The sequence below is a fragment of the Rutilus rutilus genome, assembly GCF_951802725.1.
Source record: "Rutilus rutilus genome assembly, chromosome: 7".
Classification (NCBI taxonomy): Eukaryota; Metazoa; Chordata; class Actinopteri; order Cypriniformes; family Leuciscidae; genus Rutilus; species Rutilus rutilus.
This window is the reverse complement of record NC_140221.1, coordinates 4566134-4638222: the sequence shown is the minus strand read 5'-3', so window position 1 is coordinate 4638222 and position 72089 is coordinate 4566134. Positions and strand designations below refer to the sequence as shown.

Genomic DNA, 72089 nt, shown 5'->3' with positions numbered 1-72089 from the left:
CTGGTTTACTATCTTTGTGGAGACTCTCCATAGACGTAAAGGTTTTTATACCGTACAAACTGTATATTCTGTCCCCTTATACTAACCCTTGCCCTAAACCTACACATCACACACACACACACGCACACACACACACACACACACACACACACACACACACACACACACACACACACACACGCACAAACATATCTGCTTTACTATCTTTGTGGAGACTCTCCATAGACGTAATGGTTTTTATACCATACAAACTGTATATTCTGTCCCCTTATACTAACCCTTGCCCTAAACCTACACATCACACACACACACACACACACACACACACACACACACACACACACACACACACACACACACACACACACACACACACACACACACACGCACATCACACACACACACACACACACACACACACACACACACACACACACACACACTCACTCACACACAAACCGACCCCTAAACCTACCCATTACACAAACCTTTCTGCATTTTTACATTTTCATTTTTATTTCTGTATGATTTATAAGATTGTTTCCTCATGGGAACCTCAATTTAGTCTGTGTGCATTCAGGTTGAAGTCCCCACCGGGATAGAAAAACATGTACACACACACACACGCACGCACGCACGCACACACACACCTGTAAGCAGACAGTATGTTCAGAGGTGGAGGTTTGTCGCTGCTGTTGTACATCTCTGTGATGGGGTTCGGAGTGCTGCTCTTTGTCACCGCCTGCTGGTCTTGAACAGTACAGCTCCTGAAGGCTTTACGCATGTTAATGTCCTGAAGTGATACTGTGCCAAAAAAAGGAAACAGAGAGATTATTACACAAAGTGCATCAGTTATCTCTAGGCACACAATATCTGCTCTCCACAGAATTAGAAAACACACCATTTACAAAGTTCTATACATACCCTATATTATCTATGAGTTGTATTTTTTGATGTTATAATAGTGTAAAACATTTAACACATTTACCATCAATTTTACAGATTTTCTAAAAAAAGGATAGCGAAAAAATGGTTAAAAATAAACTGATAATCAACAGATTATGCCTGGGCATGCCCATCATTCATGTATGATGCTATCAAGATTTCACTGGTACTGGTTTAATACTATCATTGAAATTTTAAGCAATGTAACTTGCATGTCGTTGCTTACCACAGAGAGTCATTTTTATTTATCAATCATTTATATGCATATGCAGTCAAGGGGTACTGGTACACATTTTGTTATAATTTAAAAAACAACTAATTAAATGAGAAACACATGATTAAAGTCGCATGAAATGTAAGTTGAGAGAGTCCTTTTTCCCCTCTATTATGACATATGGAAAAATGTAGGGCGGGGCTTGATTTGATTGGATGGTGGTGGTTTGCTATTGGTGGATCTCATGTGAGTGACAGGTTGCCCCGCCCTCACATCAGTAAACACAACATGATAATAATAATGATGTGCACGGATAAATCATTTATAATAAATACTGCGATATTTCATTAAAAAGAATTGTCATTTTAATTTCATGGTGACATTAAAATTCACCCAAGAAAGGAGATCCACGGGTCATTCTGAAAAAAGCATCCCGCCCCCCCTCTGGTCAAGTGTATGTCATCCTTGACCTTTGACCTTTGACTGACCTTCCTCCACACTAGAGTCCAACTCAGTGACCTTGACTGCAAGACGGTCTACGCGGTCCTGTAGAGAATTAGCACGCAGGTAGAATGTGTTGGCTTCATTAAAGAGCTCACCAAACACGTCCTCGGCATGTTTACCTGTTGAAGATGAGAAAAACAGACAGAACATCGGAGATGAGCTTCGAAATAGTCCTTTAGAGAACGCAGAAAACATCAGGAACATTAGGAACAATCCTCTTGATGCAAGCTGAGGCTGAGGCTAAGCTATGCGCTCAAAGGCACAACTTTTATTTACAATCTTCAACATTATAGTATGTCCACTCCTATATAATTATGGTGCATGATCTAATATACTGGAGAACGGCAACACATACATATTTACTCCAAATCAAATGACGCGTGTCTCATTCCATACATGCACACACACACACACACACACACACACACACACACACACACACACAGGAAATTGCAGGCAACATGAATTCACCACTTCAGGATCTCTGACCCCACAGAACATGCACACACTCGGCGTCCACATCTGTCGATCTCTCTCTGCACTTGATGGGATTAAGCTTTAGAGCGTTTGCTGGAAGCCAGCGAGCAAAAAGCATTGTTATCTCATCTCACTCCGTCTGTTGATTTATAGTGTGTTTGTGTAAAAACAGAACTACTTGCATATAGATTCATCTATATTATGATTTTAACCAGAACGCTCAGAACAAGGCTGTCTTGAATAAATGTCAGGCTGCATATGTATTTTTATTTATTTATAAATGTATACAATTAATTATTTATACTACTTCTAATATACAGTCGTGCTCAGAATTAAGCATACCCCTGGTAAATATGATCAAAAATGGCTGTAAAAAATGTATCTGCATCGTTTATCCTTTTGATCTTTCATTCAAAAAATTGGCAAAAATCGAACCTTTCAATGAAGTAAAAGAATTGAAAGTGGGGGGGAAATCACATTATGAAATAAATGTTTTTCTCCAAAACACGTTGGCCACAATTACTGATACCCTTTTATTAAATACCTTTTTGCAATCTCCTTTTGCCAAGATAACAGCTCTGAGTCTTCTCCTATAATGCCTGATGAGTTTGGAGAATAACTGACAAGAGATCAGCGATCATTCCTTCATACAGAATCTCTCCAGATCCTTCAGATTCCCAGATCCATGTTGGTGCTTCTCCTCTTCAGTTCACTCCACTCATCAGGTCAGGGGACTGGGACGGTCATGGCAGAAGCTTCATTTTGTGCTCCCTAACACATTTTTGTGTTGATTTTGATGTTTGTTTTGGACCGTTGTCCTGATGGAAGATCCAACCACGGCCCATTATAAGATTTCTAGCAGAAGCCGCCCGGTTTGGATTTTTTTTATCTGTTGGTATTTGCTAGAATCCACAATGCCATGTATCTGAATAAGAAGTCCAGGACCTCCAGCAAAAAAATATGCCCATAACATTAAAGATCCAATGGTATATTAAATTGTACACATGGGGTACTTTTTATCCTTGTGTTCACCAAACCCATCTAGTGTGTTTGCTGCCAAAAAGCTCTTTTTTAGTCTCATCTGACCACAGAACCCTGTGCCGTTTGAAGGTCCAGTCGTGTCTGACCACTGAATATGCTGGAGTTTGTTTTTGGAGGAGCGAGGAGGATTTTTCTTGAAAACCTCCAAAACAACTTGTGGGGATGTAAGGGTTGTTTGATTTTTTTCTTTTTTTATAGGCTTTCTGACCCCAAGACTCAACTAATCTCTGCAATTCTCCATCTGTGATTATTAAAGAGTCTTTGGCAACACTTTCATCCTCACCGTCCATTGAGACAATATAGACACACGTCCTCTTCCAGGCAGATTCGTAACATCTTTAGTTGATTATAACTTCTTAATTATTGCCCTGATGGTCAAAATGGGGATTTTCAATTCTTTAGCTATTGTCTTACAGCCACTTTCTATTTTGTGAAGCTCAACAATCTTTTGCTGCACATCAGAACTATATTCTGTGGTTTTACTCATTGTGATGGATGATTAAGGAAATTTGGCCTTTGTGTTTCCTCATATTTAAACTCCTGTGAAACAAGAAGTCATAGACAATTTCATGTTCCTAGTCCCCCTGGTGTGCTAAATAAAGGTAAATATTAATGGGAATATACTTGTAATTGTGGCCAACGTGTTTTGGAGAAAAACATTAATTTCGTAATGTGATTTCCTCCCCACTTTCAATTCTTTTACTTCAATGAAAGGTTAGATTTTTGCCAATTTTTTGAATGAAAGATCAAAAGGATAAACAATGCAGATTTATTTTTTACAGCCATTTTTGATCATATTTACCAGGGGTAAGATTAATTCTGAGCACGACTGTGTGTATATATATATATATATATATATATATATATATATATATATATATATAAACTTCTCAAATTAGTGTCAATGCAGAACATTGTGACTTTTTGTTATTATTTTTTAGGCAGTATTGGTAGAAATTTTTTTTTTTTTAATGTTGGGTTTTTTGGCTTTGTTTTGCTTTGTTGTCCAGCTGTTTGTGTAAATTGTCAAATGATTATTGAAAAGAAAACATATTGCTATCAGAAAATATGCATACATATTACATATTGGTATTGTAAAGGCAACTTAAAAAAATCCAAATCTATTTTAGCTCATCTGACACGATCGAGTGGGTCTTACTGAGGCTGCTGAGTTGGCGTATGATGGCAGAGAGCGTGTTGTTGGTCACACACTCCAGCTCATTGCTGATGGTCTCAGGTAAAGCTCCTCTGCACAGATGCCTTGGCTCGATGTTTCTCCTGACCAGCGGCATGGCTTCACCTTACCACACACACACACACACACCGCAAATCCTCAGCACCTGGAAGTACACAACAGTCAGTTAGAACTAATATCCTCACACATAATTCACTATGTCACATAATGAAGACTTAAAGGAACTTCTCACCGTATCCCCCAGAGTTAGATAAGTCCATACATACCCTTCTCATCTCTCTGTGCGTGCCGTAACTCTGTCTGACGCACCCACTGCTAGCCTAGCTTAGCACAAAGACTGGAGGTAAATGGTTCCAGCTAGCATACTGCTCCCAATAAGGGAACAGTATGAGAATAAGTCTCATGTGACCTTGTTATTTGTACACTACACGCTGTGACTATACAAATCACAACATGTAAATAGGAAAATGTTGGCGTTATTTTGTCACTTATTGGGAGCAGTATGCTAGCTGAAGCCGTTTACCTCCAGTCTTTGTGCTAAGCTAGGCTAGCGGTGGGTGCGTCAGACAGAGTTACGGCACGCACAGAGAGATGAGAAGGGTATGTATGGACTTATCTAACTCTGGGGGATACGGTGAATAAGCTAAAGTCCCAAAAAGTCGGCGTGTTCCTTTAAATATGAACCTGACAGATTGAAAGTGCCATTAATAATCCAATTTAATATAATTTATGTTAAAAACAAATCAATATAAGGTAATGACCACTACAGCTGTCAAAAAAAAAAGAAGAAAAAAAAAGAAGTACACTTTATAGTTTTACAAATAATACTACTTGTGGAAATAATATACTTTAAGAAAAAGGCTTAAAGGGATACTCCACTTTTTTTGGAAATAGGCTCATTTTACAACTCCCTCAGAGATAAACAGTTGAGTTTTACCGTTTTCGAATCCATTCAGCCGATCTCCGGGTCTGACGGTACCACTTTCAGCATAGCTTAGCATAGATCATTGAAGTGGACAAGACCATTAGCATCTCTCTCAAAAAAATGACCAAAGAGTTTCGATATTTTTCCTATTTAAAACTTGACTCTTCTGTAGTTACATCGTGTACTAAGACCGACGGAAAATGTAAAGTTGTGATTTTCTAGGCTGATATGGCTAGGAACTATACTCTCATTCCTGCGTAATAATCAAGAAACTTTGCTGCCGTACCATGAGTGTAGCAGGCGTAATGATATGACGCAGCGCCTGAAAATAGGTCTAATAGGTTAGACAAACTTAGTCCCGGTCACGTTGGAAGTTACCGAGTTGGACCCATGGTACGGCAGCAAAGTTTCAACCTAGAAAATCGCAACTTTACATTTTCCGTCGGTCTTAGTACATGATGTAACTACAGAAAAGTCAAGTTTTAAATAGGAAAAATATCGAAACTCTTTGGTCATTTTTTTTAGAGAGATGCTAATGGTCCTGTCCGATTCAATGATCTATGCTAAGCTATGCTAAAAGTGGTATCGCCAGACCCGGAGATCGGCTGAATGGATTCGAAAACGGTAAAACTCAACTGTTTAACTCTGGGGGAGTTGTAAAATGAGCCTATTTCCAAAAAAAGTGGAGTATCCCTTTCAAAAAAAGTGGAGTATCCCTTTCAGTGAAAATTGAATGTAATGTTTTTGGACATGTTAATTGCATGTTAATAAATATATTTTACTGTAATTTCTATTGAAACTTGTATGACATCTGTAATGATGACATTTAAAACACTACAGTTAAATTATAATCAAGTACTTCACGATTAACTTAGTATGTTAATCAACCCATGAAAATAACAGTACAAACATGACAAACAAATATTAAAACACATTGGTAAAACTTTTAATTTGACATTATTACAAAGTGCACTTTAAACAGTCATGAAAAGTGTACTGTTAATTTACCTTTTATTTAATTAATATTATTTTATGTGCAAGAACAATTTAAAAAAAATAATTTTAAGATTTGAAGTACACTACAAGTGCACATTTAAAACAATTAAGTGCACTTATTTTTCATAAACATGAATATATACAGTATATATTATATAAACACCTCACCAGGTAATTTCAAAGCTTGCATGTGTAATGTTAGTTTCATTCTGTGTCCTACTATCCACACACAAGTAAGGTAACTGTGTGTCACCAGAAGATTATACAGGGGATTAAGTTATTAGATGCGCACACGCACGGGCACACACACACACACACACACACACACACACACACACACACACACACACACACACTGCTCTCTGGATTACACCCGCTGTCACATTAACTCCCAATGACACATTTGAGAGAGAACACAGCAAAAGATTTGACACATAAATGTTACTTTTTAATGCATGAAACTAAGAATGTGTGTATAAAATGAATGATCTTCAGCTAAAACTATTAAATCCACACCACAGATTCACGTTCCTGCAGAACATATCAGTGCTGAGACATGGATGTTAGTTTATTTCAATCCAAGGCTCAAAGTTTGCGTTATTGGATATTTTATACATAACACAGGTTTGAAGTCACATTCCCTGTCTCATAATAGTTATATTTAGGTTGCAGGTTTCAGGAGAAACTAAGCACAAGTGTAATCGCTCATCATCTCTCGGTTAGCGACCAGTCAGGCTTGCAGGCTTGTGGAAAGGTCCATTAACTCAAATGAAAATCAATGGCTCACTACTCAACAGTGCTCCATTTCACTAGTAAAAGCACAGAGCACACAATATCACATTGTACTAGGCTACATGACACTAATTATCTGTTAATGACAAAACAAATGAGGAAAAAATATAAATTTTAGATAAGACCCGCCCTCTCCACTTTTTGAATAAGTTTGATTGAATCACCAGAATGATTGACAATTAGGAGGACCAATAGTATAGGTGATCCATCCGGAAGTAAAAAATCCTCCGCTATACCTTTAATGTATTTTGTATGTAACATACATGATAAACCCGTAGTAGAACTATACAGGTGGAGCTGGGGAGGGTGGAGGGTTTCTGAAGCAAGCAACAATGCCAAGTATCTGAATGTTGAGCAGCGAGCCTCAGCAACCAATCAGCTGCACTATAGATAACATGTGATCGCTTGCTAATTGAGTTGAAGACCTATCAGCCTTTGCCATCGCCATTTCATGACAGAACTTTGTATTTCTGTTAAAGGGGTCGTATAATGCCATTTTTGTACAAGCTAATATGATTCTTTAGGGTCTAAATTAAAAGTTTGTAATATACTTTAATTAAAAATTCTCATTAGTATTGTAAGAAAACACTCATTTTACCTGGTCAAAAACAGCTCTGTTTTCAGCACGCCGTTTCAGTGCATGTGTCTTTAAATGATAATGAGCTTTGCTCACCCCGCCCCTCTGTTCTGTGCGTACACTGTTTGTAACACAATAACCATAACGCGTTGTTCATTATAAACGTGGGATTATGAATTATATTGAGAACGTCGTATATAGAAAACATGCCATAATGTACCCTGCGTGTAAACAGCCGCATTCATCGTGAAGCATGCTAGCGATTTGCAAAGATTTATATAAATATTAATATAAAGGTTAATAAAACGTTACACTCACTTCTTCTTCTGGAGGTGCAGCAGGAACACGAATAGTTGGTACCGATCCTTTTTTCAGGAGCAGCTTCTTAGCAAAACCAGCTTTATATTGATCTCGTTTGTAAAGCAGTCTGGTGTGTGAAATGATTCGCGCAAACATGAAAGCATTGACGTTGATCGTGGGGAATATTCCCTTCGAAAACAAACTCAGCCACTGCGTCTTCAGTGGTTCGGATTTAGGAACATCAAAATGACTGCTGTGTTCCTTATTACACCCAAGAACAGAACACCACAATCGCTTAGACGCCATTCTGCTTATAGACAGTGCTCCAGCGTATCAACAATGACCGCGCCGGTCCGCGCGGACTATGATTGACAGCTCGCTCACGAGCGAGGGCGGATCTGTGTTGAAACGCTGCTGTCAATCAACAATCGTGGGAGGGGCCACAAAATCGAACGGCTTGATTTGAGACGGGAAAAACATATAAGAAGATTAAAAAAAAAACACTGGATGGATTTTTATAATTTTATGATGGTTGTGTACCCGCACTGCCAACACACATTTCAGTACAATCAACTTGTAAAAGTGCATGTACCATTATATGACCCCTTTAAAGTAATTGCAAGCTACAGTTAAAATGATTAAAGACCTTATGCCATTTGAAATGCAGATGTAGGTGTAGGAATGTGACAAACAAGTAAAATACTAAATCAGCAATATACTATTGACGGGGTTTAATTATGCCATCACCAGAGGCAAACAGAGAATGTAGCTAAACAAATAGTAGGCTATAAGAAATTACTCGTGTTTCTTTTCTTTTTTAAAGTTTTATTTATTTATTTTAATGTGCCATGGTAGCAGGGGCGGATCTAGAAAAATATTTATGGGGTGGCGAGAGGGGGGCAGGAATTTTTGAGGGGTGGCAACATATGGCAGACGTATACTGAATTTAATCACAGTTAAATTGGCCATAACTTGTAATTCATTGCTGCCAATAGGTATGGGTATCGTTAAGGTTTTAACGGTAGGCCTATTACTACTCTTACCGATACTCAGTGGCGCAACCACCCAGTGTCAGAGGGGTATGCAGCAAAAATGAATTGCTCCCCCCCACCCAAAAAAACAACAACAACAACAACAACAAAAGAAATAACTGTGCCTTGTAATGTGATAGTTAACAGACAGTACAAAATTGTAATTTCATAATATCTGTGAACTATACTTCACAGTGATGAATTCCCTGTTGAGTGTACCTCTGTCCCCTCTAGGGGGGTTCGGGGGCATGCTCCCCGTAAGAAAATTTTGTGCTTTTTAATGTTGAATTCATCAATCTGGTGCACTTTGAGAGTTCAAAATTAAAAGCTCCAACCCATATTCAGTGTGCAAATTAAACAAAGAAAAATTCAAACCTTTTTTTAGTAACAGTAACAGTCTAGATTACACTACTAGCCTACATAATAATAGTTATAATATTAATCCCATGATAATAATCGCCATATATTGCAAAACAAATGCACTGAAAAATAAAGGAAACTTTCATAATTAGTTTTGTACTAATTTCTATACTTCACATTAAAGATGTGATTGGGCAAGCCCAGTGTCAATCAATAAAAGAACCAATGGGCCGCTGATCTACGTGTTTAATTAATAATGTCAAAAAAACCTAACGCTGACTTTTTTTTTGGCCAATGCATAACAACGGCACGAACCCAGCGTCGCCAATTAAGCAAAACAAAACAAAACGAATGGGCCACAGATGTACGAGTTTTATGGGCCTTTAAAAAAAAAAAAACGTCTATTAGATGTATCGGCCCAAAAAGCACGCGACCCACCGGGAATCTAGCCTACATGCGTGGACGTCACACTTTAAATCCTACCTGTTGCCTTTGACCACCCACTTATTTAGAACACAATTAATATTGCTTTATATTTTGAAATGTAAAATAAATATATAGCAAAAGAAAAAGCAATGCTTTAACAAAACAAATAAAACATGCATGTTATGCAGAAGGGTGCAGGGTTTTCTGTTTTATATTCAGAAGACATATGACACCAAAAACAAAGTACAAACATATGGTCAAACAAAAAAAGTATACAATTAAACAAATATACAAATTATATACCCAGTGCTTTAATTTCAGTAATGTCTACTGACATTACTGTTCAGGAGTAATATGGGCTAAAAAGACATCTAATAAAGTCAGATTTAAAATAGCACTGCATTCATAGATAGATTAAAGTTATAAAAGCCAAAATTATTCATTCAAGAGCTGCGACTGATTTTCTCTTTGATTTTGTTGTTTGAGTCACATTAATGGAGCAATCGTCCGCAGGTTTATTAGACTGCTGCCTCTTTAAGACCAAATGCAGATCTAATCATTATTACGCATCATATTTTCTCCCAACTATTAACGCCCATTTAAGACATAAACTGTATTTAAGTGAATAAACTGTTTAAGTGAATCTCCAAGACAGCCATTTTGACATATTTGATCGTTTAGATGTGCACACGAAGCCCAAAATATACGTTACTTCTCGTTGCGCTGTGTTTTGGAGCGCGCGCCGCATTTGGAACAGCGTCTATTGCGTCAATTTTGGTACTTTTAATAGCCTTTTATTATCAAACGCGTCCCGCAGTTTGGCAACAGTATAGACTACATTTTACAACAATCACCGATCATGCAAATTGTGATGTTATGTTTGGGTTTTAGGGAGATGACAGCGCACCGCTGTGAAGGGAAGGAAGTTGCGCTAGACAGAATGCAGCTATACCACAAATATATTATTTTTTATAATCATTGGAAGCCAAAATCTAAATCTAAAATAAAATTTGTTTAATATCACAGAAAGTGTAACCATTTAAATGTTTAGTTCTGTCCTCAATAACAAATATAAAATCAGACAGATCACATGCACACACCAGTTAGGCTATGTTTAGACTAATCCTATTGTATTTGTTATTTCCCCAGTTGTAACCTGGTTTCATTGCTGTGATATCTGAGAGGAACTGAAATTAATAGGACTGCTTAGCTAATCAAATGATCGATCTCCTAACTGACACGGTGTGTTGTAACGTAACGGCGACCATCAGTAAACACAAACAATATTTTATATATATATATATTTTATTATTATCTTACAAATCACGAGGGAGCGATTTGACCGCTGATTTTGGCTAACGTAATAGACTCGCTGTTTTTGCTGATGCTGAATCGTCTTTAGCATACAATACAAAAGTAACTTTAAGTTAAACGTGTGTTTAAACTACACCTGGGGAAACTCACTTCACCTTCAGAGGCTCTGGTGCAGCTCAGTCTCTCGAGTCGGGTTGCAGGGCCACCGCACCGCAGCAGACTCGCTGTGTGTGAGCCAGACTGAGCGAACGCCGCTCTGCACGTTTGAATCAGGGACGTTAAGTATTTTCTACTCAAGTGATGATGCGTTTAGGGGCGCCCAGGAAACAAAGGTTTTTACCGTAAATGCCGTCTTATTTTCAGCCGGCCTGGCTGACATCAATGGGGTGGCAGCTGGGGTGGCAAGACCTTTACTAGGGGTGGCAGCTGCCACCCCGTGCCACCCCAGTAGATCCGCCCCTGCATGGTAGTAGCATGGTATTTTTGAAGTAGCCTACTGTATCATGTAAAAATCAACATCTTATATGACAATAATTCCATGGCATCAAACATCCCTGTACCATCACCAGTACTTTTTGTAAACGTAACTGGAGTTGGCAAAGCGCTCTCAACACCGAAACGCTGATAGATATTAAAGTTGAGGACTGACTTAATTACTGTATTGTCCAGCATTAATGACGCGCTGCTCCACATGAGTCGCGTCGACGCTGACACTACGAGAGTTTATTATAGCGGACCATTAATCTCCCAACCCATGCCCTAAATAAACTATGTAAACATGTAAGATTAGTTATATTATAGTAACGAAAGCACTTCACAAAGTTTTGAGTATGTATTTCAAAACATGTTCGCTTACCAAAAGTGTCAAAAATGCAGACGCACGTCAGATGAAACGGAGGTCTGGTCACTCTTCCATCACGGCATCGCATTAGGGCGGGATTATCATGTTGATTGACAGTTCTGTGCACCAATAGCATTTCACGATCGGGAAGCTTCTTTTGAGATTACAACTGAGAGGACCAATCAAGAAGTCGCGTGTGGATAAAGAGAAGCGCCGGGCTGTAATGGGACAGTTTCAGGATAGGAATTAGGAAAGGTGAGCTATAAAAATGTAAGCGTAATTCTTTCTTTTGATTTAGTTCAAAACTGTATCAAATGATAGGCTAAATAATTTTTGTGCGTGTGTGAATTATATCCTCCACAGTCGCAGAGATGCCATTGAAGAACCAAAAGTCTAGAGAAAAACTGTAAAAGATAAATAAAACTGAAATACAAATAAAATAAATAATGATAATAATAATTAGATTAAAATAAATTAGTAAAGCAATAAATTAGATCTAAATAAATAAATAAATAATGTGATTAAAATAAATTAAATGATAAATAAAAAATGTGATTAGTTATTAATCTATTAAATAGATTAAATTAGATAAAAAAATGATTAATAGAAATAAGTAAAAAAATGTTTAATATTAGATTCATATTAAATAAATATATAACAAATAATACATAGAACAAAATATATAATAATGTAACTGAAACTAATTTAAGATTTAATGTGTATAAATTGGGGGTTTATAAAAGCCAGATGCCTTATACATTTTTAGGATGGGGGCCCTTCACACAGGGATGATCATATTTGGGGGTCCGTGGCATCTAAAAGGCTGCAAACCCCTGCCCTAAAGAACTTTTCAGTGAACACTTCTTAAAATAAAAAATTTTTCTCAAAGAGAAGAGAATGTTTCCTTTATAAAGAACCTTTTGTGCATTGAAAAGGTTCCATAGATGTTAATGGTTCTTTAATGGTTCCTTAAAGGGCTAGTTCACCCAAAAATGAAATTTCTGTCTTACTCACCCTTACAAACCCGTAAGACTTTCGTTCATCTTCGGAACACAAATGAAGATCTTTTTAATGAAATCTGAGAGCTTTCTGTCCCTCCATTGACAGCTACGCAACTACCACTTTCAAGCCCCAGAAAGGTAAAGACATCATTAAAGTAATCCATGTGACTCCGGTGGTTTAACCTCAATTTTAATGAAGCGATGCGAGTGCTTTGTTTGCGCAAAAAATGTTATACAACAACATAACTTACAACTTTATTTACAAAATATGAATCCCCAACACGTCCACAAGAGCACCTTTGTTGCGAACGCGTCAATTATATAAACTTTTGTAAACCCTAATCACAAAGAAAGCATTCAAACTGCAATATTTAACATATATGTAACATTTGCAAAATGTCCAATTTGTAAACAATATGATTTACACACTAAATTTAACATAAACTCTGGCACAACCTGCATATTTTTAAATGCTCGAGACAGATGTGAACACCTGAACCGCACAGTGATTGGCTGCCGGGACGCATTTTTCGCTTGATATTTGCATAAAGTTGCATATATTTGCATAAAATGTTGCCGCTCTCAACTTTTTCTCTGGTCTGCTGAGCCTGTTAATCCCACAATGCACTGCGCGAGCGTGAATCTAATCTTCCATAGGAATGAACGGTAAACGCTCGCTTCGTGCCTGTGGACACGACCGTTACGGGTTTGGAACGACATTACGGAGAGTAATTAATGACAGAAACTTTCCGTTATTGGGTGAATTATCCATTTAAATGCCAATAAAGAACCTTTATTTTTAAGAGTGCAAACTCAAATCCCAATATCGTCATATTTTTGTAATAGCTCGAGTAAACAAGTTAACAGACTGTGCTGCAGGTTGTCTCATTTGTTTTGAGTGCTGTGATTGTATGCATTAATCATAATGTCTTTAGGCCAAAACAATAGGCTAATTATCTTACCGTTCACATTTTGCTGTTGGACATTTTCCCACAAAAGGTCATTGTGGGTTTCATGAATGTATTCCTAGGGAATAGGCTAACTCTGTAAATGTTTAAATAGCTTATTTGTAGCCATGGCTTTAATGCATATGTTTTTAAGGCTAAAATAATCCTATACCCTGAAAAATTGTGCATGGGCAAACAACTATTCAGCTCTTGACTTGACATATAGTATTAGTGTAATTGTCTTAGAGCTGCTCTATAATCACTATGACTGCTGTTGTCATTTATTTTGCCCATTGTATTATTTATGTAGGTCCTTTGATTCGCTCATTATTGTTTTACATGCTGATCCATCATCTGCCATCTGCATATTAGCCTGCGGTAATCACACAGAAGTCCAGATCAATACGTCAATGTCATTCAAATGTAGGGCAAAACTAAACGTTAACATGTTAACAACAGGCTGTTGACCTTTCATAAGGAAATATCTGTTAATATTCATATAGGCCTACAAATATATACTATATAAATAATGCTGCCACAAGCATCAATATTTATGATGAAATCAGACCAGTGTATTGACGTTAATAAAAGGTGCTCTTTCTTTTTAACAATGTTCTGCTAATTTGCACCCAATTCTAATTTTAGCCACTTGATACCTGGGGCATATCTGTATTTAACAATTACATGTTATAAATATAAAATTGAAACATATTTATGAATTAAATAGTACTCTATCTATACAGTGGCCCGAAAACGTCTATGGGGGCTTGAATATATGAATATCTTTGCATTAGGTCTATATAATAACAAAATATCAGTGGCATTTAAAAAAATAAAAATATATAGCAATTGACACTTTTCAAGCAAATTTAAACGCTTTATGGTTATTACATTTTGTGGAAAACTCAAAACATTTTGTGGTTACTCTCAAAGGACTTGTGTGTCAACTTGAATTAATATCATACCTAAAAATCACTGACTAAAAGTCATCGCAAACATGTCAAATAAGCTGTTGGTGTAGCTTGATAAAGGCTTTATTTGGGGCAGCGGGGACAGCTGGAGAAGGACAAGGAACGAGTTGGCTTGACTCCAGGCACAAACCACTTTTAAATGACGTATTGACCATTAAAACACTGATGGAGCCTTATTGACATGGAGTGAAAGTAGTGACCTTTATATGCAGTGTATTCATGAGTTATTAGTTTGTTAACAATTGAAAACCTTTTTTTCAGATAAACCTTACTCAGTATAAGTATATAATATGATTTATAAGTATCAGTGTAAAATTATTACAAATAATATAATACTTTTTTGTAAGGTTTGAATGTGATGATTTTGTATATATATAGGCCTATGGTCTTTTCTGCAATCCTACTAAACTGCTCTATGGGTTGAATTTTGCGAACTTTCTTGTATTTCAACAGGCAACAGGCAAAAAACTAAACAAAACCAGAAATCATTTACATTAAAGAATCTATTCGCTTTTGTCACAGGAAATAATGTAACATTAAATATCAAAAAAGTACAATTTATTTACAACTCTTTTTATCACTCCATAAATCAGAAGGAAAAAAAAGTCAACAGCCTTAAAAAATGAGATCCCATGTTTTAGGAATAAAATGTGAATTACCCCTCAGTAAAAACTCTCAGAATATAGACAAATCTGAAGTGTGTGTTTGTGAAGTGGAGGAGAGGAGAGAAAAAAAAAACAGTATTTATGTATTGTAACTGAAATCTACAGACAAAATTAGATAAAGTGTAAAAAATTAAAACACTTAAATGTGTATTGAAGAAAATTAGCTCATCATCTTAAAATTGACCAGTGCCTGAAAACAAAAAAAAACTGGTTTTGTCTGTAGTAAAATTTACCCTGATCTTTAGATATATAAGTTGTCTTTGTAACATTAACACATCCTACAAGTTTCATGGTTTAAAATGTCCTCCTCAAAACAAGAATAACATTTATTTAATCAAGCTTCAAAAACATTTTGTGTGGATATAACTGCTTATAAAGCCGGGTGAACGCTGTACAATTTATAATAGTCCTTTATGAATGTCGCTTGTCTCTAGCATTCATTTTCATCATGGCTTTACTAATAAAATTTTTTAAAAAATGGGAAAAAAAACAATGTGTGGGTGTCTGAAATCGCATACTCTCTTGAGCCAATCAGCAGAAGGGGGCGTGTCCAATCATGATAAGGGAGGAGAGAGAGTGAGCAAGACTGATAAAGAGACAAGGGTGTGTCCAAAATCGCATACTCTCTTGAGCCAATCAGCAGAAGGGGGCGTGTCCAATCATGATAGGGGAGGAGAGTGAGCAAGACTGATAGACAAGGGTGTGTCCGAAATCGCATACTCTCTTGAGCCAATCAGCAGAAGGGGGCGTGTCCAATCATGATAGGGGAGGAGAGAGAGTGAGCAAGACTGATAAAGAGACAAGGGTGTGTCCGAAATCACATACTCTCATGAGTAGGTACTTATTCTGAATAAGGCTACGTTCACACTGCAGGCTGAAACGACCCAATTCCGATTTTTTTGCCCCTATGCGACCTGTATCTGATCTTTTCATGACAGTCTGAACGACACGGATCCGATCTTTTCAAATGCGACCCAGGCCACTTGGGTATGTGGTCCCAAATCCGATACATATCCGATCTTTTGAAATGCGACTTCAGTCTGAACGGCCAGGTCGCATGTATCCGACCCGCACGTCATTGATACGCGAAAAACGTCATAATTCTGCGTTGAAGTAGTCGTCGGTTTGAAAACGTACTGCATATTCGTCGAGCTGAGGTAAATCTGCCGAACGGGTCGACCTCGACGAGCCCGTTAATTAAAAAAAATAAATAAAAGCCCACGGCCATTATATATACGTTATGTTAACTTATTTGTGCTGAATCTGATATTAGATAGGTCAGCGGCTGCTGTCTGGCTCTTGTGTAACGGTCGCTGCGCGCGCTCGTGTGTATGTGTGTGTGTGTGTGTGTGTGTGAGAGAATCACAGTTAAAGTTTAGCTACTTCCGCAAACAACAAGTGACGTCGTTGACCGTTGAGTACTCTTCTGCGCATGCGGGTCACTTCTGGGTCATTTCACGTTCACACAGGAGATCACAAAAGGTCGCATTTAATTGGAAATGTGAACGGCCTTGCAAAAAAATCGAATTTTTTCAAAAAATCGGAATTGAGCATTAAGCCCTGCAGTGTGAACGTAGCCTAAGTCATTACTTCACGACCACTAAAAAAGTATGTTCTATATAGTATGTATGAATGCAATCCAGATGTACTACATTCGCCATACTGTTATTATCATGTGACCTTCCAGCGTCAGTTGCGTCACCTCTCTCGCCATTCATAAATCCTCTCCCGTGGCCTCATGGGATAGCACACTTCAGAATCTCACCTGTAGTAGTAGGTCATCCAGGTACTTTTTCCCTTCTCTTTTATGAGTACTGTGAATTCAGTCATACTTATTTTGTCACATAGGCTACTGTTTTCGCATACTATATAGTAGGGAAGTGTGCGATTTCGGATGCAGCCGTGGTTTATTGATGTCGCAATAATTGTGTCATCGGGTTCTGCGCTCCTATTGGTTTCCGATTTGATGGTTGTCGTAGGAGGTCACACTGCCAGACCTCCGACGAAGTTCTGTGATCATTAATCGGCTGTCGGAGAACACGTCAAACTAACGATCAAAGACTTCAGATTATGGCCCAGGATCAGAGGAATCTTTTAGGATTCACAAAATGTAATCGCAACCGGCCAATATCGTACAGTGTGAACATGGCGAATAGTCTTACGTCATCACACTATAGGCCCCGCCCACCAGCGTTCTTTTTATTAAATGCTCGAAACAGACGTGAACACGTGAACCGCACAGCGATTGGCTGCCGGTGCTTGATATTTGCATAAAGTCGCATATATTACTCAACTGTTTTAAACTATACAGAATCAAGACTTTTAATGGCATGAAATGGCATTTGTTGAACCTTTCAATGATGTTCATAATATGAGATTTGACTCAGGAAATAGTAAAATTGTTTTTATGGCACAAAATTAAGCAACGTTACAGTCCTAAATAAATCTTCTGTAAAGTCAATTAGAATGCAGCACTACACAAACACGATCCAAAATTATATACGGAGTAGAAATAATAATAAAAGCTACAGCTCCGGCATATTACAGGTGCAAACCTTATGATTCTTTATAGTGTTATTTGCTTTACATTTGAAAAAGGAGACACAAATATATCTGAATGCTTGTGATGTCAAAGCACTGAAACTAAAATCACAATGATGAAACTCGGGAAAGAAAATCAGACATGTGACTGGTTAGTGATTTAGAGGAAGAGATGGATGGCGTTACATTTACAAATGAAAGTTTGAAGTAGGCACATGTTTATTTAGTATAGACAACACAGCTTCTTATTCACTGGAGATGAAAGATGTAATCTAAGAGGAAAAGGTAATAAACATTGCCATTATGTCTGTACACTGTCAGCCATGATCAAAGTAAATTTAAATCTGAAACAGAAGCTAGCATTTAAATGGTAAATGTCTATATTAAACAAAGAAGAGTCCATTTAGCTTGCATCAATAACGATAATAAAACTCTTTCAACTACAATCTTTCTATACGAGAGAGAATAATGCCTTTACATTATGGAGCGAGAGAGAGAGAGAGAGAGAGAGAGAGAGAGAGAGAGAGAGAGAGAGAGAGAGAGAGAGAGAGAGAGAGAGAGAGAGAGAGATCTGCAATGAACTGCTTCAGAAAGTCAGTTTGAAAAAAACTAAATAATAACCGATTATAAAGGATGTTGTTGTTGTAATAACACACACCAAACAAATTCTAAATCACCACAGTCTAAAAAGTGAATCCTGTGAGAATGGTTTGATTTAATCAGGTGTTTACTAAAAATAACATAAAAGGATTTACTTATCAAAGACGCTAATTCAGATGTCTGCAATAATTTCTGTGCGACCTCTGTAGGTTTAAATAAATTATTAGTATTCATTTACAAACTGGCAACCTGTCCGTATTGCACATAAATGGTGACCAGAATCACCAACTTACAGGAGTAGTTTATTTACTCACCCTCAAGGTTGAGTTTTTTTTTCTTCAGCGAAACGGAGAAATTTAACAGAATAAGGAGGATGCTCGTTTTCATAAGCTGACAAAGCTATCAAAAGACAATAAATCGCAATTAAAAACCATAATAATAATAATGTGCTATATCTTGTGAAGCCATGCGACAGCATTGTGCGTGGAACACAGCAGAATTTAAAAGCATAGTTCACCCAAAATGTTTAATTCTGTCATTAATAAACCCTCGCATCGTTCCAAACCCGTAAGACTTTCGTTCATCTTTGAAACACGAAAGAATGAAAGATTTCTGTCTTACACCAAAACTGACGATTGTAAAAGCAATCCATATGAATAAAGAGGTTTAATTTAGCTTTTCACTCTCATTAAACACTGATCAACACACATACATAAAGCACATCAAATATGGTAAACAAAACTCAACATTACTACAACATGATGCATGCGCGTCAATCAAGTATTTTGTTTCCCATATTTGACGTGTGCTCTATGTATGTGCATCAATCCACATTTATATCTGAATAAAAGCCTAAATTTAATCTGTTCATCATATAAAGTGATCGTGTCTCTACAGAAGACTTGGATTAAACCACTCAATTCATATGCATTATGTTCACAATATCTTTTTGTTGCAATGCATGAAAGGGAGGATGACAGAATACTAAAAAGATCTTAATTTCTTATGGGTTTGGAACGACACGAGGGTGAGTAATTGATGAAAGAGTTTTCATTTTTGGATGAACTAGTCCTTAAATCATCAATGACTGATAATCTGCCCCCGCACCACAGCTATAACATCTGAAATCTTAGACTTACGCATATTCAGGCTTCAAATATGTCTAGGTTTGACAGGTTTTTGTTTTGTTTTGCAGAAGTAGAAGTTGCATGTTTCCCTAATCAGCTCATTAGTAGAGACTCCAAAACCTGAAATAGGTGCCGATAAAATAAAAAGAGTGTAGTGCAAAAAAAAAAAAAAAAAAAAACTTCTGTTTTCCACGGAAGGAAGAAATTCATATGTGTTTGGAATGACATGAAGGTGAGTAAATGATGCGTTTCAATTCATCTAAGGATGGACTATTTTGTTTCACTAAACGGTTTCATTAACCTCGAATAGTTTTTACATGACCTTTAACTGTGATTTGGACATTTTAGGAGAACAAATGATTTTGTGAACCACACCAATCTGTATTTTTTTTTTTTGTCACTGTAAAATGTTGCACATATGCCGTTTAGTGTTGGATGCACTAGCTATAACTAAAAGTGGGATGGACGTGTAATCTCAGTGAGACTGGACTGCGGCAAAATGCATCTCAAAATACGGGGGTGTAAAAATCCACATCAGAGAAAACAGATCCCTATAACAACCAAAGTGACCGAGATAAAGGGGTCGTTTTTAATCAGACTCGAAGAGCGCCGCGTCCGATGAGCTCTGTGGTATCGTTATCCGAGGGGTGACCCTCCTCATCATCAGTACCTTCGTCCGAGTCCTCTACGGGTGTGCAGTACTCGTCGTGCTGCGGTGTGTGTGGCAAGCACTGAGCGGAGGTCGTGACCGTAGCCGCGGCTTCGGCGGACGTCACCGTGGAGGAGTAGTTGGGAGGCGGGCTGGAGGAGGCAGGCGACGCGGGGTTGGATGAGCGGAGGAGAGGGGTGCGTTCAGAATCAGCCTCACTGAGCGCTCCTTCCTCTTCCCCGTCAGCCTCGCGCGGCCCGGCCTCTTCCTCCGAATCGGAAGACTCCGAGTATTCTGGGTTGGGACGGGTCACGCGCTGCTTGCACACTGGGCAGGTTTTCTTGGTCAGGGTGAGCCAGGGGTCCACACACTTGCAGTGGTAAGCTGAATGATGGAAGCAAAAATAATCATGTTATGGTATTCTGTACAGGGACAAAAATTCATATCATTTCCTCCCTTGCGGTACCAAATTCAAGCCAGACGCACAGCCACTCGGGGACATGACCAAAATCTTATATCACAATATGAGTCATTTTATTTCACTATAATGTTATATGTATATATATGCATATATCACAATATAGTTATTTTTGCTTTAAATAAGGTTTTTAATATGATATACTATATTTTTATAAGTCAACTGTACTTAATTCTTCTTTGGCAAGTTTTTGCACGCATATTTTTAAAGTAAATTTCACATATGGAATTAAGTAAACTCTACTTAACAAAATTAAGTGAAAGTAACAAAGAAAATAAGTAATTTTAACGTGGCTAGTAAAAGGTAAAAGGCAATATCTATTTAGTTGAAGTTTCCTTTGCAATACATTTCACTCAAACAATATAACATTGAATTAAACCACACATTTAAACTATATGCTTTAATTAGAAACATCCAAGTAATAAATAATATAGATATTGTGTGAGACACCATATGCGTAATGTGAACGCAGAGACCTCAATACTTGGCAGACAATACACAATGACTAACATTTGATGGATCGTTTTTGTGTTTGAATGTGTCATTTTGAGTAGAAAATGAACTCCAAATGTCACAAAATGGCAAGTTACTAATCCTAACAATAAAAGCAATGATAAAACAGTGTAAATACAGCTGGAAAACAGTGAAAAAAATCAACCTCATTAATTACTCAAGGCCCAGTGCATGATGGGAACACCAGTATCAGAAAAGTTGAGTAATTTTATTACGTTGATCTTAACGCTTCCATCTCTACACGTTTGAATTGAGATCTAATATAGAATTTGCTTAAATTACATTGTTTTTTTCTGTAGTATTTACTTCGGTACAAACTGAACCGAAACATTTAATTACTTTCACTTTAACTTCAAAATCCATACTTTAGATATGCTTATTAGAGAGAAAGGATAAAGACAACACACTAAAACACACACACACACACACATTGCTCACACAGATGATGGAGCAGCTCACTTACCATGTGAACACGGCAGCACTCTCAGCTTATCTCCCTCTTCATATTCATCTAGGCAAATCGCGCACACATCATACTCGTCACCTGAGAAAAATATGGCATTATTGAAGTGTTAGATGTTCCAGTAGAACAATCACGCTCGCTATCAGAACCCATCAGTGATCGGTGAGTTTTCTTTGTTCGAGTGTGTGGTGCAAACTCCTACATATGAGATTTCAGTGCTGTTTATTATCATCTTTAGAGCAGCCAAACATGATTTTATGGGGGAGGAAATAGCTGAACTTTGATAATTCGTGACATTTCTTTAGCTATTTAATGGAACTTTTCTTAGACTCCATTTATTATAATCTTTAGAGCACCCAAACATGATTTTATGAAAAAAACTTTGCAACTAGCAGTTGTAGTGCATTTCTTTAGCTATGCTATGGAATTTTTCTTAGACTCCAACTCATGTTTGGTTTGCAAACCTGACCATATTTTGAACTTGACTGTCAGTAAAAATTGTGCATTACAGTAAAAGTGTTTTTGTTGGCGGAGGCAAAACCATTTCATAAAAAGCATCCTACAGATGTGGTCCATAGAGCTTATATCGCATTGAACCCATACTAATAAAGGGGTGGTATAATGCCCTTTTCACAAGATGTAAAGTAAGTCTCTGATGTCCCCAGAGTGTGTATGTGAAGTTTTAGCTCAAAATACCCCACAGATATTTGTATAAAGCATGTGAAAATTGTCACTTTTTGAGGGTGCGCAAAAACGCCTCGTTTTGTGTCTGTTCCTTTAAATGCAAATGAGCTGCTGCTCCCGGCACAGGTAGCGGAGCTTCAAGAGCTGGCACTCACACAAACATGCACTGAAAATTTCAAAAATGTTTAGCCTTTTATGTTCAAACCGGAGTCAGGCAATGATGGAGAGACTCAAGAAGTGACAACATGTAGAAGCAACATTTCTGAATGGTTAGTTGATGAATTTCTGTAGCTTATGTGTAGTTATCTTCTAGTCATTGATTAGCATATTATGTCTTGATAATCTATAAATCCTGTTCTGGGGGCGGGGTTTATGTAAATTCTACGGTTGGTGATGTCACTAACCCAGACGGAATGTCGTGTAGTCTCTACCAGCCGTTTGTTGTAGTCCTTAAAAAGCGATTTCTTTAAAAGCAAATATCTCCCTTTGCTTTGAACTTTGAGCGTCGTAACTTTGCAGATGTTGTTTATGCTCAAACAGCAACATTACACACTAACTAAAGTTAGAAAAGTGAAATCATAATCAACCACCCCTTTAACAAACTCTCTTTTGCTCACCTTTAGCAAACTTGTGAGTGGGGATTTTCTTCAGCTGTTCTTTGGAGAGTCTGTTTTTCCGGAGTCTCTTCCTGTGCTGAACGCACCGCACAACCTGGACCGGTTAGAAGGAAAAACATATATATTGTCATCGTATCATCGGCTCTTTTACAAATCCTACGTAGCTGCCTACCTAGACAACATTTTTGCCATCATAAAAGGCACTCCGGGTGTGAAACTATTCCAAACAGTAGAAAGAAAAACTATGCTCTACACTTTTTTTTCATACTTTTTAAAGCCTAAAAGCTGTAATCCCCCTTCACTGTAATTGAAAACATCTAGTCCACTAGTAAATCTTCTCTTTTTGTGTTCCATTAGAAAAAATTAATAAACATGGGTTTAGGTGAGTTGACCATGTGACTTTCCTAATATAAAAATACTAGTGTAAGAATATACACAGCATATCATAATATCATCATTAGAATAGTACAGACACCTGTAATTCCATGCATGATTCTTGTACACATTTAGGGGTTTATAAAGAAGTCACTGACCAGTATGACGACCATGACAATGATGATCATGCCGACGACTCCAGTGAAGGGGATGAGATAGTAGGACAGAGGAAAGGAGAACTCGGGCTTCAGAATCACAAAGGCCCTGCAGCAAAGTGGGTCAGCAACAAAAGTTACACACACACACACACACACACACTAACATGCATGAACAACCTATGCCCCTGAGGCGGGCAAGCTGAATAAAGTCATTCAAAACGTGTGTGTATACCACTTGGAAATCTGGACATTATTGTGATGCTCATTATTGTTTTTATTGTTTAAGTGGATGACTTGGAGATTATAGTTAAAGAAAAGCAAACTACAAGCCCTTTTAACTGGAACTTCTCTTATACTGTAAACTACCCAAAGACGGTCGCTATATAATTACCAAACCAGGCTGAACAGTGCAGGCATTTGCAACTAAAAACAGATGTGTGCGAACTATAAAATGTATTTAGGAGTACATAAAAAGCAGATTCCTGCGGGTCTTTAAAAATTCAGTTTTAAGTCTCTTAAATGGTGTAACAAAAGTCTTACGTCTCATTTGAAGAGTTCACATTGGGGCTGTAAAACAGGAATTGTGAAACAGTTTAATGTGATTATTAATGATTTCAAAAAGCGATGATTACATAAAAAAAAAGAAGAAGTGAGATCTGCACTTTCAAAGTAAAAATGTTGCAGGTTTGTGGTTTTAGAGCAGTTTGCAATCAATGAATACTGTGCATTTAAGCCAAGCAATTGCTTATGATCTACTTTTGATGAATTATGCATTCATATTATGTATTCATAATGAATGGAATTGTGAATTATGTATTCATTATATGTATATATCACAATGTTTACTTTATGGTGTTTGTTTTGTAATGTTTTAGATAGTTGTAAGAGCATATTTTCCCTCACTCATATGTTTGAATGATGATGAAAGTAATAAAGACATTTCAAAATAAGAGTCCCTGTGTATTTTGGACTTGTTTATAACAAAAGTCCCACATTATGCAGAAAATATTTTTTTCTAGTTATTATTGGTATTTCGGTAACAAAATAAACTGTATCAGGCATTTAATTCAATGTTTAGAGTATACAGAATTTCATAATTATTATATCAATTTTTTAAGCAAAAATATCAGTAAGACTCCTTGTCTCTAAAGTTCTCCTTGTATCCCTATATTAAGGAAAAACTAATGATTTGCTATATTTTCATGGTGCCCCTAAAGTTTTTTATTTATATAATTGCTCAAAAAAAAAGAAAAAAAGAAAGAAAAAAAAAAGAGTAAGTGCCTGCACACGTCCATTTTTGTCATTTCATAGCTTTGGTCACTTAATATTACACACAGTACAGGAATAATAATAATTATAAAGGAGTAGGTGTGTCCAAATGACTGGTTGTATTTACGTATCTGTATTAAGAGTGTGTGTAGCCTGTTTTATTCTCACCCTTTCTCCGGTATGATAAAGCTGCGCAGTATTTGAGAGGCATAGTAGCTTGTAAACACAGAGGGAATCTCGATCTCATTCGCGATGGTGTCTAAAAAGAAACAAAACAGATTGCGAGGATGATAAAGTATGTGTCTCGCAAACAAATGTCTCAAACGATTTTGAATAGGACTGTGTTGAAATTTGCACAATTCGAAAGAAAGCCAAGTAAGTCATTTTATATGTCCGCCACCACTTATACGTTCATTTATTAAAAATGTTTCAGTTATACTTTGTTTCAATAGTGCACTTTAGACATTCTACTAACAATAAGTAACTTTGCAACTACATGTCAACTAACTCTCATTAGAGTATTAGTAGGTTAGGGTCCTTGCCAAGTTAGTATATACTAGTCAGTATAATGTCTGTTGAGGAGCATCAAAATAAAGTGTTAGCAGACAGTCTACTAATACTCTGCTAGTTGACATGTAGTTGCAAAGTTACTTATAGTTTGTAAAATGTCTCAAGTGGACAATCGAAATAAAATGTTACAAAGATGTCTAATCTGATTTTCAGCCTCCAATAAGAGTGTAGTAGATAACATTTCACCCACACTCAGCACAGAAAAGAGTTTATTTCCCATAATTGTTCAATACAAGCAGTACATGTGTGTGTGTGTGTGTGTGTGTGTGTGTGTGTCAATCTCACCATTGCTGGATCCCATACTGAGAAGTGAATTAGAGAACATGTTGTGAACTATGGCTGCACTGTACCCGGCCTGCTGTGCATGGAGCACCTATAAGACCCAAAAAACAAAACATACACAGTTATGCTCACTTTTTCTGTTGTTCATTATCGACTTATCAAAGTGTGCATGCATGACATTTCTTTGGCAAAATCAGTCTGCGATATAATTAGCACTTATGTACATTTTAAACAATATACTTTTTATTAATTAGAATAGACTTGCTGTGCATTAACCTTAATATCAAAGTTACAGTCATAGCGTCGAATGAGGACAATGTATTTTGTAGTGCTGTTCGTAGTGGGATCTGAGGGTGTGGGAGAAGCTGGAGGAGGATCTATAGGTGTGCATGCGTTCTGAGGACGAGCTTCAACCAGCACACCCTGGAGGAGAGAGAGAGAAAAGTCAGTCACGCTAATGCAGTGTAATTAGTTAGTTACTGGGTAAACTACAAGTCCAGAAGCAGGGATTCATTACCATGAGTCCATCTTTTGGCAGGGGAGAGCCAAAGAGAGAAGGCAGATCTTCAAACAGCATGGAGGTCATGTTACTGTAATGCTGCATGGAATAAAATAAGAGTCCATTAGCAAATGCAGTACAAAGACATTATAGAGCAATCAAACAACCCACATTATTCAATTAATATTGATTGTAAAATGGTGAAGCGTGTTGATTTCATGCAACCAAATACTCCAAATGTACTGTAAAATGTCTATAAAACCAATAAAAAGCCTTAATAATTCTGAAAACCTTAGAATTAAAAGCCTTAATAATTCTGAAAACAGACACTTACAGCATATATATATGCCTGACCAGGAGAGGGTGCCAGAGCGAAGCATAAGACGAGGACCGAGACGCCCAGTCGCGTCCCCACACACACCATGCTGAATTAGGCTGGGCCCTGATGAGGGGCGATGAAGACCTGCATATAGATTCAGGAGTTTACAAACTTTAACATCAATGACCAAATTGTTCAGTGAGCAATGTGTGAAAAAAAAAGTATGAAACAGTTCAATCTGTTATCACTTTTTATATAGCTTTACACTATAAAATAAATGCTGACTTACAATTTGATTTTAAGAAAGCACATATCAACTCAATAATCAAATAAATAAAGCATTTCTTCCCTCAGGATGAAGTCATGACTATCAGCAGTTTTGTAAGAGCCTGATCTGTGCTAATAATAACATGAATGGAATTATGAATGATTTTATCTGTTTGATTTATATTACTGCAACGACCCACTAATGAGCTTTTAAAGTCGCTGATGAAACTGAACTTTTCTTCTATTTTGTGATGTACATCCGAGCGTAACGGATTACTGAACACACACACACAAAAAAGATGGAGTTTAGTGGACTAAATGACAAAAGTCCAGGGGCCGGTTTCACAAAGATAGACTTTGACTATGGCTTAGATATAGTAGATAGTCAGACTTCAGATCGACATCTAAATCAGACCGTTGCACAAAGCACTTAAGACTCTGACTATCTTAAGTAGGACAACACTGCAATGCATTCTGGGTAAAAGACACTTTTCAAAACAAAAAACATGGCGGATCGAGTAAGCGCATTCAATCACTCAGGGCAGTTTACCCCAGCGGAAAACATGTGTTTGCTGGAGGAGTGTAACAGTTACAAGGACATTTTACTTGGGAAATTTAGCGGAGAATGTAGTAACAAGAAGAAATGTTTAAATTATGAGCCATTTTCCCTTTTCTTTTGGCTAATGTAACTGAGTGTTACTGCTGGTTGCCAAAGTAACAGAGTCTTAGACCTAAGTTAGCCTGGGGGTAAGGTGTCTAAATTAAGTCGGTCTTTATTTTTGTGAAACAGTCTAACTTGCATTAGACTAGTCTATGAGCACATTTTAGACTTGTCTAACACTATAGACCGGTCTAAAATAGCTTCGTGAAACCGGCCCCAGCACACGTCACCAGAGAGAAGGAGGAGTTGTGACATTTTGATTATACATTATCATTTAAAAAAATAAATACGGTTTTTTTAAATGAAAACATGCACAGGTGAATTATTCACAATAGGATATATAACACACATTTACAAAATAGATTTTCATTTCATGCCGACTTTAATGTTCTGACAAAAAACATTTCCTATTTTTTAAACAGTTCCCTATTTTTAAATAGTTTCCTATTCATATTCAAACAGCATGCTAAACTTAAAAAAATAAAAAATGCAATATGTCTAAGTGCGATTATTAAATTGCAAAGGTTGCGGTTTAACTAAATAAATGCGCTGGATGTTTCAGAGTGGCACTGTTCATTTTCACATGAGCGGCTCATTATACGCCAGTGTTTGCAGCGTCTCGATTAGCAATAAACGCTGCTCAACACACACTCCATCTCTGCATCTGCTCTGACTTTGGGTCACTTTAACCTGCATTTAAGAACACAACATGTACCAGACATCTTCAATTACTTAAATGTAATGAGAAGTGATTATCAAGGGCTTTTAAAGGCTTCCTGCAGTTCTCTGTCCAAAGAAAGTTTGAACATTTCGAGAATTACACACTACTCAGCTGTAAAACACACTGAGCACATTCAGCAGTTTCACGTGTTAAGAAACCTGCTGTTTAAATGAGTCACGGGAAGTGAAACCAACCACAGGAAGAATAAGGATATTCTGGACACACAGAAACTAGCCTATAAAACTTAAGACTAATCTCTCTAGTTCAAATTACAATAACATAGGTTTGTCAATGCCAATGTAAAGATCTACTTTTAATGGGGTTAATTCATAAACATGTATTGGTGAAAACCGACAACGAAAGCATTCATTTCAATACAATACAAAACAATAAGACATGTAGGCCTATGCAAGGTGTGCCTGAGACTGAGTCACCCAAACATGTTTAGAAGAGCAGTCTTTCTAGATTTGCAAATGGTATATTTGTGTTGTTTTCTGATTAAACCAGGCATAGTTTTTCAGATGTGATTCTGCTTCACTCAGTCTGTGAATGTTGTCACTAAATACACTCAACAAGAGCGATTAATCGACTAAAATTCAGGCGTTTGGCGATTATTGTCACCAGCCAATTAATAATAGTGGAATTTATTTTTCATTGAAGATTTAGCATCAGTTTGCTATTTAATCGTCCACATTAATCCACTTAAAATAGTGTTAATCTCCTAATGCGTATTGCTTACAATCCCATGGCCTTATTTCTCTGTTAGTGTTGACTGCTGACTTCAAGACGTGACATGTGACTTGCTTCGCGCATTTTATTGCCAAGCCCAAGAATATTATGGGGAATAGTAAAACAAAATAGCAGTTTGTCGCACAAGTCAGTCCACATAGATCAGTAAAACTAGTAATGTTTTAGCAGACTTTATCGCTGTATACAGCACTGACTTTATAACCAACAATTACAACTTAATTACAACCCGTGAGTCCTTTAACTGACACGCACAGACATCAAACAGGGACTAAAATAAAAAAAACCCTCCACATTCTCCTCTGGTAACTTAACTATGATAATGTACGAAATATAATAATTGCGTCATGAATCGATCATCCCTCGACTTGGAGGAAGCTAGCGTTACTTCCCGACTCATTGAATAAACTATTTCTGAAAAACCTAATTATATTTGTAAAGTACATAGGAGCGCTACAGTGTCGTTTGTAATGTAACAGTGACAAAGTGTCAGTAAGTTTGTAATTGTTTACTCACTGTACAAGCGACTGCCAGCTAGCTGGCTAATCACTCGTATTCCTTAGCGGACAGCTAACTTAGTCTTCCACTCGCGTCGTTGCTGTAATCGTTGTGACACGGCGCTTATTCTTCCAAAAGATCCTTCTCGAAGCTCATAGCTCATTGATTTGTATCGGTTTCTCTGGATGCTTGGCTGATTCGACCCTTCGTGGGACTACGATCTCACGTTTGTTTACAATCCTGCAAGGCCAACAGGAAGTGCGAGAACTGCAAGTATCGCGATATCGGTGACTGAGATTTCAAATGAGGGTGCGCGGATCCACCTGGGGATTCATGAAGGAAGTGCAGTGTGATGGAAGTTCCAGTGGCAAATTAATTAAAACAAATGTTAAATGTGTTTGTTTTTTTAAACCATAAGAACATTTTTAAATAGGGCAAGGGTTTAAAATTGTAGTAAATGTTATAAATAACCAGGAAATGTACACTTCATGGTATATGCACGATTTTTTTGAAGGGTAAATAAAGGGTAAACCATCAGTCAGTAAAGAGACGGAGAATACTATTTGCCTTTAGCACAACTGATTCTGAATCTTTATTTTGAAACGTTTTTATGTCATCACAGTAGGCTTAAATACAATTTAGCATCATATTTGATCCATCTAGTCATGGTCCATGACCCAGAATAATGATTAGCCAGTGTAAATGGACAAAATATGTTAGATACAGATGAGATGAGATACATATATGCTTATTAGAGCTCAATGCTAACAGACTGAATTCAACACCTGTATATAAAAGACACAATGTACACTTACAACATATCCTTAACCAAATTTATTTAAAACAAACCAAAAGAACAGTTACAAGAAACAACTACTAGTTTAAGGACATGCTGTCTCATGACTTAAAATTAACACGATTAAAATATCCATGGGGTCAAAACTACCAGTTATGTCAAGGCAATAAATATGACTGTTTTAATCAATGGAAATGGAAATGCAAATGAAAACCATAATAAAACCAAATGTGTTTTAACAGATAACATATTAAATAGAGCTTATAGAGATCACCATGCCAAAATACACAGGGATTTGCTATATTAAACAACATGTTTCTGTTTATTCTAATAATGACCTTTAAAAACACATCATTTGGGACAGTAATATAGAGTTCAAAGCATTTTTGAACAGTGCGCTTATACTGTGGCCTGGACTGCCTTTATGTGCATAAATTCATCTTTACCAAACCCTGCTGTTCATGTAAAACATTGTCATAGGAGTAAAATACTGTTCTATCACCCAACTGATCATATACACACACGCACACACACGGCTCTCACACACTGCTGCCGCTGCCAGCTCCTTCTTCCTCGCCTTTCTTCTGCCTTTTTTTGGCTCGGATCTCGTTCATGGCTTCCTCGATGGAGCGAGTGTCTCTCTTATTGGCCACGGGAACTGTAACAATGAGAGTAAAAAACACACATGGTAAAAAAAATCAAGGCAAAAGCATGTATGACAGAAATCACCATGGGCTATTTAACTTCCATAGAGGCAAAAGGTATAAAGTCAGTGTGAAACCAAAATCGATTTACTTCTTTTGATACAGGAAATTTGCTAATTACTGTATATGCCGTTTACGTCTGGTAAACGACCAGTGTGATCTCATGACAAGAGGCCAGGCGAGTCGGTTACATGTTTCTGGTCACACTTTAGATTAGGGTCCAATTCTCACTATTAACTAAAACTTTTGCCTCAATAGACTCCTCATTAATGCTTATTAATAGTTAGTAAGGTAGTGGTTAAGTTTAGGTATTGGGTAGGGTTAGGAATGTAGAATAAGGTCATGCATAAAAAGGCATTAATATGTGCTTTACAGATAACTAATAAACAGCCAATATCCTAGTAATATGCATGCTAATACGCAGCTAGCTAATAGTGAGAACTGGACCCTAAACTAACGTGTTACCCATGTTTCTACCTGGCAGTAACGTGCATCTCCTGTGACCACTTTTAATTGAATCTGAAGGATTTTTGAAGATTTTACGTCACTCGCTACACTATGTGTGTTAAAAGCTCTCCGGTTTCTATATTTAAAGGGGTCATGACATGAGAAATCAAATTTGTAAGGACTTTTTGACACATAATGGTCTTTGTACCATTAAAACATCCTGCAAGTTTCATAACTCAAAACATCCTTCTCATTACTGTATAAACAAAGCATTTATTTAATCAAGCTCCAAAACCGGCTCGTTTTGATATTGTGTGACCGCTGACATCACACAGGCAAATACATCTGCATATGACCGCCTCCAGAGCAAGACATCACATCATCACACCACAGGCCCCGCCCACTGGCATTCAGTCGCTTAACAGCTGAGACTTTGGCTTTCGTTTACACTTGGCATTAACATGCAATCACCGTGATCCGATCAAGCCAATCAGGACACGGTGGGGTTTGTGTGACGTCCACCTGTGAATGCAGACACGATGGCTGGATTGCGTTTACATTACACCGAGATCCGATCACAATGCGTCCTCGACTACCTCCGAACCTGGACATGCTGATCGGATAACATTCCGATCAGAAGCGCGTTTACACTTGTCTTTTCAATGTGTATGTGGACAACATCCAGATACAGGTCGCATGTTAATGCCAAGTGTAAACGCAGCCTTTATCTACACTGGATGTGAGCGTTGCGTCAAAAGCAAATAAAACCCATTATAATGACTGATGCGGTCTACACTGGACTTCAGTTTCTGACGTAATCCACACTCTTGAGTTTGTCGAGAACAGTAAAGGTGAAAGAATTTTCACTTGTTTTGACGCGTCCAGTTTAAACAGCTTATTTGCATCTCTATGTGCCTCATATTATGGGCTTTGGGTGGTCACAGAAACACAGTGTTGTATAAACAGTAGTTTCGGTGTTTGTGTGGAAAAATGTCAAATGGTGACGGAAAATGCATCAACTGCATTGAAAAAGAGAGTTTTATTCATACCTTTATAGTACAAAGTGCTTACGGAGCACTGAAGATAGCAATGAGCTGAAACGTCTGCTTGCTCGTGTGTACCCGTTTTTAATTCACATGCACTTTGTGTATTCCCTTTCAAAGTATTCCCTTGGCTCTACGCACCTGAAGCAAAGCGATTTCTTGTCTATTTGGAGCGCAACAATTTTTTCCAGTTTACCTTTATAATACAAAAAGTCCATTCAGGAAAAACTTGATGGTAAAGTCAGCAATATATAGAGGATGCACAATTCTAGAGTCTTTTTATAACAATATCACATGCTGCCTTCGTCCAATCAGTGGCACTAGCTGCGTTTACATGGACACTTATAATCGGATTGACGGCTCAATCGGACTAAAAAACCTTCATGTAAACACCTTAATCGATCCGATTGAGCTCGATCCGAATGAAATTTCGATCGGATTGAAAGGGGTGGTTTATCCCTTTCTCATTTCACACGCGCGTCTGTGAAGTGAAGCAGGACAACGTCCCACCAGTCCTTGTTTTGGATTCTCATCCACAGACGTCTGGTTTTGGCCACGGGGAGGGGCATTTTTACTGCGTGATCAATAAGCAGCATGGCAAAACGGTTAATATGCTCTAAATTATGACCAGAGACGAATTAAAATTACGTCTGCTGTTTAAAACAAATAAAGAACCAATAGAGGAGAATATTTATGCGCGAAAAGCGGGAACGCAAGATAACCCAGGATTACATTTACCCAGGGTTAACTAATTCAAGTGTAAAATGCACTAAATGTGCAATACTTCACTCATTAGTTATTTAGGCGACACAGATCTGCATGATATAGATTTAAGCGATGTTGGATGACTCACTTCTTGATTGAAGTATTGTCAAACAAAACGGAGGCTAGCTCGAACTTGGCTGGAACTCTGTTTGTTATGTTTCGTGGTCCAGGCTGGGCCAGTTTGTGGAGCCTGGTCTGTCTACAGAGACCGCATTTTTTTACAGTGTGTTCAGGGGACAGGCAGCTAGCGGATAGTGAGGAGATGTTTGCTGTATGTGACAAAAAATGGTCCAGCCTAAAAAACGTGTGACATCGCTTAGAGCACCTTTAAAGGGTTTTTACTAAGTGTTTCGATCCTTTAAATATACACACCACAGCCATATGCCTGGTTGGCTTCCAGCGTGTGCGCGGCGTCTTTAGCAGCAGACGTTCCTATCAGATGGCTGTATTTGTCTCTGTAGTTTGAGTTGGGCGACGCAGGCCTCTTCACACTGTGACTGGCTGCTTCCATCTCCAGTGCTGCCTTTTCCTGAAGAAGAGTGCAGGAAAACATAAGACAGAAGTAGTCAAATACAGGATATCCAATTAGACAGATACTTCCCAACAGAAATATTAATTCATAACAAAGCTCTATAAGATTATGAAATGACTTTCTCAGCTTATCTGACGTTTTGAAGCTGTTACGACCCGTCTTTTTATCCTGATGGTAGCAGTATAACAGCTGACTGTGACTTCACTGTTAATTGGATGATTGATGGGTGGAGAGTGTAAATGTTTGGACTGATTTACCCAGCGTTACTTCCTCTGGTGGAACACAGTTCTCCAGAGAAGTCGTTTGCTCCAATTTGTTCTATTTTAGTTTGTCTATTATTTACCAATATTTATTACCCCATTGGACTATTATTTTCTCTTGTTTATTAAATTTTGTAATATTTCTGTATATTTATCTGTTCCAAATAAATAAGCTTGAAATGCAAACCGTTTGTTTGTGTGTGTAAACCTCTTGATGTTACGGTCAGAAACGAGCTGGCCGTGACGAAGCCTGACAGACAGTACCCTGTATGGACGTCCTCTTACCTTTAGTCGACGCCTCTCCTCAGCTTTCTGCGGGTCCCACTCCTCACCTTTGCGATAAGCCTCCAGTTCTTCGTCTGATGGTGCAAACTCCTTCAAAACCAAACACACTAAGCATTAATACACAGTGTTCGTTAATTTAGGATCGAGACGAACTGAGTTTTGTTTTGTTTTTTTCACCACTGTCACTCCTGAGGTAGTTTTTAGGGGTGTAACGATACCCTCACGTCACGATTTGATACATATCACGATACTGAACTCACGATACGATATTATAGCGATACTCCAAGACATTTGCTAAAAGGTTAACAAAACATTTACTATTGGTTAAAATGCTCAATTTGGTATTACATTGTGGGTGTAAATGAATAGGCTTGGACTTGGTGCTGGAAACCCAAAGCACAGGACAATAGAGACACCATAATAACAATATTCATGATTCAGAAGCTGAAAATACAGAATTATTTTAGACGAATATGCCTGCACTCTAACACTGACTAGATATATTTAAAATAATGTTGGTCACTTTTTACTGGTAACAACAGACATTTGGCATCATCAGGACCCACAAAAATCCCCCCATTGCATTATTATACATTATATATAGCAGTTTAATGTAGTACTGACTCTTAAACTCTGAAAACTAGATTTTTTTCGCACACAGTAATTTTTCTTTTTGGGTGAACTATACACAATAAATATTGTCACTATCCACGATACATATTGTTGTATTTTTGTATTGCGATATATTGTGACACGATATATTGTTATTAGTTTTGGTTCCTTACCACTGTCCCTTTAGGCTTGGTCACTTGGGGTTTAAAAGACAGTTAATATTCAGAGGACAAAACTTGAACTAAATTGAGCTGGATGACGGCACTATTGTCTTCTGTAGAGCTGCTTTATAGCTGAATCATATTTGTTTCATAATTGACAAACTTTTTTATTACTGAAGTGAACTGAATCAACGTTGAACTGACTTGAACTAGATAACGGCACTATTTCCTTCTGTTAAGCTGCTTTACAGCTGAAATTTAAGTCGTTACATAATTGATGTATTTTGCATAATGTAGTTTTTCCTGTTTATTGCTATGAAGCCGCTTTGAAGAAATCTGTATAGAAATAAATGTGAGAATTTTTTTTATTTTCCATTTGTATTTTTATTATTTTGTTTAGAATCTTTGCCACTTTTTAAATGTCTATATAGTTTTTATTATTTTTTGTTTGAGTTATTTTTGCACATCAAGTTAAACAAAGAAAATTTGAAATATTGGGCTGAAATAAAATAAACTTAATTTGTATTATTTTTTTTGTAAACATTTATTTTATTTCAAGCAACAAAAAAGTTTTTTTTTAACGTTTTAAGTTTTCATTTCAACTGAAATGTTCGATGTACAGTATCCTAAACACAAGGAAACATATTTACAAAGATCCTCCGGAAAGAAAGTTGTCTTCAATACGTACCTTTTTAAACAGCATGACGTATCTGCTCTCTTCATCCTCACCAAAGGAAAAGGACGACAGCCCTGCGACCTCGGCCACATCATGCCTGAGAGAAGTGGAGGCGTTAGCATGAACTGTACGGTACACCAATCAAAAAACGTATAGTTGATTCTTAATATTAATCTAGAATAGCAGAATGCATTTAAAATAAATGTATTTTAACATTGATTAATCACAGCTGGTAATGTTATAGACTCTTATGCCATTCTGAAGGGCATAAAATGTAACCCAAATCCAGAAATTAAATTTGAAAATCCAAAGTATCTGCAAATACGCTTCTATAAGCATGTAGTTTGCAGAAGACCTCATCATGGCTTAAGATATGTATTAAAAAAACAGTGTAAAGGACGATATCATTCTGTTTATTTTTGTCGTCTGCAACTTTAAATGCTATAGCTCTGTAAAGCAGGATGGATTCTGATTGGCTGTCATTGTTTTTATCATTTATCAGCAGGGAAAATATCATTCTGTAAGTGATTCCAGCCATATTGTTTCTCTGTGCCGTTATGGTTATAGCTGTGGTGTCGACTCTTTTACATTTAGAATATGAAACGGATGTTGTGATAGTATTTTCCTTCCCTATCGTGACGCATATTTTGATTAAAGATTTACAAGGGCACATGAATCGGAAAAAATAGCGATGTGCACAGATAAATCATTTATAATAAATACTGCAATATTACATAAAGTATTAAGAACGGCTACTTTTATGTACTAAATACTAAAGTTTATAAAACTAAATATTTAAAACACATTTAAAATAATAATAATAACAAAAACACAAATTACTAAAATGTCAACTAAATTTAAAATGCAAACTGAAAAATATTAAAATAAAAGCCAATTCAAAATATTACTTAAAAACTACAATAGTATCAACACTGTATTGAACTCACAATATGCTTCTCTCGATCTTTCCCATTGGGTTATATTTCTTCTTCTGCAGTTTGCTGTCCTGAATGAAGTCAGACACCTCTTTCTCCATCTAAAGCAAAAATCACACTCATTTTCATAAACAAAACTTTACGATGTCATAGGCTCCTGTTTACGTGAGACAAAGAAAGCCAGTACCTTTCTCCTAAACTCAGTTTTTTTTCTCTTCTCATCCTCCTCGAGCTTCTTCAGTCTGGCTGCTTGTTCTGCACAATTAAGAACAAAAATCATCAGAATATACAATAAAAATGACAAAAAATATTTCTTATTTAACACGTGTATGTGCACCGTGAAATTGTTGGCATGTTAGTGAACAATTAAACAATTTATTTAACATTTACAACATTGCTTATGAAATTGCTGTGGCTGTAATATTATTAAAGCTTAGCTATTATTGTTGAATTGCAATAGATTATTCGTGTTTTTAAGACATGCTTTTAAGCAAATGTACGGCTGGCCTATTTATAAAACAGTTTAATACCAACCACAAAAGGCATCAACAAACCAGATATGACGTCGAGAGGATGTTCAACGACAGATGACGTATGCACGTTCATGTATTATTTCTCAGGCGCTGATTGGTTATATTTATTGCAGAGTTAGTTAGTGTCGCAGAGGGCACTCGGATATTTGTTTATTTCCACTAGTAAATCTACAAGCATTCTCAGTTTCATATTCTTAGCTACAAGGAAGTGTATTTGTAGAATTAAAACGTTATACCTCTAGCTTTCCGTCGGCTTTCTTGGTTGTGAACGGTTGGAGGCTTTTCCATCGAGCTCAAGATCGAGCCCAGGAGGTCCGCCATCTTTGGACTGTCTAATTCTGACCGGAAACTCGCTGCACGCTGCATTCTTGAAATTGCATTCTGGGTAATGTGGTTCAACCAGCGGGTTTCACAATGACGTCATTAAATCCAAATAAATTGGCTGAAAGGGTCTAAAGAAAAACACCCAGGCGTATGATAAATAGTCTTTGTATAGCTGAGCAAATGCTTGCTACGTAGGTTTTATCATGTAGGAACTTTTACAAAAATGCTTTTGATGTAATGCATATTATGTTTCTTGATAATTTTATGATTCACATTCAGACACAGCATTTCGTTTTGCTCATTTATTAACGTATTGGCTCTCTTTACTATCAGTTTAAAATATATTTTTAAAGGTTTTAATAAATACGTTTCTAAATGGAATATTTATTTAAAAAATCATATTTGGTTAATTATCAATTTGTTCTTTTTAGGTGCATGTCATGTATAGAAATTAAGCAAGAATAAACTATTGTTCTTCACCCAGCAGTACAACATCATGTTTTCAAGTTTACCAATGAAGTGTTACTTAAAACAGCGCTGTTTAATTTACTAGTTTTGTTAAATTGTATAATTTGTTGTTTCTGCATAGCAAGCAAATGAAAAACACCACAATTTTATTAGTTTCTTTACTTGATGAAAGCCACAATTATTTTTAAAAGCTGGTCTCGTTTGATATCTCTTGATTTTAAAACAAAAATGCAATAAATGCCTTACATACTAGGAAGAAAATATCAAGTGTTGAAAATTTGGAATTCTTTTTCATCCCGAAATTTAACAACACAATAATTCCACTGTTACTTTCATACAGTTCCTCAGACTGGAAAATGAATACCTCAAACTTTTATACAGCACAAGCAGCTAGCTGGTGTGGTATTGGCCTTTACACACCTCTTTATCTTTATTACACAGTAACAGTTTCCAGTTAATTGTGCTCAATGCAAGTAAACATCACCAAATGATCAATGCAAAGCAGTCTTTATGGTAGAACATGCTGATGTGAGGCTAAGTTGTCACTGCATAGTGATCATAAGTGTTTTGCACACAATTGTGTGTATGCTGGTTAGATTCAAAATAATTATGAGAAGAAAGAGAAAAGTCTTTTATGATTCACTCAGAATACAGGTTCGCATCTGTATTGACAAAGATTCCTCACAAGTTACAACTAAGCCTGTTGACAGGTCAGTACAGTTGTTGACCTCTAAGGAGGAAAAGTTTGTGTGTTGGGGGGGTTACATAAATATCATTTAAAACTAAAACAGGGGTCTTACTGGAGTGAGCGATACCTTCATTTAATTCAATCTATAATGTGGTCAGTCAGTCAGTCTATGCAATATAAGACTCCAAATGGTCTTCACAGTTACCACCACAGCAAAGGGCCACAATCCAGTGCATATTGGTTCTGTTACCAACCATCAAAAACAGAAACTATACTGAGAAACCAGATGTGGGAGAAAAACAATATGGAAGTATGGCCTGTGCTGTCCCCTGATGACCCTAAGGACATATCTAGGAGTCGAGGAAATAGATCTTGTAGAACTTGTTCATCTGCTCCAGGAAGATGAAGGTAAGAACTGTGTGCGGCCCAAGACGAGCGTAATAAGGAGTGAAACCCTTCCACAGACTGAAGAATCCTTCTTTTCTTATGACCTTCACCAATACCTCCTAAAGAAAGAAAAAGAAAAAGTGAAAAAGAATGAGAGAAAGGCTGGAAGTGTCAGAGACTATACCACTAACAACAAAATAATAATAAAAGGACATTTAATTATTGCACAAGTGTATTTACATTTTACTTAGCATTTTATTTAGTTTAACCATTACAATGGTACTGAATAGGTCATGTCATCCCGACCTGCTGATTAAACGTTACTGTTGGTGCTAATTTCTGCAACTCAGCACAAATCAACTAAGTCTTTTGGTTTCCTCCAAGATAAGTTTTCATGGAAGCTGATTTCCACCACAGAATGAAAATATAAAAAAGGAAGTTGTGAGGGGGGAAAAAATGTGAATTGCGAGATGTAAACTCAGTATTCTGGGGGAAAAAGTCAGAATTGCAAAATGTAAACTCAGTATTCTGAGGAAAAAAGTCAGAATTGCGAGATGTAAAGTCAGTTTTCTGAGGAAAAAATCTGAATTGCGAGATGTAAAGTCAGTATTCTGAGGAAAAAAATCTGAATTGCGAGATGTAAAGTCAGTATTCTGAGGAAAAAAGTCAGAATTGCGAGATGTAAAGTCAGTATTCTGAGGAAAAAAGTCAGAATTGCGAGATGTAAAGTCAGTATTCTGAGGAAAAAAGTCAGAATTGCGAGATCTAAACTCAGTATTCTGAGGAAAAAAATCTGAATTGCGAGATGTAAAGTCAGTATTCTGAGGAAAAAAGTCAGAATTGCGAGATGTAAAGTCAGTATTCTGAGGAAAAAAGTCAGAATTGCGAGATGTAAAGTCAGTATTCTGAGGAAAAAAATCTGAATTGCGAGATGTAAACTCAGTATTCTGAGGAAAAAAGTCAGAATTGCGAGATGTAAAGTCAGTATTCTGAGGAAAAAAATCTGAATTGCGAGATGTAAAGTCAGTATTCTGAGAAAAGAAGTCAGAATTGCAAGATATAAACAGAATTCTGTGGGGAAAAAAATCAGAATTGCGAGATATAAACTCAGTATTCTGAGGAAAAAAATCTGAATTGCAAGATCTAAACTCTGTATTCTGAGGAAAAAAATCTGAATTGCGAGATCTAAACTCAGTATTCTGAGGAAAAAAGTCAGAATTGCGAGATGTAAACTGAGAATTCAGGGGGAAAAAAGTCAGAATTGCGAGATATAAACAGAATTCTGAGAAAAAAGTCAGAATTGCGAGATGTAAACTCAGTATTCTGAGGAAAAAAGTCAGAATTGCGAGATGTAAACTGAGAATTCAGGGGGAAAAAAGTCAGAATTGCGAGATATAAACAGAATTCTGAGAAAAAAGTCAGAATTGCGAGATGTAAACTCAGTATTCTGAGGAAAAAAGTCAGAATTGCGAGATGTAAACTGAGAATTCAGGGGGAAAAAAGTCAGAATTGCGAGATATAAACAGAATTCTGAGAAAAAAGTCAGAATTGCGAGATGTAAACAGAGAATGAGGAAATGTCATAATTGCGAGATATAAACAGAATTATGAGGAAAAGTCAGAATTGCTCAGAGTTTCCAGACATAAACTCAGAATTCTAAAAAAAAAAAGAAGTCGTCAGAATTGGTATATAAAAACATTGATTGCAACTACCTATTTTTATTTTGTGCCACAAATAAGCTTTTCCAGAAACTTGATCCATTTCTGATTTCTCCCTACACCAACCTGACTGAAAGGTCACATCTCTAGCTGTCTGAGATCAGTAGCTTAAAACAGACAGAGTAACAGGGGAAAGCAGCAAGAGATTGACAATGAGTGAGTTAAGAACATACCAAACCATTCTTGTACTCCGGCTTCCCATCAATCATTCTCATGTTCTGGATTCTTTTGAAAAGAATGAGATACATGTTAGCATTGGATAATCAGCACAACATCTACCCAAACCTGCTGCACAGAAAACAACCAGAATCAGCAAAAATGTATGATTTGAATGAATGTCTTGAGTCTTCTGTTGTTAAGTCGGGTCTTAATTAATGAGTGACTCATTTGTTATGTGCAATCTTATCTTTTGGTTTGCATCCAAGTTGTAAAAATGGAAATAATAATCATCGAATGAGATGAAGAATCTTGGACATACAAAGTAAGTTACATTGCAATCAAGCTATACATTTTATCATTAATCAAACACATGAACCTGGTGTTAGTGCCATGCTCTATTATAAGAATGGTTAACATAAATGTTGAATTTCCAGCAACAATAATTATTGTGATATATTGCAGTTGCTGTGATTTTGGCCATACCAACCTAATTCAATATCTTTTATACAGCATGTATATTCTGCGATGTGTGTATTGGCCACCTTGCTCTCTACATACGATGTATCAGGCATTGAAAACCCTTTGACCACTAGCATGTATACGTTATAAGATAACAAATAATGATGGTTCCTTAAAGCAGTTAGCTTACTTATCAGCTCCAGAATTTACAACCTTTACCTGCACATATCTGAACAAAATATACTCATTTCGTTGACCTGTACTCATCCTTCCACCATACAATGTTATATTTTGATAGTTTATATTGTTTCTGCAATACTGATACTCCTGGCATCAAGCCAGTTCCTTATAAACGTGTTTTGTTTATAAAACTCCGTAAACCACATGGCAAATAAAAGTAATGCTGATATGGTTATCATTAGGGATGCACAATTTTTCAGTCATACAATCAATATTAGATTCAAGCCTTTATTGTGAATGCAATCGCAGGATTGAAATCGGTCACATTGGTGTTGGACCATAAAATGGAGATTAATTATTAACTAACTGTCGGCTTCAGTCAACATATTCATCGCTAGTTATCATGCATGTTATAGTTGTTTAAAGAGATTAAAGAGATAAAATTCTGTCATCTCTAATGTCGTTCTAAACCCATAAGACTTTGGTTCATCTTCGAAACACAAGTGAAGATATTTTTAACGAAATCTGAGAGATTTCTGTTCTGTCCCTCCATTGAAAGTCTATTCACCCACAACGTTCATAAAGAGATTGTAAAATAAATTCAAGTCACTTTATATGACGAACAGACTGGCTTTTATTCACATACAGTGCTATGCATAAGTTTAGACACCCATGCTAAAGTTGACTAAAAAGAGGAATAAAAAAATCATCTTTTGGAAATTGAACTTAATGCCTTAATTAAAAAAATTATGAAAAATCCAACCTTTAAGGACACCAATTTTCTTTGTGAATGAATAATGTATTGTAAATAAATAAATGTTCTTCCTTAAAATACAGGGTGCATAAGTCTGGACACCCCTATGTTAAATTCCCATAGAGGCAGGCAGATTTTTATTTTTAAAGGCCAGTTACTTCATGGATCCAGGATACTATGCATCCTGATAAAGTTCCCTTGGCCTTTGGAATTAAAATAGCCCCACATCATCACATAGCCTTCACCATACCTAGAGATTGGCATGGTTTTATTTCAGTTAGCCTAATAGCTGGTTTGATTTGCATTGAGAGATGATCTTATGGAAAGTACTCCATGCCAATCTCTAGGTATGGTGAAGGCTATGTGATGATGTGGGGCTATTTTAATTCCAAAGGCCAAGGGAACTTTATCAGGATGCATAGTATCCTGGATCCATGAAGTAACTGGCCTTTAAAAATAAAAATCTGCCTGCCTCTATGGGAATTTAACATAGGGGTGTCCAGACTTATGCACCCTGTATTTTAAGGAAGAACATTTATTTATTTACAATACATTATTCATTCACAAAGAAAATTGGTGTCCTTAAAGGTTGGATTTTTTCCTAATGTTTTTAATTAAGGAATTAAGTTCAATTTCCAAAAGATGATTTTTTATTCCTCTTTTTAGTCAACTTTAGCATGGGTGTCTAAACTTATGCATAGCACTGTATAATCATTGATCAGCGAAAATAAACAGAAGCATATTTGCGTGATGCGTGATAATGAACCTCATTGGTTCTCGCACATTAAGCTTGAGCTTACCATACCATGCTTGAGCTTCTGTTTGCCAAAATTCAATGATATAGTTTGCAGATCAATATTTAAATGTGAATAAAAACCAAAATGAAATCTGTTCATCATATAAAGCAATCATGTTGCTTCATAAGACTTAAATTAAACTTTTTTTTTTAAACCATCAAAGTTTTGGGGGAACAGACTTTCAGTGGAGGTACAGAAAGTCATTCGGGTTTGGAACGACACGAGAGTGAATAAATTACCATTTTCATTAGGAAGTAAAGCTGTACCTGGTCTTAACAATATCAACTGGCATGGAGGCAGCGGTGGTGACCAGTCCACTGATCATACTGGCACAGAAATGACACAAGATATCATCTCCGAAATATCCTGCACAAACAGAAGTAGAGAGATATTTGAAATGGATCATTGCAGTACATTTCAGGTTGACCTCAGTTCTACAACTCATTCGATCAGAAGAACACACGTCGATACGTCCACACTTACTAGGGTAAATAAATAACAGTTAGTGATTGGTTAGTTCATCTGAATCACATTTAGACATTGCTTATACAACATTTTCACCAAAAAAACACTCTGAATTGACCACGTGAAAACTGAATTATGAAAAACTACTACTGGATGTCATGTTATTGGTGGGCTGCAAAACTGATCTGGGCTAGTTTTTCCAAAGGCATTATAAATCTAAATGTAGAACCCATTTGCACTAATGGTCTTTAAGATCTACTTAGCCATACAATGCTTTTGGGAAACGCAACCCACATCTAATTTGATCACAAAAAGGATGTATTGCCGGTAAAATGTAAGATTTCATTCTCCATCATGCAGTCAAACTAAGGTATCCCATAGGACACGGACATGCAAGATCATATTAAGTGCTGCATCATGTTTCTGTTCATTTGTAAAAAAAAAAAAAAAAAGAAAAGAAAAGAAAAAAGTAGTGACACTTTCCTCAACCGTCTGCATTACCAATGGCCACCATCTCATCAAATCATCAACTCTATTGGAAAACGAAAGATTTCTAGTCACTCTGCTGCTGCAAATCACTGTCAGTGTCAATGCACCCTTAGCAAACAATAAGTTAAAATCAACAATGATAAATATCCCTAAAGCATTTATTAATCAAAAGTTGTTCTGTCAATATTTATCGGACCTGAGCTAACAATAAACAGTTGTCTTGTATTCTTATTAACTAATGTTCATAAAGATTAACACATACTGTAACAATTAACAAATATATTGCTCATTGTTAGTTAATGTCACTTAATGCATTAACCAATAGAACCTTATTGTAAAGTGTTACCGCAAATATTTATAACCCTCACCCAAAACTACTTGGCAATGCCAGGCCGAGTCCCACACGGCGGGTCCTGTTTTGGTAAACTTAACACTAATTAAATCCACTAATTGAATTCCTTACCCAACCCGTTTGAAACCCGAACTGCACCCGCATTAAAATACGATTGTCTCTTCTGAAACTCTGCAGTATATGTGTGGCCATTGGTCCCCTTAGCAGCATAAAAAAAAATACAATAACACTTGTATTATGAGTAGACTATAAACAGAAAGCGAGCAAAGAGCGATCCCTATAAAATAACTGAAGCTGTCAATCAGCGCAATGGACTTTAATGCTGCAAAACCCACTGTAAATATAAACCTTTGACTGTCTTCAGACTGTGAACCCAATATGCACTAGACCGTTTGAAAGCAGCTGTCTATCAACATGCACCGAATTCGAAATAGTCTTGGCTATCGGACCGCAGTCCGCCTGTGCCTCACGCTTCCCGACCTGCATCGCAAATGACAACGTACATATCATTCCACCTGCTACATCAAATAACAGCGGTTCACTAGTCAGGTACTTGCAGAACTCTGATGCCAGAAATGCCTTTTCTTTTATTATAATCAAAAACCAAGCAGTAAAAAAACTAAATTATGACCTGCAAACACAGACAAAGCTGTTCTCGATAAGAAACAAGCAAATGACAAACAAAAAAGGGACAGATTTTGGACAGTCGGGCAGGTTTTGGCAGATGGTTTCTTGCTGGTCTAGAATGTTCTTTCAACCCTAACCATCTTGACCGAGATGGTCTACCAGGTTGATCTGTGCTTAGTCCAACTAATTAACCAGCAAGATCAGCTAACCATGTACATCAAGATAGCATCAGAATCTGGAATTTGCTAGATTTTCTAGAAGGGCTGATAATACATGTTTGTGACTGATAAGATAAAAGAAGGTCCATACCAGAGTCCAACAGCGCTTGTTTGGACTGGGAATATGAAGCAAGTTGGGCTGCGTTCACAACAACCGCTCTGGCCATGGTGGGTATGCAGCCCTACATTAGAAATAAAACAAAAGCACACATCATTAGTCTTTGTATGATTTTGCGGCACCCATTTTTTGTCTGCAAGCTAAAACATAATTTATGTACATTTAGTGGTAGCGGCACAGCATCTCAGTACGGTGTTAGATCTGCATTGGTAAAAGAATCAAAGATCATGAAAATTCATTTAGTTCCAGGATTTCTTTAAAATCGAGTCTTCTTCAAATCCCAATAATAGTCTAAAGCCGCTTTCACACAGCGCATTGATCCCGGAAAATTGCCAATCGCAAATTTATGATTGAAAAAATGCACAAGTGTGTCAAAATCATAAGCAAACTTAAGACGCTGCAGAGACATTACACGTCGCATCGATGTCACATGTCTTTACGGGATCTTTATGGGATGTGTGTGAACGCACACACAGATTCCGAAAAATCACTGCCAGTGTGAATGAACCAAAATCGATTGATCCCGGGACAAATCCCTGGACACATTATCAGTGTGTTTTCTGGCATATCTGTGTGAAAGGGGCTTAAGTCTCACAAATGCATGATTGTAAAACACAAACCAAGATGAAGGAAAATACATAAAACTCAAATGCATGAACGTATTCAGATACAGATTGTTTTATTTAGTGCCATGTCAGCATTCAAAACTATTTTCATGGCAAAAATTTTATTGCAAAAATACAAATATCATATAAATACAACAAACACAAAACAAACAAAAACAGAAAGTCTTATTACACAAGATTTTTTTTATTTTTTTAAATCCAAAACCTTTTCAGGCATAATCTTACTAAATAGGTCCTTAAGTGAGGTAACTTCATAAAAGAGCATTCTACTTGTATTAAGTCCAGGACAATCTAATAAAATATGTTTAACAGAGAGGGGAATCTTACAAAACAGGCATAAAGTTGGGTCTTCACCTTTAAGCAAAAAAGCATGGGTCAAACTTGTATGACCCATACGACATCTGGTGTTAATGCATGAAAATCTGCGATCTAGATTATTAGCGCACATGTAACAAGATTACACACACACCACATTCTTCTAACACACACTTACCCTCCAGAGTGTGGTGACTCCTTCCTCCCTAGTGATTCTGATGAGGGCATTGAAGACGTTTGAGTAACCCCTCCTTTGCTCTGGAGGCAACCTGGACAAGAAAGAGAAAAAAAGTGATACTTTTAATAACATTTTTAACGTTTCAATATTTTAATAAGATAACGATGATGATATTGATATTAATATTAACACAATCAAATAATACTAACAGTTTAGAATTATTTATGTACTATTATAGAATTTACAAATATATTTATTATATACATGTATTTTTAATAAAATGTATTTTATTTTATTAAATGGCACATAAAAACAACATTATCTGTTGTTTGGTTGGCTGGTCACTTTACATGTCAGTTTTGTTTCACAAATCTAAGGGTGTGTTCATACTTGACAGGTTTGGACCTGTCAACATTTGAACCTTGGTGGTCACCCAACATGCGCTCACTAAACAAGTGGTTCCAAACGAACTCGAGTGCGGTTCAACTAAAATATGAACGCAACACGGACCAAAGAGATCTAAAAGAACCAAAAACAGGACATGATGTCACCAGATGCGTCCCTAAAAAGGACAGAAAGAATGCTTAAGCGTGCCTGGGCTGCATCCGGAATCGCACACTTCCCTACTATATAGTAGAAGGCGAAAAACAGCATGTGACAAAAGTAGTATGACTGAATTAACAGTCCTCATAAAAGAATAGGCAAAAAGTACCCGGATGACCTACTACAGGGGTGCCCAATCCTGCTCCTGCCGATCGACTGTCCTGCACAGTTCATCTCCAACCCTAATCAAACACACCTGAAGCAACCAATTAACGTCTTCAGGATCACTTGAAAATGAAAGGCAGGTGTGTTTGATTAGGGTTGGAGATGAACTGTGCAGGACAGTCGATCGGCAGGAGCAGGATTGGGCACCCCTGACCTACTAGTTCTGGTTAGTGATGGCCAAATGAAGCGTTTAGAAGCATTATTGCTTTCTGATACAATTGTGTCAAAAATGGTTCATGACTCGAAGCTTCATTCAGATAGAAATTGCAGCACCATCTCCTGGTGAAGTAAATGTAATGCAACAAAGCTGACAACCATAAAATGCAAGTAACGCCCCGTTTATTACGTGTTTTTACCGAGGCGATCAAAGCTGAAACAGTGTTAGTGCTGTGAAACTCATTTATGTAGGTGAATTTTACAGATACTGATGAATTTCATGTGTTCACCTTGATAATAAAACATTAAGCATGATGTGTGTAATTATTTCTTTAGACAAGGACAGAAGATCAGACCAGCTTAAAAAAAAAGTTGGAAACCATCACAGAAATTCTAATGGTTTATATTAAAATAGGAACCATTGGCTTTTACCATTTAAACCACTACATAATTCTTTCGTTAGGGACATATTCCATTAGGATTTAATGCCCCCACCAATACAACCCAACACATATCAGTAGACCCACAGAGACCACTATAATTCCCATTACAACCAATAAAATTCCCATGAAAACCATTAAATCCAATAGAATTTCTGTAATGGTTTCTATAGTTTTTTTTACCTTCACTTTTATAAGAAATACAGCCGCCAGGTTTCAAACCTGTCAACACTGGATTGGGCTGTCAAAGCAGTCAGGTGGTTTACTACAGGAGTGAACCAGTGTGTTTGCTTCAAAAGTCATTTTCACGTGACTAGTGACGTAATGATACAAGCTCCGAAGCAGTGGTTCATTGCAAGGACCGTTCGAGTTTGAAGCAAGCTTCGGAGCGTCGGTGTCAGACGTAACATCACTAGTTCTGGTGAGATTCTGGAGTGTGCATCCGATGGACACTTTACTATCCCATGATGCAACGGGAGAGGATTTGTGAATGGCATTGAGGCGACGCAACTGATACTGGGAGGTCACATGATTAATTACTTATTCACAATAAGCACCTAACTCAAGAGAATGTGCGATTTCGGCCCATTATAGTTCGGTACAGGCATCAGAACTGCGTCTTCTTGGAGCAGATCTTTGTTTGTGTGTGTGTGATGGAGGAATTCTTGCTGCTGCTTTGACTCCTTTACACATTTTCTCAGCTTGGAAAAAAATACCATTGTGCAATATGTATGTATTTATGTCCATGCCATGCACTGGACTATGCGTCTTCACAGCTTTTTTCTGCGCTGTTTGGGGATGCTCGATTATGGAAAAAATCATAATCACAATTATTTTGGTCAGTATTGAAATCACAATTATATAGCGATTATTTAACATGACTTTGGGAACGTGTTGCATTTATTAAATTGAAACATTGAAATTTGAACATTATCATAGGTCACTCTGTGTTTAATTTTCAAGTGTTTAAACAAATTTGTGGTGTTCCTTGCACGTATCATGTTTCTGCTCGTCGTCGGATTCCTCAAAGCCAAACTGTTCCCAGACAACGGAGTTGGTTTTGTCTTTTTTGCTCACCAAACACTGCTGTGGCTGCACTCCTTCTGCCATCTTTACTCGCGCCGAGTTTTTAAAATGATGTGCACACGACTTGCCTCCCTGACTGAGTATATGGCTTCGGGAGGTGCGGATGTGCGCGTGTCATTCAGAACACAAGACAAAATAAGAGTGTTCTTGCAAAACAGAACATGGCAAAATAATCGTTTTTACTCGATTGTACTATTTTGGTGATCGTTGGGAGCTGAAATTGCACAGCCCTAGCACTGTTGTCTCCGTCGGTTTACAAACATGTCTCCGTTATATTGTCATTTTCTGCTCGTCCGGCACTTTGGAACAGCACAGCCTTGTTTCGGCAGCGACTTTCAGTATGTTTGCTATAACAATGTCTGACGTTTGCATTTTAAGTGGCGTGAGAAAGTCACATAAATCATGTCAAATCCGATCAGAGGTTTGTTTCCCGTACAACGACGTAACTCGATGCTTCACTACCATAGTACGATGCATCGTTGAAGAAATCAACCAGCTAGTCAAGACTGTTTCCCGAAACCATATTGTCGCAAATTGGTCGTTCAACCACGTCAGTTTATGACGTCACGCACGTGATGGAATAATAACTACTTTTAATGAATCTGTTTGAGATCGAATTAACGCTAGATGTTTTGATATAAATTACAGACATGGCATTTGAGGACTATTTCTCTTTTTTCTCAGTTTTTTCGCTTTATTTCCAGATTCAATCATAGGCTCGTTCTTACGTACTAGAGCACGTTCACACATGCTCACTCTTCAAAAACGACGCTTTAAATCTCTTGACAAACTCAAAGACGTAAATGACATTTGTATGTATTCTAAATAAAAGACATAGATTGTACTGAATGTCGGCTTGCTTATTTTTCTCAAGATAAGGATTTATTAAATCCACGTCATGCAAACTAGAAACTCTGCTTCTAACCACAGGTCGAGATCTGTCGTTCCAAACACACAACTTTGCGATGCTGTTTGCGAATTTCATTGGAACGATGGTTTCGAGATCAGAAGTATGTACTCCTTGAACTATGCTGATAACGACGAACTTGCGACCATAGTTGGCTAACGATGCTTTCGGGAAACGCACCCCTGAGCGTTCAGACTGAGACGGATTTCCAGAAATGCGATTTGAATAGGATTTCAAACCACATTTGGATGTAGCTTGAAACGGATTTGTAAAAAATAACATTTCATGTGAATTTTTTGCCATCCACACTTGAAATCTTCAATCAGATATGCACAAAAATCAGTCTGAAGTGTCAGTCTAAGTGATTCATTTATGAATTATGGTGAAGTGTAATAATGATATTCTTCTACCTCCCATCAGCCGTCATTCGAATGAGCGCCACCTCAGCCGGAGTCCCGACGAACGCCCCCGTGGCCCCAGCGGTCATCCCGATCAAAGCCTTCATCAAGAAGTTGGGAGGTGTGCCATCCGCTTTAGACATGCGCTCAAACAGGACCGTGTAGATGCCCAAGCGGGTCGTGGTGTAGGTAGCCTGTCTCAACAGACCCGCCGAAAGCCTGCAATTAAAAACACGGGATGAACACAATGAATGCGTAGTGATATATACGAGATATATGTATCAGATATAAACCTAATCAGATATTTACTGCTCGTGTAAAGCTATGGGCTCCATCTACAGTCACTCAGTAAGGATGTCCAGCTAGAGCTCCCTAGTTTCTCACATCCAGTGTCTGGTAAAATTAATGTTAAAAAACAAACATAAATTCAATAATTCATTCAAACTCTTTACTCTGTACTTGAACATTCTCGCCTTGCTGTGTGAAAGTGTACCTCACTAATCTACAACGCTGGTTTCCTAGCGCAGTTGCGCCGTGGTTCTCTTTCTTACCCGGTGTAGATGCCCCCGATGCCCTCGTTGCGCAGGATGCTAGCCACGGCGTGCAAGCTAGTCTTGTACTCGCGAGCCTTGGAGCCCTGACCGCTCAACTGCATCCGGTTCTTCACCAGGTCCAGCGGCTGCACAAACACTGTTGCACCCATCCTGGAAGTCAGAGAGAATGCATGCATGTTAGCTAAACCAGTAACACATTACAATAAGGTTCATTAGTTAACATTATTTAACTACATTAGTTAGCGTGAACTAATAATGAACTGCACTTATACAGCGTTTATTAATCTTTGTTAATGGTCATTTCAACATTCACTAATAGTTTACTAAAATCTTGTTGACATTACTTAATGCACTGTGAACTAACATGAACAGCTGTATTTTTATTAACTAATGTTAACAAAGATAAGCAAATCATTAACAAATGTATTGCTCATGGTCGTTAATCAATTAGGTCATTAACTAATGCTAAACTAATGAACCTAATTGTAAGGTGTTACCGCTAAATCATTTATTTACTTTAAAGCCCTGTTCTCATCCTGAAGGAATCCTGTTAAAATGAGCAAATTTTTTTTTAAAGATAAGGACACATAATATGATTTTTTTCTCTACAGGACCAATATGATCCCCCGATATGATAAAATATCCCTGTCGGAAAATTCAGAAGAATCACAAAACTTGACCTGGAAACTGCTGAAGGAATCTCAGTCATGTTCATCCTGTTGCTTTTTAATCTTATCGGGATCCTTTGAGACTATTTCCAAATAAGGATCGAAATGTATTTAGAATTTCAACAGGAGTGCTTTTTTTTCCTGACTGAGGACCTTACAACAGCTGCTGTTTCTTTAAAAAAAAAAAAAATACAGATGAAATTCCTTTTAAACTAGTGCCTTTATGGTGTCCTTTAGACTTTGGCTCAGTTAAACACAAACAAGGCAATTATGCCTTTGAAATGGAAGTTGAGATAGTCTTTTCTTCCCTATATCCGACTGAAAAGGCTTCTCGGTCAAGAAAAAAAATGTAGGGCGGGACTTGATTTTGTACGTGGGGAATTGATTGGATGGTTGTGGTTTGGTGGATTGGTGGATCTCATGTGAGTGACAGGTTGCTCCACCCTCATGCCAGCAAACACGTCATCAGAGAAGAGGGGAAGATATTCTGAATAAAGATTAAGAGGGCACATGAATTTTAGGAAAATAATTATGTGCACGGATAAATCTTTTGTAATAAATTCAGCAAAATTCCATAAAAAAAAAACAAGAATTGTCCGTGTTGATTTCATGGTGACTTTAACATTTGCCTAAGGACAACCTGTATAAGAGAAACAGCATTGATTTACAAGTCTTGTATTTGTTTCAGAGAGTCCATGTGTGAGGGAACTGTCTTAATTTTGTAGTAATATATTTAAGGATGGAATTTAATATTTAAAGGTCTTTTAGCTACAAAAGAGCGTACATTCCTCAGTGACACATGACGACGCGTGACATTTAAACTGAAGTTCAAATTTTGACACGGGGTTACTAGGCTTTCTCTGGGCCTGCAAACTCATTCACTACAGAACTCGCAGAAATAGACAAGAAAATCCACAACACATCACATAAACTCCGTATGCTGATTCTGATCAATAGCTCGCGCAGCGGATAAAGGATGACCCTTATCAATAATCTCACTCTCCCATCAGTTGCTCATTCAATTCAAGCCCATGCAACAGAGAGCGCCGCTGAACGCATAGGCGCATACATACCCAGCCAAGCCACCGAAGAGAAACTTAATAGATTTGGGCGATGTTTTGGGTTTGCCCGTGTGCGCTGCGGCTGCCATGGCTGCAGTGCTGGTTGGGGTTTCTGTAGGACACCTTCGCTTCTGCTGATACACTTCTGCTGTTGTGTACAGCAAGGTGACTCGCCGGGAACGTGCACGACAAGCGGAACACGCATGGACCAATGACATACGCGTTTTCACTCGCGGGGCCGAGTACGTACGTGACGTGAAATGATGTGTCTTAAAGAGACAGAGACGTCCTTTCTTTTCCGCTGTGAGCCTTTAAAAAGAGCTAATTCAATCCACTGCAGGGGTCTAATAGCAATTTAACATCAACAGCAACACCAAAAATAAATGCAAATGCTACTGGAAGAGAATAGTTATGCGTCTGTCATTATGCATAACATATTTTATTCCGATTTTAGATATAGGCCTACACTTCAAAAAGCTTCTTAATTGCTTTATTTACCATTTACTTGTGTTAATTGGTGTTAACTAGGCTGTCTTGTTGAATAATTATTTTACTTTATTTAGGTTGTATTGTATATTGTTATTACTATATTTATAACTATTACTGAGACGTTATTTTGTGTGTTTCTCAGAGTAAATGCTGAAATATTTAGTTCTGATCAATAGGTCTAAAGCAGCCTATAGACAGGGTTACATTTGTAGGCTAACTTTTCTCAGTGCTGTTGAGTGGACCAATCACAGCCGTCTGTGATTACTGTATACATATTTTTCTTCAGTTAGGGATTACATCCGTGCGGTTGATTTCCATGTTATGCAGGCACCAGCTCTTGGTATTAATGGTTTTAAACGATTATAGTTTCTCTCCTCTGAATGCGGTTCTCTGTTCGGTTTTCTGAGCTGTCTTGCGCCCCCTTGAGGAATAACACTTTGTGTATCGAAGATCAAGCAACAATGACTGACTTGTGATTCTGACACGTTTGAACGAAATAGTGAAAAGAATTGTAATATTAGATTAAAAAGGCTCTTATAAGGATGGCCCAGTCATAGTCATAACCTAAATAAGACACAGGTCATACAATGTACACAAATGTGATGTTTATCTAAAGTAATTTTTGCTTATTGGTTTGGTTGAATTGGATCATCAAAGGTCAGCAGCAAAGGCATTAGTTAATAAAGTGATATTAAATACATAAAGTCTATTTTTATTATTTAACATATTTAAAGGGGACCTATTATGGCCCTTTTCACAAGATGTAATATAGGTCTCTCTGGGTGTCCCCGGGATGTGCCTGTGAAGTCTCAGCTCAAAATACCCCACAGATCATTTATTATAGCTTGTCAAATTTGCCCCTATTTGGGTGTGAGCAAAAACACAGTTTTTGTGTGTGTCCCTTTAAATGCAAATTCAGAAATTACAGAAATTGTAAGTAGCGGTGTTCAGTCGGACACTGATGGAAAGACTCAGGAAGAAGTTACAACTTTAAGAATGCAACTGGATGTTTCTGAATGGTAAGTGGGTACATCTATGTATTTTTTGTGGAGTTAAGTCGAATCAACTCATGGACTACTACTAGCATGTACTGTCATGTTAATCTTTTGCGCAAATCCAGCATTGAACTGACCCTCGTTTGTGAAGCAGTCCGGCAAAATAAATGATTTGCGCAAATTTATAACACTTTTCCGACTTTCGGACTTCGGCACATTTCCTTTATAAATAAAATTCAACCACGGTGTCAGTGGCTCAGATGCCGGGAGTCTACGGAGAGTCGGAGACTCGTATGTTCGTTGGTACATAACAGAACATTTGTAATATTTTTTTGGCGCAGACATTGTATATCTCCAGCTGCTAATGCAAGGAAACAGAATTGGAGAGGAGGATCACTCAGGGCGGGATCTATCTATACTCTTATGTAAGAATAAGGGGAAATCTAGAACAGCTGGTTTGGAGAGACAGTTTAGGATTTATGAGGGATTATAAAAATGATTTTTGATGATTTTTACCATTTTAGGCTGGTTGTTTACACTGTGGACACACATCTGTGTTCAAACACCTTATAAAAGTGAATTTTGCATAATAAGGGCAATCCCCTTTAATTATTGCAGGTTTGCATAATATTCTGAGTTTGCATTTCACTGTTTTTATTCATTTTGAGGAATACTGAACCTGTTTTTGTGCAAGTGAGATAAGTAAATGCATACATTTAATCTAGAGCTACAATACCCATCATGTTCACACAGCGCACACGATAACCCTGCACTCCTTATTCCTCTCAACATGAGGACAGGAGAGCTGTTGGTCAATAAATGGGAAAACAAAGTCATTTGCAATGTTTATTTGAAAAAGTTACTTTAGTAGTTACTTGAAAAGTAATCTAATTACATAGCTTGCGTTACTTGTAATGCGTTACCCCGCAACACTCAGCTTTCGATCCTCCTGAAGGAATAACACTTAATATGTTTCAGCAATTTGCCACTTTCTGCCATTTTGCTATTTTGTTCTCTAGATATATGATTTGACTTTTTTTTTTTTTCTTTACTCACATTTTAATGCCATTTTCTAAAAGCATCCAGGAAAGATCATAGCTTTAACCTAAGACAGATACATGTCTGCAATGACTGATCTATATTTAGCACATTTAATAAATATAATATGGTGTTCAGACATAAAATGATTTGTAGCATGACAACAGGGGGCATCCCAGGATATTGCAGTGATCTGACATTGTTTCATGAGCAAGGTCATTCGTTCATTGTCTAAAGATGTGATGAAACAAGCACAGACAGTCTCACAGAACTGACAGAGCTGGAGGTGTCAGGCTGAGGAAGCGTGGACGTATTTCATTTCTCTTTTTTATTTACTTTGATTTATTTTACTTATAGAATCTGTGAGAAAATAACTAAAATTTAAGAGAATCTCTCTGTGCATATACAAATACATAATATAAAACAAAAGTGGAGTACATGAGATAATGAGGCCGTATATAATGTGCAAAATGTGCAAGGATTGGTCCTTGTAATGCAACAATAAGAAACAATGTGTGCTAAATCATATGTAGTGGAACAATAGCATATTCTGGTAGGTTGAGTGAAATTAGCATAGCAGATGAGGCACTTTAAACATGTGCGAATACATTAGAAATCCTGATTATGTTTAGATGCCTAAGGCATGAATAATTTAGTTCATTTGTAGAAATATAAAGAGTACAATTATGTATGTTTTCAACCAACGATGAAATTTGCCCTGCACAAACCCATTTGACATCTGTGTTCATATCAGGTTAGTAACGGCCTATATAGATTATTCTTTGCTGCTTGTGTGTATTTTATGATCTTTTCTGACAGTATTTATTGGTTGGCACTTTTCCTTTGGTGAAACGTGATAACCCATCATCACAGTTTCTCCTGAAGGCTATATGCAATGCCTTTGGCGTCTCTCTGTCACCATGCATTATGACAAATAACTCATTCATGTGTGTGTCACTGTATATGCCTGAGAATTGGACAGTGGGCGTGTTTTTAAAGTCTCTGACGCGTAAGTTCAAATGACCTTCATTTTACCATTATGTTATTTTCTGTCATGTAGATGTGCTCTGGATATGCCCTCCCTTGTTTTTACATCACCCACTGGAGATATATATAGACAAATGATTTCACAGGGGTCACAGCAGCCTGTCAAGCTGCTCAGCGAAGATCGTGTTGTTAAATTTTGCTGCTGACCACTGACTCTGATTCAATTCCCTATACACGTAGTGTTTGTGTTTGGCTGGAAATGAATCAGATATTGAGTGGATATCCTGCATAAACAATGTATGTAATTGTTATGAGAACCAGATTTGCTGAAAGACATTCTAGAATGAAAGTATCTACTCAACTTTCAAAAGGAAAAGAACATATTTACATTTGTTATTAAACTGTTGACACAGCAGGACACACTGATAAACCTCTCGATAGGTGAATGGCTGCAACCCAGGAGTTCATGATAGTGATAAATCGAAATGTGGACAGGCTCCAGCAACCTTACTAAATGCTTACTCCCTTGTGAAAAAGAAGTGCACTTAATTGTATTGAATGTGCACTGGTATTGTGTTTCAAATCATAGAAGCATATATATATATTTAAATGTACCTGCAGATAATATAATATTCAAGAATTACTTAGTAAGAGAGTACACTTTTATGACTGTTTCTTAACACACTTAGTGTTAGTTCACCCAAAAATGAAAATTCTTTCATTAATTACTCGCCCTCATGTCGTTCCAAACCCGTAAGACTTTCGTTCATCTTCAGAACACAAATTAAGATCTTTTTGATGAAATCTGAGAGCTTTCTGTCCCTCCATTGACAGCTACGCAACTACCACTTTGACATTTCAAAACGTTCATAAAGATATTGTAAAACTAATCCAAATTAATTGCTTTATATGATGAACAGATTGAATTTAGGCTTTTATTCACATATAAACATTGATCAGCGAACATAAACAGAAGCTCAACTGAACCTGCTTGATGTGCGAGAACAAACCTCATTGGTTCTTGCTGAAGCTCAAAGGTGATTGGTAACACTAGAATGAACCCAACATGCTTGAAATGTTTACCACAACTGATGTGAGTTGATGAATTTTCACATGTGAATAAAAGCTTTTAAGTGAAACGTCAAAGAAAATCAGTCATCGGCAATGATATAATTATATATTTCTAAATGTGAATAATTTTTCAATCACAAAATTGGATGCTGACAGTCAGAATGCATGGCTTCTTTTTAATGTCCTTCAATGGAGAACGATTTTTATTGTAATTACGGCATCTACCAGCAGGGGCTAAAGGGACCACGCTATAACCAGGTGAACCTCGGCCCCTTGTTTTGCACATTTATGTAATTGCCGTGACATCAGAGCATTAGCTCTGGGGATGCTGGAGTAACACTGACTTTGCCTCTACATATAGTATTGTGGATTACTGGGGTTTACATGTCCCTGTTCATTTAGCACATTTGAGCAAGATCATTTGAGGGATTTCAGTGTTCCTCAGCAAAGAAATTGTACTGTAGATTGATTCACTCTGTACTTTCTCAAGCAAGCACATGAATTTGCCCTGTAAAGACTAGCAGGTAATGGGATATTTACTAGGAAAACATGTGAAGGCAAAGGAGCAGAATTTTGGAATATCTTTTTTTTGCTACCCACACACATCATAAACATTTCTCTGGCTTTGGACAGAACCCAGTGTTCTTGAATGAAGGCATGAAGAGAGAGTGATTGATGGAATGAAAGAGAAGAGATGAGACGAAACAGCTGTGCCGGAGAGAGACTGCAGGCGATCGGAGTCTCTTAGGCAAGAGTTTAATCCCTGATAATCTGACCCTCTTACAGCGGATGGATCAAGGGCAGCTCAGCGTCCGCTGTCACATCCCGTGTGTTTCTGAGTCACAGTTGAACACTGTTCTGAAAGATATGTTGAAATAAATTCTTCTAAAGATAGATCTTTTTTTTTAAATGACGCAACCATCCGCAGAGCATTCTGTCAGGTAGATGTTGGTGTTAAGGAGATGCATGACACAGATTTATAATCCAAGCTAATGGTGCAACCACAGCTTTGTAAAAAACATCAACAAAAAGTATAGAGCTAAAAACATTCATTTTAAATGAGAATGTTGTACATATCATCATAAGTCAGTGCCCACCCTTAACCACATTTAAATAAATTATTCAAATGCAAGGGATTATGGGTATTCCCACAGCCACAGCGCTTACCAAAGGATGTAATATGACCTACATGAAGATCAAAGTGCTTTGACTTTATCACTCTGCAAAAGGTTCCACTGCAGTTCACAAGAATGTGGACAATCACATTAATTTCTTTAGCAAAAATACAGGTTTTAAAAAATGTCCTCAAAATAAATAAAAATTTACCCAACAAACAAAATTGAGTAACATAAGTCTTTATTTAAGTGGAAAAAGTGTGCTTAGTTGTGCTGAATGTGCACTTGTTGAAGTGTTCTTCAAACGTTAAAGGGGTGGTAATGCCCTTTTCACAAGATGTAAAATAAGTCTTTGATGTCCCCAGAGTGTGTATGTGAAGTTTTAGCTCAAAATACCCCTCAGATATTTTTTATAGCATGTTAAAATTGTCACTTTTTGATGGTGAACAAAAACGCACCGTTTTTGTGTCTGTCCCTTTAAATGCAAATGAGCTGCTGCTCCCTGCAAAGAGGGCGGAGCTTCAAGAGCTCCTGTGTTTCAGCTATGATTACCTCACACAGACACACACTGAAAATTTCTAAAACTTTTAGCCTTTTGTGTTCAAACCAGAGTCGGACAAAGATGGAGAGACTGACAACATGTAGAATGCAACAGGACATTTCTGAATGGTTAGTTGATGAATTTATGTAGTTTTTGTGGAGTTAACTATCTTCTAGTCATTGATTAACATATTCTGTCATGATAATCTATTAATCGCGTTGGGTTTATGTACATTTTAGGGTTCGTGATGTCACCTCCGTTTGTTGTAGTCCTTAAAAAGCGATTTCTGTAAAAGAAAACATGAAAACACTCCCTTTGCTTTGGACTTTGAGCGTCGTAACTTTTAAAAAAGTGAAATCATAATCAACCACCCTTTAAACATAAGGGCACTTTCATGACTATGATTCTTTAGAACACTTTTCATTAATTTATTAACCTTTTGTTTTTGTTTTATTTAATTAACCTTAGTTTAAAATAAATTTAAACTATAATACATTTTCGTTTAATTGCATATTACATGTAAAAAGTGTCTGGAAACATTCCATTCAGTGTGCCCTTAGGAATATATTTTAAAGTATTTGATTTCCATAATAAGTACACATTTTTTTAAAGTATGCTATAAGTGCACTTCTTTTATCTTAATAGATTTATGTTTAAAAAAAAATATATATATATATATATATATATATTTAAAAAAAAAATTGGATGTGCTTTGATGATAGTCTCATGGCTAGAAGCAAATGATATGTAAAACAGATCTAATTTGTGATTTTTCCTTCATACACACCTGTGAAAAAGGATCGTATAAACTTGTATCTACTGTACTGAATAGCATCTAGCATATTCTGTTTATAGCGCTCTTTTTGAAAATGATGTTATGATGACTGTTATGCCTGTCAACCATATTAATAGATCTTGGTGTGGTATTTTTGGCTTCCTTTTGGATGTCTGTCCTTAGTTTTATTGTGTCATTTTTAGCGTTTCTTTTTCCACATCATTAGTTTGAGCTGTTGGATGAGGGAGGGGCGACCTGGTCACTTTTTATCTGAGGTTTTTTTATTTTTTAAATCAAGCCCAATGCAAGCAGATTGAGCATTAGTCTGTGTGTGTGTGTGTGACTGTGTGTGTGTGTTTTAAATCTAAATCAACAACATCACTGTAAATCCTCTGTCATCTTTCATTCCAAAGAGCGAAAGAGACTGGGAAAAGAGAGGAGAAAGCAAAAGAGACAAAAGTAAGAAAGAAATTGAATTTTTCAGCGATTTATTAACTTTTTTAATTTGTCTGGGATGTTTTAATTTGTTTTAAGCATAATTCAAACTAAAGGTTTACGCTTTAAGCAACAACAACGACAACAAAAAAACTATTTGGGGGAGATATTCTATGAAAGCAAATCTTATTATTTTCGCAATTTTGCTTGTCAATTTTTTTTGCAGTGAAAGAGATGATGTTTTAAAAACGTGTGTGTGTGACTTTTGACAGTGATGTGTGCAGATGTTCTTTTTTTAATCGTTTTCACTGTGAAAGAACAAACATTAAAGGATGAGACTTTTTTTCTCTTTTATCTGTGTGTTTCAGATAAATGTGGCATCTCCAAATGATATATTTAATTTGGTACCTGCATGCTGAAACTTTGTTCTTTGCTTTTTTTACCTTTCTTTTATCTTTTTACACTTAGTCCTGCCAGCTGGAGTGTGTCTGAATGCTGAACTGAGAGCTCAAACCGAACACGACGACAGACCGAACTAAACCCTGGAAAATGGCCATGTTTGGGGGTCGTGGGGCGAAGGGGGGCAAGTTCTCCGTTGAGGACCTGTACGGTATCAGCAAGAAGCCCAAAGCCTCGTCAGGGGCAGCGAGCAGCACTGGGGCAAAAGTAAACGTGCAAAGCCGAGGAAAGGGGCAGAAAGGAGAGACGGATGCCCTGGCTTCTCAGATTTTGGAGGCGGCACAAAGACTGGTCGAGCGCCGGCGTCTTGAGCTTTACCTGAGGGAGTGTGGACTCAGCATCAATGACTGCCAATCAGAGAGACAAGCCATGCTGTACCGGTGAGTGTGTGTGTGTGTGTTTTGGGAAATGCACTCTCAATGGTGTCAAACCCGATAAAGCAAATGTGAAAGGATAATAAATGAAGGTGGCAGTAGCAGAACAGAAGATACACTTGTCGGAACAGAAGATAGAATAAGAAATTAATACTTATATTCAGCAAGGACGCATTCATTTGACAATAAAGACATTTATGTCAGGTTATGTCTTGGGTTTTTGATCATATGTCTTGGTACCTTTCAGTTCAGGGGCCGTTTACACAACACCGTTTTCAACTAAAAATGTAAAACTTTTTATGCGTTTGGCCGTTCATTTACACGACAATGGCATTTTTGGGGGCCTGAAACCTCAAACTTTTGAAAACGGGTTTCAGAGTGCACATTTTTAAAAATTAACCGTTCTCGTCTCCGTGTAAACTACAAAAACACAAATCTGTGAAAACGGTGACGTGCATGCGTATTACGTGTTTAGTCTATAGGCACTTTGGGCCCTATCTTGCACCCAGCGCAATTGACACCGACGCATGTATCATTCCTATTTTGCACCCATGCACAGCGGACTTTTCCCTCCACAGACGCACGTCGGTAAATTAGGAAATGAACTAGCGCTCCTGGGGGAGGTTCAGCGCAAAGAGGAGGCGTGTTCCGGCGCAAACGTTCCCTGGTGCTATTTTGCAGGTTTAGAAAACAATTCGTTATTCATATGCTATTTTAAGGGCGCATGCTTGGCCATAATCAATGTAGCGTTTGCACAACGCGCATACACTTTGCTTATCTCATCTACGCAGCAGTTCTCATTTTTAGAAAACCATACATTATTACAAGGAAAAATATTAACACACAAGGGAAATCATTGTTGTGTCCATGAAGATGTGAAAAAATAGGCATAAATCTAGCTTACACATTTACCCAAATTATTATACGCCTGTTTAACCAAAGCTAATTTGGGTGGGTTTCTCCATCCCCATACAATGTCACCTCTCTGTCTTTTACCGCCCTGACGAGAACGTCGGTCTCCTCGGCTGTGAACCGCTCCTGGCGTGCATCTGGCAAATCCGCCGTTATAATAGCAATCCGCCATGGAACAAGCACGCCTGCTCTTAAAGGGAATGTGAGATGTCGCTCTGATTGGTTTATTTCACGTTACGCCCAAACCACACCTATGAGTAATGAAGCTACTTCAGACCAACCCCTTTTAGATTTGCGTCGAGCGCAAGAGTCATTTATCCCGCCGGTATAATAGCAACAGCGCCGAGACCCGCCCACAAAGTTACTTGCGTTTCGCCCTTGATACTTGCGTTTCATATCGTTAAAGTATGGCCCATAGTGTTTCTTTACAAAGTGTCATTGCAGTTTCATTTTCATGGACTTCTAGGGTACGTTTACATGACAACGATATGCTTAAAACGGAGAAGTTTTTCCTTTGAGTTTTCCGTGTGTACAGACGACACCCTTGTCAAAACATCCCCATTCACATAGATCAGCGAAAACGACTAAAAGCGCTGTCCTGGAAAAGAATCCTGAAAAAATGTCAGTTTCCACAAAAATATGAAGTTGATCATATAAATGCAGTATTGGTGAGCATTAAAAACTTCTTTCAAAAATATTAACAAATCTTACCAACCCCTAACTTTTGAATGGTAATGTGTGTGTATGTATTTCTTTGTAACTTGTTTTCCACTAAAAGGTGCATATTATGACTCCATGGTATTAAAGGGGTCACATGATGGTTCTAAAAAAGAACATTATTTTGTGTATTTGGTTTAATGCAATGTGTTTACGCGGTTTCAGGTTAAAAAAGTCATTATTTTACACATACTGTACATTATTGTTGCTCCTCGTCTTTCTGAGACGCATAGCTCATTGCTCTGAAAAGCACGGTGTGCTCTGATTGGCCAGCGATCCAGTGCATTGTGATTGGCCCAAAAATCTTAAGCGTGTGACGGAAATGTGACGGGCATTACCATATCTGGAACATAAACGCTCAAAGCAATAATGACAGGTGATAATGTCGGTACTACCTTGTGTCGTCTTTTGGAAGGCCAAACTAAGTAGTTTGGCTTTCGCAACGAAAAACACAGCGTCTCCACGACATGGCGGCGCCGGCAACAATAATACAGCGAGAATAAAAGTTACTCCTTCTTTCTTTTCGTATACATTAGGGCGGTGTTATGAAACTCTTCCCCCACACACTGACGTAGGTTTGTGGGGGCGTGTTTGAACGAAGCGTTTTAGGAAGGTGTGGCTGAGCCTTAACTTTTATAAAGTATATCTCTTTGGGTTTGACACTTTGAGCTTTGTAACTCTGCACATACTTGCACTAACAGCTACATAACACACTGAAAGAAAAAGGAAAACAAGAAATCACATCATATGACCCCTTATATGCACCTTTTAGGTGTAAACATGTTACAAAGTTTCAGTGACATTGTTGCCCCTGCTATGCTATTTTAAAGGCTCCTAATTTTGCTCTGGGGTCTCGGTTTACATGCATATAAAGTCAAAAACACTTAAATTTTCACACAATATACATTGCAGTATCTCCTCTATTCTCAACAGTGTCTGAAACAGTTCAATAAAGGATTCAGTCTCTCTAAACCCAGCCTTTCTAAGAACCTGCTCTGCTCTGATTGGTCAGATGGCCCAGTCTGTTGTGATTGGTCGACTGCTTACAGCACCTAAACGCTCATTACCATATCTGAATATTCAGCTCCAGATCTTCCTCTCCATTTGACACAGTGATACGAAGAGTAATGCTGGCATCAGTTTTACCGTATCAATTCCAGCACGAGTCTCATCCTTTAGAAGTGCATCAAAGTGGATTTGCTTCGGCAGCCGAAAACAGCGTCTTCTCAACATGTCGACACACGAACCAAACCCTTCAAGTCGCAGCTACAAATACAGTGTTTGAGGGTCAAAGTACATGTTCACGGGCAACAAATGAAGACCATAGACTGGCATTATGCAAATTAGTTCCAAGCCTATTTGGGTTCATGCAGGAAGTAATACTGGATGATTAGTTTCAGGCGCTTCTTTCTTAGGAGACAATAATTGAAAAAAAGCATAATAGGGGCACTTTTCAAGTACTTTTTTTCTGACAGTGTAGAAGGTTAAGTTTAGTTCTTTCTGGGATGCAGTGGATTACACAGGGTGTTCTGGTTGAATATTGCATATTTTTGGCTGATGTATAAGTCATCCGTGCATTTCATGCAATTAACAGTCAATTACTGCAGAGTAATATAGTCTATATTTCAAATATCCACAATATCTTTATCAATAATAAATATAAACATTTGGACACTAATGGCATAGTGGACATTTCCTGAAGTTTATAATACTTATAATCCTGTTATAATTGCACCACAAATCCCATAAGGCTGTTCTGTGTCCCCAGGTGATTTGCTCTGTGCGGGTTGCCATGGGAACTGCCGGCCGTGCTCAAGGTTCGCTGATTTGAGGCACAGGGGCTACAGTAGCTATCTTTAAATAGCATGAGAGAACTCATTGTGTGTGTGTATGTGTGTGTGCGTGCGTGTTTGTGTAAAAGAACACGAGATGATCTCACTACAATACGGATTCACAAATCACAATAAGCCTTTTGGTGCAAAACAGATTGTTTTGATTCTTCCATCCCAGCTCAAAATGCAGAGACAACGATAAAGAAGTAATTTATATTTGCCTGAATTGTGTAAACACAATCAAACTCCGTTTAATTAGCATCCTGACCGTTTATTGCGTGTCTCCTCAGCGTGTCGCGCTCGAGACCCAGCCTTCTTTTCCATTCATCAGCACTGTTTGATCATCTCCTTTATGCCTGTCACTCAAACTCAAAATATGTTTTCAAATTAAACGGTTAGTGAAACTGAAGTGCTTCTCCTCATGCGAGTGAATGAAGACAATATCAAAATGATATTAAATATCATTTCCGAAGAATGACATCACAGAAATGTCCAGTATTTTGGTTCTAAAGGTTGCATTCTCGACCTCAAAGGCCATGCCTTCGAACTAGGTCTAAGCGTTGTTGAATGGGACTGGTTCTTGTCGCCTAGCAACTGTGACAGCTGCCGTTGATGAGCGACAGTATTTGCTAGGCTTAAAGTCCCCCTGCAGTCCATTATCCTGGAAATCCAGAGTTCTCACGAGAGCACAAGTTGAATTTGCTCAGCGAGTTTACTCCGGCGTTGAGTAATGATGCTCATTAAATATGCCCTTGTATCCGAGCTGCACCAATCACATCGGGTTATCTGATATAGGCGGAGCTAAACAGATGACGACAGCGCTGTGACGAAGTCATTAGTAAACATTGCAAGATGGCTATGGATGAACACCAGTTGTTTGAAATGGCTTTGGCCGCTACAATGATTGAGTTAGACTTGGCTTTTTATTAAAAGAGGCACAGAAGACGGCGCTCGAATCGTTCCTTTGCAAGAAGGGCGTTGTTGCTGTTTTGCCGACCGGATACGGCAAGAGTCTAATCTACCAGTTAGCTCCGCTGGTAGCTAAGCGAATGAGGCTTGTTGTGATTGGTCGAAGTGTTATCCAATTGCGTGCAGTGAGATTTTCAAATGCATGCTTGGTGCCGCCCCTCGAGCTGGCCGATTTTCATTAGTCGATGCCAGACCATTAATCTTTCAGATTTAGGTCTGGATTTCCAGGCTAGTAGTCCATAATTGTAACCCTTAAAATTCATCTTTGATCACCAAAATTACATATTTAAACGTTTTTTTCCTGTAAAAAAAAAAAAAAAAAATCATGCCTTAAAATAGCTTGAATGCAACTCTACATCCTTGCTTCATTTAGAACCATTAATATGCTAATTAGCCCCGCCTCCACTCGCTCAAGCCAGCTCAGAGATTCACTCAGCCAACTTACTGGGGTAAACGCTGCACAATGGTATCGCTCTTTACAAAGTCAGACACCTAGCGATAAATATGATTAGCCTTTTGCTTGACTACGTTATCAAACAGCTAATAATGTGTTGCTAATGTTACACAAACGGGAAGTCCGCCATCTCAGTCTGCCTTCTAACAATCAACAGAAACGCTTTGAACAACTCACTTCGATTTCATCATAACATCATAATATACATCATACACGCACTATATTGCTCAATCTACCCGATTTTTCATATCAACAAAAAAATATACTGGGATAACCTAGCATCTCTCGAGACTCCCCTGTTAGTTCGCTGTTAATGAAATGCTAAAGCCCGCCTGTACGTTATCATGATTGGTTACAAGGTAGTTTGTGACTTCAGAAACACCAGCGATTTCAAAGTGTGTCTTTTTTTTCCAGTTTTAAGGAGAAAATACTCAGCAATGGTGTCGACTTATGAATTGCACATGGTTTGTCTTAAAACACATTAAAAACACCACATAGACATATAAACAACATTAAAAGCTTGATTTTCACCACAGGGGGACTTTAAGTTATATTAAACTGTCTGAAAACAAAACAGGGTTTACAAACTGTCTAAATATGTTCACCATGGTCCATTTCTGTATATAATTAAGAGTGTAAACTATACACTGTTAGAAAAATCTGTAGAAATTACAGTATTACTGGCAGCTACTTGCCAGTAACTTACTGTAGATTTAAATTGATGTTATTTACTGGCAACAATTTGTTCAAAATTAAATGAACATTAAACATTAACAAGTCTTTATCGTTACAGAATAAAACTAAAATAACAGCCTCATGCAAAGCATTCTGGGAACCAAAATCTGAAGGAAAAAAAACAGAAAAAGGTTGATGAAGATTTCTGGTTCCCAGAATGCTTTGCATTAGATTGTTATTTTATAATTTTATTCTGTAAAGACAAAGACTTGTTAATGTTTAATGTTCATTTAACTTTGAACAAACTGTTGCCAGTAAATAACATAAATTTAAATCTACAGTAAGTTACTGGCAAACAGCTGCATAACTACAGCAATTTTTTTACAGTGTATGTAATTGCATACAAGTCAACATTTGAACTGCTTTAAAGGTTTTTTTTGCATTTGTATCATTAGATATTTGAGTAAGTTGAAACCCTATACTTATGTTTATTACTCGCCAATTTCTCTCTCAAAAATAAAATCCTGTCGTGACTGGCGCGCAATTAATTCTGGGGTAGACAAGGCCGAGAAGGATCCATCTGTTTTATCCTTCATTTCACGGGAAACAAAGGCCGCATTTAGAGGCCGCATTTTAAGGAGCCGTTGAACCTTTGAACGCCGTTGCTTGTGTGAACAGCAGATTTGTGTATTTACTGGTAAAGTCATTTAGTTAATTTTACGGCATTTACCACGATTGCTGTGTGAAAGGGGCTATTCATTCCTGACATTGTGTGTTTTCTCATGTTTTCCAATGTGTTGCCTGAAATATGGGACATATTGGTTCTGTGAAGATAAAGATGGCGAGTAAGCAGAGGCTTATGCTCAGCAGCTTAAAGAGAGGAAAAAAAAACACACTGAGAGAGGGCAACGAGTAGCACACAGAGGGAGAACAAACTCATGTCTTCGGTTTGTGTTTGTCTGAATGCACAAACTGCTGTTAGAAGTGTCCGTGCACGTGTGTGTGTGTATCTGTGTACACTATTATGTTATCGCATATTGCGTTTTCTCCAGATGGAAGCACTTAAAAGCTCCGTCTCTCCAGGGGGGACAGCGATCTGTTTCCAGGTTTTTGAAAAAGATATATTCTTACCTCCATAAATAATTGAAGTGCAGTTCTCTTCGCCGTCCACTGGAGGCCAAGCAACAGATTTATTGAAGATAAAAAGCAAAACTGTTTTCCAATGTGTTTTTTCTTCATGAAATTGGAGCAAGAACGAAAGTAGAGCTTTTCGTCCTCTGATAAATCCCTTCACACTATCGTCCGAGACCTACTTTTGTCATTTTCTGCCAATTAACTTGCAATTATATCTTAATTATGCTTTTAGTAGGACACACCTTACAGGCAAATAAGAGGGCATATTCTGTCTTTCTCTCTGCCGCCATATGGACTCAATCGCACACCAGGTGGTTTGTGCTCTGATTTCACAAAGCACATGTTCAGTCGCTGCACCTCACGTTGTTCGCAGCTGAGACAACTATTGAAGCTAAACAGGGGTTCAATCTAATGTATTAGGGAGATGATAAGCTTTATTTCAGAGCTTTGCTCAGGAACACAGCCGTGGAAATGCATCTCTGACACAGATGTGACCACCCTGAGAACACAGTATTGCTTCACTTATTATACGACCAGTTCGAGCATAACGTTAATATTATATCAACGCTAATGTTATTTTTGAGAGTGAATCTCACAGAAGCTTGTCAAGAACATGTCCACCTCATTTCACCTCAGAATAAGAAATAAAAAAGTTAAGAAATAATATTTAGCATGAAGAAAATTAGGCTTATTTCATTATTTCCGGTCATACTTCGATAGTCCACTTTAGACATTCTACTAACTATAACTACATGTCAAGTAACTCTCATTAGAGTATTAGTAGACTGGTAGGGTTTGGGTTAGAATAAGATGACATGTAGTTGCAAAGGTACTTCTAGTCAGTATAATGTCTGTCTAAAGTATTAGCAGATATTAAACACAGTCTACTAATACTCTGCTAGTTGACATGTAGTTGCAAAGTTACTTATAGTTAGTAGAATGTCTAAAGTGGACCATCGAAATAAAGTGTGTCCTTATATTCATGTGAGTGCTTCATCACCCCACAATTCTCATCACCGTAAAGAATCTGAATAATTGGTTCCTTATTACAGTTATGTAATGTCCGGTAGTGATGATAGTATTTGTTGCACGAGCTGATTAAAATAGGATGATTTTCAGTATTGAGAAATTTAAGAGAATCATCATGGAGCATAATGAGGTGATAATGAGATCATACTTAAACTACAAAAAAAAAAAAACTAGTAATATATTTAGATGAGAATAAAGGGGGGAATGTACTTAACTGCCATTAAATAATGCAAAGATGGTTTGATCTTATGGTGCTTAAAATAGGCTTCGTTTTCTCTCTACACCACCATTTAAAAGTTCCCATTTAAAAGACTTTTTTGTTTGAAAGAAATTAAACCTTTTATTCGGTGTTTGATCAAATAAATACAAGGATGCATTAAACTGATCAAAAATGTTACAGAAGATTTTCTAATTCAAATAAAAGCTGTTCTTTTGACCTTTGTATTCATCAAAAAAATCCCCCCAAAAAAGATTTCCACAAATATGAAGCAGCACAACTTACATGTTATGTGTGTGTGTGTGTGTGTGTGTGTGTGTGTGTGTGTATATATATATATATATATATATATATACACGCTAATTAGTGGAATTCCAATTGGAATTCCAATTCCATTATTGGAGCGTTTCAGAACCATGGACAGTTCCTGCAATACTGGTCTGGTTAGAGACATTTATAGTCAGCAAATGATAAAAGAGGATTCTTGATTGGTTAGTTTGCATTGTCAGAAACCGTGTGCATTGAATGACAGTTCCCATCTCTCTCTCTCTCTCTCTCTGGCTCTGCATGCAGATGTTCTCTGATGTTCTCCGATTTGTTCTTTTCCCCCATGTTCGCTACACAGCACGGCTTCGCTGTCACTGGCTGCCTCCTCTGCACTGCCTCGCTCTGATTGGCTGGCAGCAGTCTCTGTGTGCACTGAAACAGCTTTGAAAAAACATGCTTTAGCTGCATGACAGTGTACAAATGTTGATCCATCTGAACACTCAGTTGAGGAAGAACTCCCATGACTCAGGATGAAGAAATACTTACATGTCTCCTTAAACAACTGAAGTTTCATATTGATTCAGGATAAGGCGTTATTCGGGATGCTTTGGTGTGAATCATTTTGAGGTTTTAATCTCTTGTACCTGCTATCAGAGAGCTGGTTCAGTGCAGATGTTCAACAGCAACAGAAGCACAAGCATCTGGATCTGAAAAACACCCCTGGCCTGTTTTGAGGCAAACCGAGAGCACATTTCTATTATTCATATTTGTGTTAAAGGTCCCATATTGTCAAAACTGAAATTTCCTGGCTTTTTTCATGATAACAGAGGTCTAGGGGCTCTGAAATGACCATATAAGTTTCAAAACAGTCAATACACAGACTGCATAAAGTAGTGTGTGTGTTTCACAAGCCGTTGTGACGTATAAATGTGATGTCAGAACTACTCAGTCACCACCTTCAGTCTCCACCCACACCAATGGTGGGTCACAGGCCAATCAGAAGAGAGGCTCATGAATATTAAGTAGACAGGACAAAATCGACCTGCTTGGCAGAGCTCCTGAGAAAGGAGCTGTAAAAATATATTGAGATGGTTTTTGGTACTTATACCGCAAATATATATTCTTAAGGACATCAGAACCTAAAATAAAACTTCAGAAAGGCGTACAATATGAGACCTTTAAGGATACAATTCAATCATTGAACTGGTTTATAATCAACTTGAGAGGTTCAACCTGTTTGAAGCAAAGTGTGTGTGACTTATATTTCGTATTTATTTTATATATATTTCATATATTTGAGTTATTTTGATTTGTTCCATGTTTATGTGATATTTTTGCCCTGGGTTTCATCATCATGCCACCTTAAAGACGGTATGAAATGAGAATTCACACTGTGTATTTTCTAAAAACACGTTATAGACTTTAATGTGAACAATTCATCTGTGCATGTTTCATTTTTATAATGTTCGGACCTTGTTATGTTTAATCAAAATGTCATAACTGGATCTTCCATTGAAACAACAGACGTATGAAGGAATTCTCCAGTCATTTAGTCCATGCAAACTTATGTTAATCTGCCTCCACTTTTTAGTGCCACGCCCACATCTCAACATCCAATCAACAACTGATGCACAAAACCAAATCCGAGCCCTACATTGTTTTCTTTCTCAATAATCCCTTACACTCGGATGTGTCACCGTGATTTTGCCAAGTATGACATGTTCCTGGATCAACATATTTTGTCTATTTAGTCTAATCCTATCCCTACCCCTAAAGCTAACCCTACCAATAAGTTACCCCTAAAATCAGAAATGATGGTGAATAACACTGATGTAGAAGCACATAACCCTGGTTGGAAGCCTAAACTTGACATAAACTCTAAACTTGTTCCTCAAATCTGATTGGTTGAATGGAATGTTGTTCCAGGATCAACAAAGATGTCGATCCAGGAACATGTTGCACTCTGTGAAATTACTTAAAGCCTATCACTACTTCTGTTTCATTGTGACTTTAATATTTTCCTTGCTCTCTCATTCTCATGGCTAATGTGTTTGGAGTGTGGTTGAGTCCAGAAAGTTGTGAGCTTTCTCAAAGGATAAAAGTGATGACCTCATCATGTCTATACTTAAGGAAAAATGACCTACTTTATGGAACTTGTGTTTTGTGTTTTAGTAAGTTTGAAGCTGATTTGACAATATTCTACTGTTCTAATATTCACGGAATGTATACTGCAGGGTGTCTATGGACTCATATAAAAAAACATAAATATATTCTATCATTTTATTGTTTTTTTTTTTAATAAATTTTGGTCAATTTATGGTTAAAAGAAACTGATATAGTTGCTACAATGTAATATAGGCCTACAGTACACTGTCAGAAATAGGGGTACAGTAGGAGCCCATTTCTGTCCCCCAAGGTACAATCTACACTAACGTACCCCGTAGGGCTTATTTTTGGACCTCAAGGTACATATATGTACCTTTTTGAAGGTCAAAAAGCATTAAAAGGTACATATATGTACCGTTTCTTTTAAAGGAGGGTACCCTTGAGGGTACAGCCCCAGTGACAAGCCATTGTACCCCTAAAGGTACAATTATGTACTTTATTTTCTGAGAGTGTAGATTATAAGTGAAATATAGGTTACGATTTTTTAATCTTTATTCGGTCTCCCCCAAAATATTGGTTTTGTTTTATAATATTTAGAACCTTTTATTTTATGTATTATTTTAGTATTTTTTTTAAACGTAGGCTATATTTAAGCAACCGGGGAATGTAAAATAGCTATTGTGTGTGTGTGTGTGTGTGTGTGTGTGTGTGACCCAAACAATAACATGATTATTCCGCAGTGGTCCTGCTCAATTCACACATTAATCACAATGGAAAGAGAGAGAGTGAGAGAGAGAGAGAGAGAGAGAGGGTGGGGGTTCACTGAGGG

The 72089-nt window shown here is 37.4% G+C and overlaps 5 protein-coding genes across 7 annotated transcripts in view; 1 reads left to right on the top strand and 4 right to left on the bottom strand.

The window, feature by feature from the left end:
- Window positions 1–12043, bottom strand: part of wasf3a (WASP family member 3a) — a 20018-nt gene extending 7975 nt beyond the window's left edge. Inside the window, exons 1-4 of the mRNA XM_084415505.1 lie at window positions 11954–12043; window positions 4341–4521; window positions 1648–1782; window positions 651–804 (exon numbers count right to left, since the gene is read on the bottom strand). Coding sequence (XP_084271631.1) covers window positions 651–804; window positions 1648–1782; window positions 4341–4473 — 422 coding nt within the window. The 5' untranslated portion in view covers window positions 4474–4521; window positions 11954–12043. The remainder of the gene's footprint in view (window positions 1–650; window positions 805–1647; window positions 1783–4340; window positions 4522–11953) is intronic.
- A 5868-nt stretch (window positions 12044–17911) lies between these two features.
- Window positions 17912–29875, bottom strand: rnf167 (ring finger protein 167). Of its 2 annotated transcripts, XM_084413737.1 has the most exons (11): window positions 29579–29875; window positions 26682–26810; window positions 26366–26446; window positions 26125–26271; window positions 25852–25939; window positions 25165–25255; window positions 24268–24294; window positions 23728–23833; window positions 23195–23288; window positions 21894–21974; window positions 17912–20823 (listed from the first exon to the last, which is right to left on the bottom strand). In XM_084413737.1, the coding sequence occupies exons 2-11, from the start codon at window positions 26769–26771 to the stop codon at window positions 20384–20386; spliced, it is 1245 nt and encodes a 414-aa protein (XP_084269863.1). In that variant the 5' UTR covers window positions 26772–26810; window positions 29579–29875; the 3' UTR covers window positions 17912–20383. The 2 variants fall into 2 exon arrangements, with proteins under 2 accessions (XP_084269863.1, XP_084269864.1); XM_084413738.1 differs by lacking the exon at window positions 24268–24294 and having other exon boundaries at window positions 29579–29831.
- A 247-nt stretch (window positions 29876–30122) lies between these two features.
- spag7 (sperm associated antigen 7) lies at window positions 30123–37682 on the bottom strand. Its single transcript, XM_084413736.1, has 7 exons — window positions 37546–37682; window positions 36964–37031; window positions 36789–36877; window positions 35854–35938; window positions 34393–34482; window positions 33688–33844; window positions 30123–31014 (listed from the first exon to the last, which is right to left on the bottom strand). The coding sequence occupies exons 1-7, from the start codon at window positions 37673–37675 to the stop codon at window positions 30896–30898; spliced, it is 738 nt and encodes a 245-aa protein (XP_084269862.1). The 5' UTR covers window positions 37676–37682; the 3' UTR covers window positions 30123–30895.
- Window positions 37683–38492: 810 nt separating this feature from the next.
- Window positions 38493–52907, bottom strand: slc25a11 (solute carrier family 25 member 11). Its single transcript, XM_084414288.1, has 8 exons — window positions 52682–52907; window positions 50938–51090; window positions 50399–50605; window positions 46632–46722; window positions 45486–45576; window positions 43510–43609; window positions 41068–41119; window positions 38493–39295 (listed from the first exon to the last, which is right to left on the bottom strand). The coding sequence occupies exons 1-8, from the start codon at window positions 52885–52887 to the stop codon at window positions 39140–39142; spliced, it is 1056 nt and encodes a 351-aa protein (XP_084270414.1). The 5' UTR covers window positions 52888–52907; the 3' UTR covers window positions 38493–39139.
- Window positions 52908–59860: 6953 nt separating this feature from the next.
- LOC311293433 (voltage-gated potassium channel subunit beta-3) overlaps window positions 59861–72089 on the top strand; it is a 53582-nt gene continuing 41353 nt past the window's right edge. For both annotated transcript variants that reach the window (XR_014627931.1, XM_084413726.1), the window contains exons 1-2: window positions 59861–60139; window positions 60584–60954. Coding sequence is in view for 1 of the 2 variants with exons in the window: in XM_084413726.1 (XP_084269852.1) it covers window positions 60665–60954 (290 nt within the window). In the remaining variant the exon portion in view is untranslated. The remainder of the gene's footprint in view (window positions 60140–60583; window positions 60955–72089) is intronic.

What these genes read in the sequence shown, in the direction of transcription:
- rnf167 (XM_084413737.1), bottom strand. Translation starts at nt 26,771, where the DNA reads ATGGTGTGTGTGGGGACGCGACTGGGCGTCTCGGTCCTCGTCTTATGC. An exon ending in TTTATCATACCGGAGAAAGG is followed by an intron (nt 24,295 to 25,164) that starts GTGAGAATAAAA and finishes CCTGTTTTACAG; the next exon opens with CCCCAATGTGAACTCTTCAA. An exon ending in CACTCACAAGTTTGCTAAAG is followed by an intron (nt 21,975 to 23,194) that starts GTGAGCAAAAGA and finishes TATTTTTCTCAG; the next exon opens with GTGACGAGTATGATGTGTGC.
- spag7 (XM_084413736.1), bottom strand. Translation starts at nt 37,675, where the DNA reads ATGCAGCGTGCAGCGAGTTTCCGGTCAGAATTAGACAGTCCAAAGATG. An exon ending in AAACTGAGTTTAGGAGAAAG is followed by an intron (nt 36,878 to 36,963) that starts GTACTGGCTTTC and finishes TTTTTGCTTTAG; the next exon opens with ATGGAGAAAGAGGTGTCTGA. An exon ending in CAACCAGGCATATGGCTGTG is followed by an intron (nt 31,015 to 33,687) that starts GTGTGTATATTT and finishes TCATTGTTACAG; the next exon opens with TTCCCGTGGCCAATAAGAGA.
- slc25a11 (XM_084414288.1), bottom strand. Translation starts at nt 52,887, where the DNA reads ATGTCATTGGTCCATGCGTGTTCCGCTTGTCGTGCACGTTCCCGGCGA. An exon ending in CGAATGACGGCTGATGGGAG is followed by an intron (nt 46,723 to 50,398) that starts GTAGAAGAATAT and finishes TTTCTTGTCCAG; the next exon opens with GTTGCCTCCAGAGCAAAGGA. An exon ending in GTTGATATTGTTAAGACCAG is followed by an intron (nt 41,120 to 43,509) that starts GTACAGCTTTAC and finishes TCTTTTCAAAAG; the next exon opens with AATCCAGAACATGAGAATGA.